Source organism: Daucus carota, chromosome 8, assembly GCF_001625215.2.
Source record: "Daucus carota subsp. sativus chromosome 8, DH1 v3.0, whole genome shotgun sequence".
Taxonomy (NCBI): Eukaryota; Viridiplantae; Streptophyta; class Magnoliopsida; order Apiales; family Apiaceae; genus Daucus; species Daucus carota.
This window is the reverse complement of record NC_030388.2, coordinates 11,306,729-11,378,817: the sequence shown is the minus strand read 5'-3', so window position 1 is coordinate 11,378,817 and position 72,089 is coordinate 11,306,729. Positions and strand designations below refer to the sequence as shown.

The 72,089-nt window shown below is 36.0% G+C and overlaps 6 protein-coding genes and 1 pseudogene across 6 annotated transcripts; 3 read left to right on the top strand and 4 right to left on the bottom strand.

The window, feature by feature from the left end:
• Positions 1-4,057: 4,057 nt before the first annotated feature.
• LOC135148468 (ABC transporter F family member 1-like) lies at positions 4,058-22,218 on the bottom strand (annotated as a pseudogene).
• Positions 22,219-22,545: 327 nt separating this feature from the next.
• On the bottom strand, positions 22,546-25,950 carry LOC135148417 (uncharacterized). The gene is made up of 5 exons (XM_064083600.1): positions 25,725-25,950; positions 25,547-25,596; positions 24,601-24,727; positions 23,420-23,524; positions 22,546-23,337 (listed from the first exon to the last, which is right to left on the bottom strand). Exons 1-5 carry the CDS (start codon positions 25,831-25,833, stop codon positions 22,712-22,714), a joined length of 1,017 nt encoding a protein of 338 aa, XP_063939670.1. The 5' UTR covers positions 25,834-25,950; the 3' UTR covers positions 22,546-22,711.
• Positions 25,951-30,757: 4,807 nt separating this feature from the next.
• LOC135148357 (ABC transporter F family member 1-like) lies at positions 30,758-35,804 on the bottom strand. Its single transcript, XM_064083218.1, has 6 exons — positions 35,586-35,804; positions 35,038-35,241; positions 33,602-33,675; positions 33,294-33,504; positions 32,967-33,201; positions 30,758-32,065 (listed from the first exon to the last, which is right to left on the bottom strand). The coding sequence occupies exons 2-6, from the start codon at positions 35,239-35,241 to the stop codon at positions 31,014-31,016; spliced, it is 1,776 nt and encodes a 591-aa protein (XP_063939288.1). The 5' UTR covers positions 35,586-35,804; the 3' UTR covers positions 30,758-31,013.
• A 246-nt stretch (positions 35,805-36,050) lies between these two features.
• Positions 36,051-39,006, top strand: LOC108198171 (uncharacterized). The gene is made up of 4 exons (XM_064083699.1): positions 36,051-36,148; positions 36,808-36,945; positions 37,054-38,663; positions 38,804-39,006. Exons 1-4 carry the CDS (start codon positions 36,051-36,053, stop codon positions 39,004-39,006), a joined length of 2,049 nt encoding a protein of 682 aa, XP_063939769.1.
• Positions 39,007-56,212: 17,206 nt separating this feature from the next.
• On the top strand, positions 56,213-62,393 carry LOC108198170 (uncharacterized). The gene is made up of 13 exons (XM_017365940.1): positions 56,213-56,252; positions 56,334-56,447; positions 56,717-56,806; positions 56,887-56,976; positions 57,077-57,166; positions 57,247-57,351; positions 57,480-57,641; positions 57,778-57,897; positions 57,981-58,958; positions 59,167-59,625; positions 59,716-59,968; positions 60,055-61,085; positions 61,888-62,393. The coding sequence occupies exons 1-13, from the start codon at positions 56,213-56,215 to the stop codon at positions 62,391-62,393; spliced, it is 4,038 nt and encodes a 1,345-aa protein (XP_017221429.1).
• Positions 62,394-62,438: 45 nt separating this feature from the next.
• LOC108198169 (uncharacterized) lies at positions 62,439-63,533 on the top strand. Its single transcript, XM_017365939.1, has one exon. It carries the CDS (start codon positions 62,439-62,441, stop codon positions 63,531-63,533), a length of 1,095 nt encoding a protein of 364 aa, XP_017221428.1.
• Positions 63,534-64,839: 1,306 nt separating this feature from the next.
• LOC135148383 (uncharacterized) lies at positions 64,840-65,826 on the bottom strand. Its single transcript, XM_064083458.1, has 2 exons — positions 65,480-65,826; positions 64,840-65,383 (listed from the first exon to the last, which is right to left on the bottom strand). Exons 1-2 carry the CDS (start codon positions 65,689-65,691, stop codon positions 65,059-65,061), a joined length of 537 nt encoding a protein of 178 aa, XP_063939528.1. The 5' UTR covers positions 65,692-65,826; the 3' UTR covers positions 64,840-65,058.
• Positions 65,827-72,089: the final 6,263 nt, after the last annotated feature.

The following is a 72,089-nucleotide window of genomic DNA, read 5'->3' as shown; positions in this document are numbered from 1 at the left end:
CCGAACTAAGTTTGGTAGCTAAAAAAAAAAAACAAATCAAACCTAACCTGAGTGAGTAAAGGAAAAAAAGTTTTAGTTGGGTGACAATTGTTCTAGAACACAATAGGTGAGTGGGCAAAAAAATCTTTTTCCATAATTAATAGAAAAATGAATTTTGTTTCATTAAACATTTAAACTTATGTATCTTTCTGGGAAATCATCAGCGGATTAAATGTATTGTCATTATTAGGTCACTACCGTTATACTGATTCCATTTTAGTCATCTGTGACACTACTTAACTGACATTCACTATTTTAAAAAAATAAGAAGAAAACCAGGTACCAGAAAATTCAAAAAAAAAAACAAAACAAAGAATGGAAAAAAATTTTAAAAAGTCAATTTTCGTAAAAAAGGAAAAAATCAATCTCATATATAGTGAAAAAAATCGGAAAATTCCAAAATTAAAAAAAAATATAAAAAATACTCTCATTTAATAGGTAAAATCACCATTGCAAATTAAATGAATGATTTTGCTACTAGAAATAAGGAAACAAATTAATATTGAAAATAAAAGGTTTAGATAATTTTTTTCCTGAAATGTTTTTTATTGGCGCACGAGAAATATGATAGTCAATCCAATCAAATTAAGATTTTAATCCGAACGTTATTTAATTTAGCCCCAAAAATCAAACAAAAAAATCAAAACAAAATACAAACTTCGAAAAAAATCTCAAAAATTCGAAAGAGGAAGAAGAAATTCAAAAAAATCGAAAAAATAGAAAACAGTCTTACTTAGGGTATACTAAATGAGAATTTTTTGGTTTTTTAAAAAGTGATTTTGTTTTTCACCTTTTTTAAGATTTTCCTGTATTGTTGTCAAAAAAAATTGTTTTTTTAAAAAGAATGTTGATTTTCGTAAGTAGGTAACGTGATGACTACAAAGGAATGAAGATATAACATAGTGCCTATAAAGAAAATATATGTAGTTTAATGGTCAAGTTTCTAAAAAGTAAATATTTTGTGCACAAAAGGTTCATTTTCCCATTATGATATTGTTTTTTCCTCATTAATATGCATTAAATTATATGTTAATGTGCAGTATTTTTAAAATGAAGTGCCATTCAATATGTTCGGTTATTTTCAAAGAAATATGTTTGAGGCTAATTTGGAAGATATTGCTGAGCTAATTTGGCTTATCCTGAATGTTTTTAAATCTTGGTGAATTTGACATGACTATTTCGGTACATTCATAGAGTATACATCGATATATTTGGACATGATTTAGATATTGGGGGTGAGGTTTAGTGTATTTAGCTATTCATAAGTTATTCCCTCGTCCGCCCCAGTGTTTATCTAGGGGACGGGGGACTCGGCCACGTAGTTTAAGCTCTCGTAAATGTAGTTGACAATTAATGTTTGAAACTTTTTTCTTCTCTGAATAAACAGTTGTGATTTTATTTATATTTATACAAAAAAGAAAAAGAAATTTAAAAATAAGTTATAAAAACTAGTTTTTATGCGCGTTTAAAATGCGTGTCCACCATGTAAAAACTGTAAGAAATGAGTGACGAGGCGAGTCAGCGAGTAAGTATATTTTTAACTGAAAAATACATTAGTATGCACAGGAGAGAATACAACATACATTACAGTGTATATTTGGATATTTGATCTTTATCGGGTTTCGGTTTGGATCGGATTTGGATTTCGGACCCGGGTTTCGTACGGACGTACCTAATATCCAAATCCAAATTCCAAACTCGTTCGGATCTAGAAAAATCCAAATTCAAATCCAAACATCTCGGGTCTTGATAAAATCTATCTTGCGGTCGAAACGGTGGGTCGGATTATCGGATCGATCATTCGGATCGGATTTTTTTGCCATCCCATTAAACTTACCAAACATGTGACTAATCAATTTAATCATATCATATAATACAATACAATGAGATTCTGTTGTTTTGTCTTACGACTATACATATGATATACAAAACACGAGGATTCTGCTGCACTAATTAAATAATTATAAAAACAAATCAAAAACAATACACACTCTAGCTCTTCGTATGTTGGAAGTCAGTGTAGATCAACATTGTAAAAAATCCTATAATAAAGATTATTCAATTTAATTCATATATTATGATTTTTGCAACAGTATAATGAATTAATTTGTATATATCATCTTTATCACACTGCTGAAATATATGAATAAGGATTAAATTGTAGTACTAAGTTTGGAATGTTAGAGATTCAACAATAGGTTAGTTTCATTAAATTAGGGACTTGTGCTATGACTGAAGACATGTATATTTATTATGTACTATTTATAAAACACATTATTGATGTTAATTTCAATATTTAAATAACTCATTTAATGCACTAGTCAATGGGTTCTACTGTGTCTAAGTTTTAAGCGGTATATGTGGAACTGACCAGATATATGTACTAAATTCAAAGAATAATTTCTTTATTCGTTTTTAAATATCTATGCAAATTTTATGTCCAACTACTATACCTTGACACACTGTTTGTACTCCCTCCGCCAACCCATTTCTTTCACTTTGTTTTTGGGGTGTCCCATCCAATTCTTTAATTTCAAAATTCAAACAAATCGTCAATGGTCCCACCAATTCTTCTCCACTTTTCTTTCTTTTCACACTACTTTTACTTCACTCTTCTTTTTATTAACAGTAATAAAAATAATGAGTCCCCACCACTTTTACCCCCATTTCTTCCTATTTCACTATTCGTATACTATTGCCTTAACCTCGTGCCCAACCCATTTGATCAAGAAATGGGTGTGGCGGACGGAGGGAGCTACCATGTTATGATGGTCATAACTATAAGACTCATAACTGATGATTTTTATTGGCGTCAAGAGGCAATTGAGTACCCTACATGGGGTTTATAATTAATGGCTGTTGTACAGGCGTGGTACTTTTATAACATATAATTTATTATCGTATTTCATAGTTATAAAGGGGGTCTTAGGCAACCCCAATGCAGCTCTCCTTATATCCCTATTTGGTCGAGGTGGACAAGATTTATGGGTTCGGATAAAAAGTCAGTCCTCCAAACGCAACTGCCCTATCTTAAACATGTTTAGGAGAGTGAAAAACTCACCCCTTATTTGAGGGAGCAAAAGAAAGGCAAAACCAAAGCCCACTTTTATGAACTTGCCACTTCATCAATATTACCTATAATATAACATCATATTTACTAAAATCAACCTTAAATATTGAATAAATACTAATTATTTAAATTAGTAGTAACATGTATAGGTAATACAATTGGAGTTGAAACACTTTTTTGCTTACTATCATTTTAGTTCCATTTTTATTATATTTTAGGTATCAATATAGGGGAATTACCCTGAAATGCTCTTACCAAAGGGAATTTTTCGGTTGGACTTTTATTTTTTTATAAAAATATATATTAATATTTGTCTTATTAGTGAATATAAGTCTAAAATATAATTCATATTGTTACATTGGAACTTAAATTTCAGGAAATATCGACAAAACTATCTTTCGTGTTAAAAGCTGATTATCTAAATTGTCTCCTGTATGATCTTGAATATCCGAAGATTAAATGATAACTTTCTTAAAGAAAAGCATTACTGTACGTCATTGATCTATCTCAGAAAACATTTTTGTTGATTCATTCCCTCTCAAACAAAAAACGGACTATGCTGCGGCTTCGATGTATAAAAACTCAAATATAAAGCCCGATCATAGGTCACATGGCATCAACACCCCCCTCAGTATATTTTCTTGGCCAAACAAAGACTACATGAAGGAGAATGCTGTGATAATATGTGAACCTAAGGCTAAAAAAAAAAAAGATTTAATAGGTATAAACAACGGAACAGCAAGAACTGTTTCTCCATTAATATATGTCTGCACAGTTTTTTGCTGTGTCTCTAGAATTTTCATATGTCGTGAGAGGAAAAAACACAATCCGTCTTACACTCCAAAACTGCATTTGGATGTTCAAACTTGTAAGCCAAAAGTAGCAATTGTTTACCTGATTGAAAAAATATATAATAGATATATATCAAGCATCATAACCCCTTCATCTTCATAGGCCAGCTTTCTTCTTCAAGTGCGCCTTAAATCCCTGATATCACCCGCCCATGGGGTCACAGTTGATTTTCACACACCCAAATTTCACGAGCCACTGTTTATGGAGCCTGAACTCATGGCTTAACAGAACCAAGCACCCTCCCACTCTTTCACAAGCCCAGCAAGCGAGTCGATAGTCTCGATATCCAAGTTTAGTTGGCATCTCAGCAGCCAACATCTGGGCTGTTCTCCATGCAACCCATGCAAAAATCACAGCACCTTGTCATCTGACAAGTTTTTTCATTGGCATCACCCTGCGTTTACCTGTTAGTCCCACCTCCCGATTGCTGACTCATTCTCTTCTCTTCTCTCATTACCTGGAAACTCTCTTATCCTAAAAACAAGAGCCGACAGATCAAGTCAAAGTTTCTGTTCTCAGTACAATGGCTGGTGATATTGTGCTATGCGCCAGTCGATTGTGTCGCGTACCCTGCCCTATTCGGAACCAAATCACCTGTCATAGCTTTAGGCGTGGTACTCTTCCCAGCACCAATTTTGGGCCCACCCAAAGCGATCCTGTGAGTCAAGGTCACACCCAAAGTCCATATGTTTCTTGTTGTAGTGAGGTAATCTGGGTTGTTTGTGTGGCCAAATGAAAACTTCAACAAAGGAAACTGGTGGCGGGTAGTTTTCCTACATCACAAATCAAACACACAGAAAACCTGATCCCTAGACCTTTGTGTGTGAGAACCCCCCTTACCATATTTTGCAAAGTTTTTCCTTGTCTGTCCTGCGAGCTAATTTGGCTTGACCCATGTCCAATTAGCAATGTTCTCATCTCATATGAGCAATCTGATCTTGCTCGCCACTTGTACTGCTTCATCTGGTCTCCATCATGATCTGAACGGGTTTTGAACAATTGGTCAAAGTTTCCAGTATACAATTTCACTGTTGTTCTGCATGTGTAGGATGATTTGTACAACACCATTCAGGAAAGCCTGGGAGTGAGAAAACAACCAAAATTCGATCAAATTTCTTGACTCTCCGCCAGCCAGACACAAGCTTCTAATTTGTATATAGATTATAGCAACTGCATCCCAAATATACATCAAATGTTGTAAAAACCTGATTTGACAACAATGGTCCAATAACTTAACATATCAATGTTCATATAAAACGTGTCAAGGTCATCTAGTAGCAACTTTCTAAAAGATAAAACAGACAGGTTGCAACATCGCCAGACAAATCTTCAACTAAAGGGATCTAATCGCACAACTTAACCATGTAAGAGTTGCGCAATAATATAACCATCAACAAACATTAGAATAGTACACAATCACCCTTGTGAGTTTACCATTCAAGAGGGAATCGGTTGTAAATATAGTAAACTAAAGAGTTTCTCAGTGGCCACTGTAATGCAGAAAAGGTCTTAAGAAAACTAGTGAACAACCGATCAGCACATTCCACTTCGCCCAAGCTTTAGTTCTAAGGCTTCTGCCAAGGTGCTTTAAGTGTTTGTGCCTTTCACTGACAAACAGATATGCTTACAGATATTTGTGTGATTCAATATCTTAACCACATATGGACAAGATAGATTTATCAATGAAAACTTAATATAATTAACAATAGGCATTACAGTAAATGCAAATATGTATCAAACCCACCAATGCCTACCAAACTTACAAAGTAGTTGCCATGTACACAACAGCAAATACAGCTAAAGAAATTCCACAAGTTATTATCACAGTGAAGATCTTGTTCTGGCAGTTTAATGGGCCACATTAGAATGGTGAGATGGTGGAGAATATCATATAGTCATGCTATTCAAGGAGTTGTGCAAGTCAAGCTGACTAAACAAAATTCTATAGTCACTCTAAGAGAGAAAGAAACAGTACAAAGCATAGAAAAGAAATCAAGCTGAAAAGCAACACGACATGAAATAGTTCAACATCAGCTCCCAAGCTGATTAGTTGGGTTCATCCAAGCAACAAAGTGTTGGGTTCATGACAGGGGCACGTGCTAAGCAATCCCATACGCCATCCAACCGGAGAAGTCCCAGGGTTTTCTTTGCTTGCATCTCTTTGGAAAACACTGACCCAAACAAAATGTCCGGCAGCAAGTTTTTCAGCAGTTGCGGCATCCATGCTCCAAGCGCTCGTTATATCGCTCAGAGCTTCTCCTCCACCATCATCCTATAGTCAGAGATGAAAACTGAAAATTCATTAACTCGTCCCTTATAAATAGGTCCCAGATGCAACACTAATATCTTATTAAAGTTACAGACCTGGGCAGCCAGGCTTCAGCTTCTTTCTCTACTTTAACTTCTATCCTCGTCACAATTTAACAGCTGAAGTGAAGACATTCAGAAGCTTCATCTACCTTGTGAGGATGACAATATCCAGTGTTTCAGGGAATGTGGAACGTCTCGACGCCCCCTAATGGATGTAAGAAGCGTTGATTTGCCACAGCCTTCAACCCGCGCAAGCAAACCGTAACGTCTAAGGAAGGGGAAAATACTTTGCACTTCAGCACAAATCTAAAATAATCAATGAACATGCAAATATACAAATATGTTTCTGATTCACAAAAATAAACCTGCCATAATTACAGTTGCCAGCTCGGAATCGAACAATAAGATCATGCCCATGAAAAGGTTAGGGACAGGACTCTGCGCAAAACAAAAGGAAGGAAGATTGACTTGTCAATACTCATTAATTTTAACATCACGCATATTATGGCAAAACAAACCCAGAGCAAAACACAAACGTAAGATAACCGCCCAAAAAACGCTGTGGCCCTTCATTTTTTGGTAAATGTAAAGAAACAAGCTGAAGTTTAAGTGAATAATTGCATTGCTGAAACCTAACAAGAAAACTTACTAATAGACATCGATTGAATATTTGCCTTCTACGGTAATTGTCTTGGTGCCCGTCTAGAACCAATGGAGCTAAACATTGAAAACCTGCAGAAACTCTAAATCCAATATCTTATATTTATATGGCATTGATAGGAGAATAAATTCCTGAGCCCGAGTAAGTAAGAAATATGTTGAAGCCTGAGCTACGAAAGTAAATGATAGATATTTGAGGCTTGCGAACACGCGCTATTGAATCAGAAAATATAAGGTGCCTTATATCCACATTGCACTTCAGAACACACACTAAGGAGGCTGTGGGTTCGAGCCCCGTCGTCCCGATTAATCCGGAACTGACGCTATTTTTTCACAGAAAGTGTTTCTCTGCTAAGGAGTTTGTGCGATTTTATAAAACTCCTGTAATAACAAATTCTAGAGGTTACAAAAACTCTCTCAGTGATTTATATTGTATCACTAAGAGCTGCTAGGGTTCTTAACAATGTACTCGATAACTCAACTCCTATAGAGTAACCCTAATCTGTGTTTATATAGACACAGTTACAAAATCAATCTCTGATTTGATATCCTATAAATCAGCTATAAATCTATCAATCAAAGATTGCTCCAGTTTTCTGTTTAGTTTCCATAGTCAGCAAATCACTCCTCAGCTTCTATCCTTCCTTGAAGTATATCGCTTCTGAGCTCTTTCCACGTGTAAACTCTGTCGAATCTTGACTATGTAAACTCTGATCAGACTTTATCAAACTCTGTCAGACTTTATCAAACTCTGTCAGACTTTACTAAACTCTGATCAGCTTCTAGCTTAAACTCTGATGATTCTGTTCTAAAACAGACTTTAAGAATATAGTAATCATCAATTATATCTAACAATCTCCCCCAACTTGTGCATAAATAAGTTATGTGCAAGTTAACAGATAATTGATGATGTCAAAACATTTAAGTCAAATGCAACAGAGTTTAACTATATAACAGAAACTTTTTAAAACTTACAGATACTTTACTCCTTAGCTGCATAGACACCATTTGCTGTCTGTAGATACCCTCTGAGGAGTTCTCTTTCAGCTTCTTCAAGCACTGTAATCATTTGTCTCTTGATCTCTCTCAGCTCTGGATCTGAAACTCCAGTTTGATAAATTGCAGCTCTGAGATCATAGATCTTGTTCTTCTTCAAGTCCCTATCCAGCCTGATATTGTAAGCTTTATCAGACTCTTCATTAAATGCAAGAGTTCTGATTCCACCTATTGTTTCAATTTTTGCTGAATTTTTCTTCATCTCCACAGCTGTCCTTTATGATTGAGGTATTTAGGAATGAAAGGTCCAGCATTCTTGTTTCCTGTAATACCCATCTTTCTTCTGATTTGATCTTTGAGCAGGTTGGAGATGTTGGCATGACTTGTCTTTATCTGAAAATATGTGTGATACATATCTCAATTTCCCAGTGTTTAGCATAGAGATCTGCTTCAAGTACTCTAAACACTGTTCCATCAGACATGAAGTAGATAAGAACATTATCTCCTCTGTCATTCTTCACCAACTGGACTGAATCTAATTTGTCCATTCTTTCTTGTAAAGCTCCAGTCTTGGGAGCACATAGAGATGAGGGGTCATCTGGTCTTGATCCTATACTCTGATCAAATTTTCATATTTGGATCCCAGCCCTCCTTTATCTCTTCCTGCTTTACGATGAAAGATTGGTTGAATTGGTCCTTTTTCAAAGCTTATCTCAGTCATTAGACTAGGCTTTGCAAATCCAGCTAATGGAGTAGTGTTGGTTTGAACACAGCTTGAGCTTTGTCAGGGGTGTGTTTGTCTTTGCATCCTTATTAACTTGAGCTATGTCAGAGGTTAATCTTTCTTTTTGAGATTCTGCAACATGAGCTTTGTCAGAGATTGCAGCTTCTGTCTTCTTTTCCTTTACAACTTGATCCTTTTAGAGGTTGTAGACTTCTTCTTATCCCAGCCTTTTTCCAGATGTTCATCTACTTTGCTTTTACCCTTGGAAGTGTATTCATCTTCAGAGTATACCTTTTTGACTGGTAAACTCTGATCAGCAACAGTAGATTCCTTAATCAATATCCCCTTTTCTTTTGGTTTGGCAGTTGACTTTGCAGGCTTTTGGATCTTTCCAGAGTTTATGGCTTCAATATGTTCCTTTTTCAGCTCAGCTTCCTCTGCAGCAATCAACTCCAAATCCAAATTAGCTTCTGGATTTTCTTGTTCAAAGATCAATCTAGCAAGCTCTTCATCAGTCATGGTTTTCTGATCCAATCACTGGTCTTTGCTTAGATCCAGATGTGAAATTATGTGTTGGAGCAGACTTTGTGCTTTGCTTAGATTGTTTCTGACTGTCAGAGTTTGAAACTCTTCCACCAGTCCCTGCTTGAAATCTCTTGTGCTTTGTGAAATCATCAGCATCATCATCATCATTTCTTCTTTCTCTTCAGAGTTTGAGTAGTAGACTTGCATTTGACTTGAGCTACTCTCTCCCCCTTTTTGACATCATCTCATCAGGAATCAGTATGGATGTGATCAGAGAAAGTGAAGATTGGATGGCTTCAAGCTGTTTGGACATCTTCTCCTGAGTTGATTCAATGATAGTCATCCTCTTGTCCAGAGATTCATGTGCAGACACCAGCTTCTGAACATTATCTCTCAGGTATTATAGTCCTTTTCTTCTCCAACTCATTTGTCTCCTTGACATTAGCCACCTCTGTTCTTAGACCATCTATTGATTTAGATGTCTGGGCATGAGCAGGATGAAATGTCTTCAGATAAAGAATTGTGCCTTTGAGGCTTGACAAAACATCAGAGTTTGAAATTTTATTCTCTGCCATAGATAGAAAATCTTCAGCCTTTGCTGGCTTCAGAGAATGTTGGTGACTCAGCCAGAGTTTATCCCATACTTCATTTGGAGGATCAACTTGAAGATCCCTGGGAAGTGGCTCAGAGTCTGTAGTCAGAGTTTGTAGCCTTGCATTATACTGGCTAGTAGACTCCCACTTTTGTTGTGTCAGAGGAACTCCATCATTTTCATCTTGTCAGTATCTGAACTGTCATCATCCTCAGTATCAGCATCAGAGTTTGCTTTGTCAGCATCAGGAACAGTATCAGCAACTTTCTCCACATTATCTTGAGCAGATTTTTCTTGAGCTTCAGACTGTGATTTGATAGCCTCTTCACCAGTCTGAGCAAGAGACTGTAGAGCATCCATAGCTACTTTGTCAGATTCATCAACTACATCAGACCTGTAGTTTTCTGGAGCTGTATCATGAACAATGGCATCCTCTGGAATTTTCATTGGAGATTGAGGAATTGGACCATGATCAGATAATGGAGTTTGAGGATTAGACATATGTGCTCCAGCTTCAGTTGTAACTGGTTCATCACACTTTATTTCTTCATCTACTTCAGAGGATGAAGTAGATGCTGTAGGAGATGTTAGAGGAACAGCTTGGATAGGAAGCACCATCAGAGCTTGAGAATGTTCAGCAACTGGAGTTGATGGTGTTTGGTCTTCCTCAACTGTGAAGTCTGTGATTTCAGTGATTGGGACTTTTGCTCTTGCAGGCTTTTGAGCCCTCCTCTTGAATCTGGCTGGCTTCTGAGGACTGGCTTGAGCAGGTACAGGCTGTTATAGGAGTAGGTTCAGAGTTTACAGCATGTGCAGGTTCAAGATCATCATAGTCATAAGCTGCAACCAGTCTTCTTCTTTCTGCTTTTGAAGAGTAGCAGCTTCAGTGTTACTGGAATATCAGAGTTTGGAGCATCAGAGTTTAAGTGAGCCTCAGAATTTACTGGCTCATCAGTGTTTGTCTGCACTTCAGAGTTTTCTTTCAGAACTTGTGTAGCAACAGAGGTTCTTGTTCTTTTGGCAGTGGAGGGGGCTGCATCAGACTTTGCAGCCCTTTTGGACTTAGATGCAGAAGTTCTGGGTTGTTTGGGGATTGTAGGAGAGACTGAAGGTTGAGGCTGTTGTGGTTGTGGTGTTGGTGTACTGGGGGCATATCCATCCTAGCTCTAACTTGAGCTGGAATTAAAAGAGGTCTTTGAATTGGATACTTCTCATCCTTGGAGATGAGGTCCTTAAACACTCTTTTATGAAGCCTGAATGGCTTGATCTCATCATCAACATCAAAATCTACCTCACCAACAGTAGCATTAAACAATAATTGACAGAATCTTGAGAAATATATGACTTTTCTATTCTCATGCATTCTTTCACCAATATTTCTAAGAACTAATCTACCAAAATCAAAATTAGTAGAGTAGATCAGAGAATACCCAATCTGCAACATGTCCATTGGAATGGCATCCCAGTTTGTAGACTTCTTTTGAAATGCCCTGGTGATGCAGTCGAAAAAGAAACTCCATTCTCTTCTGAGCCCTGGGCGCTTTAGTTGTCCCAATTTGTCAAGCGATTCACTGTAGCCCAAATCAGTCATCATTGTTCTCAGATTTGCATCCCCATTTGTGATATACGCAGTGTCGAGCTTTGGCAGATTGAAAGCAGTTCTGACTGTGGCTGGAGTAACAAAATACTCCTCCCCTTCATATGAAAACACAATCGATGGTGATCCATCTTCACCACCATTGTCATACTGACCCGTCCTCCAGAAGTTTATGATCTGGCTTCCTGAGAGTCTGGCAGGAGCTGTGAGAGCGGTAGCAATGGCACTCTGTGCCAGAAATTGCTGCATAGGATGATAATCCCTTGGAGCGTCAGCAGTGTTTAGGATAGCAGCATGGTTATTGGTGACAAATTCCACACCTGCAAAGATGAATGCTGTAGTGGCCATTAGAACAGAGTTTAAGAAAGAAGGTGTTTGAGGAAGTGTGTATGAGAAAATTTGAATATCAGAGAGAAGAGAGTAAGAGTTTGTGTGTAAAGATTAAGTGTAGAAGCGAAGAAAAGGCAATAAAATCTGATGATAAACTCTTCAGATTTTGTTTAGCTATACACGCTTGGGCTCTTTGTTCACTTGGACACCTGTCAGATTTTAACTGGTAGTTGAATGTTAGTGGGATAGAGAAAACGAGAGTGATAATCATGAGCGCAGTAAAACATGTGCAGTAATAAATGCTGATTACACGTTCTCCTATTAAAATGTTTTTCATGTAAACCCACTAACAATACATCCGTTTGAAATACTCCCTTCATATTCTCTGAATATTTTGTACTCCTGAAATGTACAAGATTTAAAAAATCAAGATTAAATCTCTCGAATTTTAAACTCTGAGATTTACATCAAAGAAAATAACTTTCTAAGTACCTCAGAATAAAGACATGATTTTTAGAAAATCCATCAGAAAATCAGAGTTTGTCACAAAATCCATAGCTCAATAATGTGCTTTTGACAGTATGTGTGTGATTTAACATATTAAATCAGAGACTAGAGAATTTCACAATTTCGTAATTATAAGGTAGACAAGAATAATTTATTTAAACTCTCAAGACATAGACAAAAGACATACTCTGATGGAGAAATATATAAAATAAACTAAACCCCTTTTTTTTTTTTTTTCAAAAGGACGCTTTTCAGTGTAAATGAATCACGACCTTTTAAGGATAATTTTGCCACAGTATTTCTCCAGTAATCAGAGATTGTGACTGGTCACCATAGATTTTAAAATCTTGGCAATTACTTAATACCAGTAAGTGTTTGGGTCTTCCCAGTCACTGTCATAGACATCTAAGATCTCAAAGGAGTACCATGCTTATTTGCAGGGGTGTATATATCATCAGAGTTTATAATCACTGTCTAATTTACTGAGAGAAAATGCAAATTAGTCAGTCTCACTTATAATTAAGATATGTGAAGTAATAGAGTCTCAATGATATCAATATGCATATAGTGTTAAGTAGTAGCACAAAATTGAGATCAAGATTAAAGAACTGAACTGAGATTCATGATTACTAATTCATATCATGCTTCATAATATCTTCACAGGTTTGTTTTCTCAGAGAAATAAAAATGAAATCATTAATCAAGATTCAGAGTTTACAAACATCAGAGAATATCGTCAGAGAATGACGATCAGAGAATATCATCAGAGTATAGCACACAGAGTATATCATCAGAGAATGTCATCAGATTTTAACAATCAGAGTATATCATGGCAAATTTGTGAGCAATACATATGGTAATTTGACAATTGTAATTTGAAAGATCTGACCAGTATGTTTACTCAGTTCCTGATATCATTCCTAGCTCATTCACCAGTCTAGTGAAGGTTGCTTCACTTAGTGGTTTGGTGAATATGTCTGCTAGCTGCTGTTCTGTGGGAACAAAGTGAAGTTCAATGGTTCCTTCCTCCACATGCTCCCTTATAAAATGATATCTTATACTGATGTGCTTTGTCAGAGAATGTTGAACTGGGTTTCCTGTCATAGCAATAGCTTTTGGTTATCACAATAAATAGGAATTTTAGAAAAGGATAACCCATAGTCCAACAGTTGATTCTTCATCCAAAGAATTTGAGCACAGCAGCTGCCTGCAGCTATATATTCTGATTCTGCTGTTGATGTTGAAATGGACTTTTGCTTCTTGCTGTACCAAGAAACAAGTCTTCCACCCAGAAATTGACAACTCCCACTTGTGCTTTTCCTGTCAATTTTGCAACCTGCAAAATCTGCATCAGAGTATCCAATTAGACTAAAATCTGATTCTCTAGGATACCATAATCCCAATGATGTGGTTCCTTGAGAGATCTGAATATCCTCTTTACTGCAATCAGATGAGGCTCTCTTGGATCTGCCTGGAATCTTGCACATAGACATGTGGCATACATGATGTCTGGTCTACTTGCAGTCAGATAAAGCAAAGATCCAATCATTCCTCTATAGTTTGTGATATCCACTGATGCACCAGTGTCTTTGTCTAGTTTGGTTGCTGTTGCCATAGGAGTAGTTGCAGCTGAACTGTCTTGCATACCAAATTTCTTCAAAAGATTTCTGGTATACTTGGCTTGATTTAAAAATCCCATCTTCAGTCTGTTTAACTTGTAAACCCAGAAAATAACTGAGTTCCCCCATCATGCTCATTTGGTACCTAGACTGCATGAGCTTGGCAAATCTTTGACAGAGTTTAGCATTAGTGGAGCCAAAAATAATGTCATCAACATAGATTTGGACTAAAAGTAGATCATTACCATGATTCAAATAAAACAGGGTTTTATCTATGGTACCTCTAGTAAATCCACTTTCAAGAAGAAATTGAGCCAGAGTTTCATACCATGCCCTTGGAGCCTGCTTTAGTCCATAAAGTGCTTTGTCCAACCTGTAGACATAGTCTGGATGTTTTGGATCCACAAATCCTGGAGGTTTTCAACATATACCTCTTCATCCAGTTTTCCATTCAGAAAAGCACTCTTGACATCCATCTGAAATACCTTGAATTTCTTGTGAGCAGCATAGGCCAGAAAGATTCTGATTGCCTCCAATCTTGCAACTGGGGCAAATGTCTCATCATAGTCAATACCTTCCTGTTGTGAGTACCCTTTTGCCACAAGCCTTGCTTTATTCCTGGTAATGACACCCTCACTGTCAGTTTTGTTTCTGAACACCCATTTTGTACCAACTATGGATCTGTCTTTAGGTCTTGGTACTAGGGTCCATACTTTGTTTCTCTCAAACTCATTTAGCTCTTCTTGCATTGCTTGTATCCAGTCAGCATCTTGAAGAGCTTCCTCCACCTTTTTAGGTTCTGTTTGTGACAGAAAGCAATGATGTAAACACTCATTTGCTGTAGCTGTCCTTGTTTGCACACCTGCTTCTGGATTGCCAATTATTAAATCAGGTGTGTGAGATTTTGTCCACTTCCTAGCATGTGGAAGTTGACTATTTTCATCATTGGATCCTCCCCCTTGATCCATGCTCTCCTGATTCTGTTGATTATTCTCTGTAGCTCCCCCTAAGTTTGTGCGATCAGAGTTTGAATCAGTGTTCTCTGATGAGTTTGAGTTAGCATTCTCTGATGAGTCTTGGGTAGAGTCTGAAACATTCTGATGCTCCCCCTCAGCAAGTGCTTCATCATCATGAACTTGTAAATTTTCATCAGAGTTTGCCTGTTTCACAGTCAGAGTTTGACTGTTCATCAGAGTTTATCGAATCAGAGAATATTTCTTCATTTTCAAATGCAGTTTTTCATGATCATCCATATCTGGTAAGCCCATGATTTTCTTGTCATCAAATGACACATGTATGGATTCCATGATCACCTTGGTTCTTAGATTGTAGACTCTGAAGGCCTTTGTTATCAGAGGATAACCCTACAAAGATGCCTTCATCAGCTTTTAAATCAAACTTGGTAAGCTGTTCTGGATGAGTCTTCAATACAAAGCATTTGCACCCAAATATATGAAAGTACTTCAGATTTGGCTTCTTTTTCTTCACCATCTCATATGGGGTCTTGCCATGCTTATTAATCAGTGTTGCATTTTGAGTGAAACAGGCTGTTTGAACAGCTTCTGCCCAGAAATAAGTAGGCAATTTAGCCTCATCAAGCATAGTTCTGGCAGCTTCTATAAGAGTCCTGTTTTTCCTTTCAACTACACACCATTTTGCTGTGGTGTACCAGGTGCAGAGAATTGTTGCACTACACCTCTTTCTTGCAGAACTCTTCCATTGTTGAATTTCTGAACTCAGTTCCATTATCACTTCTAATGATCTTTACTTTGTCTTCAGATCCGTGATCCAGTTGTTTCACATGATCCATCAGATGCAAGGCTGTTTCATCTTTAGAGTGAAGAAAATATACCCAAGTGTATCTGGTATACTCATCAACAATGACAAGAGCATATTTCTTCCTTGCAATGGATGGTACATTGACTGGTCCAAATAGATCAACATGTAGAAGATGATATGGTTTCTTTATTGAGAATTCAGTCTTACTCTTGAAGGATGTCTTTCTCTGCTTGGCCTTTTGACATGAATCACATAATCCATCAGATGTAAGTAGTGATTCAGGGAGTCCTCTCACAAGCTTTTTCTTTATAAGCTCATTTATGGAGTTGAATTCAGGTGTGAGAGCTTCTTATGCCACTTCCAACTTTCTTCTGCAGAGATTCTTGTAGATAAGCAAATTGCTTTTCCTTCAGAGTTTGTAGGCAGGTGGATTTCATAAATATTTCCATGTCTGTGAGCAATCACTGCCACCTTGCCTGTTGACTTGCTTACTATCTCACTGTGTTCTCCATAGAAATCAACATGATATCCTCTGTCACAGATTGACTGACAGAGAGTAAATTTGTGTTTTAGCCCTTGAACAAGAGCTACATTTGATTGATGACATTTCCAAGATGATGTTGCCATATCCCAGAGTCCTCCTATGTTGCCATCTCCATAAGAACACTTGGGCCAGCTTTTCCAAAACTCTGACGCAGGGCCTTTATTTCCAGTCATGTGTCCTGAACATCCACTGTCCAAGACTAGAATAGTCTTCCTGTTGCCTGCAATCACAAAGACCACTAATTGTTAGTTTTAAGGACCGGACTTGCTTGGATCCCTTGGCTTATTAAGGTTGTTAGCTTTTGCAGCGGAATTATTTTTATCAGAGTTTGAGCTAACAGACTTGCAACAGAGTTTGTACTGGAACAGATTTTGTACTTGCAGAGCTTTTATAAACTTCTTCAAAGAAGGTTTCAATTGATAATAATCATATACAAACTATGATATTCTTTGCAAGTATAAATAGAATGCCATAAACTACCACAATGAAAACATGGATCTTGTGGTTTATATCTAATACTACTTTTCTAACTCAGACTTTGTAGGTAAAGAGTTAATGTCCTTGTTCTTCCTGCAAAAATTAGCAAGATGATTAGTATTCCCACAGTTATGCATGTCTTCCTAGTGCATTTGGAATAGGCATATAGTTATTACTCTTGTCTATTCCAACCTTGCCATTTCTATTTTTTCCTAGGTTCCTTGTCTTTGCTATCAGACTTTACCTCTTTAAGCTTATGTTTAAGCTTTTCTGAGTCATCAATCCTATGTTAACCTGTTTGGGCTTATCAGATTTTAAATTGTTGTTAATCTCTGATTTGGTCTATTCTGTTTAGAATTAGAGGATTCAGCAACAAATTTAACAGGTTTAACCTTAGGTTTTTGAGTTTTAACAAATTCTGTTTTGATGACTCAGCTTCAGAGTTATCAGTGTAACCTAGTCCCTTCTTCCAGTTTCCACTACCTAAGATATCCTGAGTGGTTTTGCCTGAATTAGTCATGTCTTAATGATCTCCCTTTCCTTAGCAAGTTCTGATTGAAGAGATGCATACCTCTGTGATAATTCATCTTTGACCATGACAGCATCATCTCTTTCTTTTTGAACTTCCAACATCTGAACTAATTCTTTTTCTAGAAAATCATTCCTTTTCTTTACACTCAGAGTTTCAGATTTAATCTTTCATTTTCTAAAGTCTGATCTCTAAAGCTGATATGTAAAGTTTTAAGAAACAATCTTAACTCAGTTATATCTTCAGTATCAAAGGCAAGAGTAGAATGAGGTACCTTAGCAGGAGATTCAGAGTTGTTGTCAGTGTTTGCCATCAGAGCATAATTGACTTCTTCTTCTGAATCAGATGTATCTGTCCAGTTTCCTTTCTTGGTGATAAAGGCTTTTTCTTTTCCTTCTTGGCTTTCTTGCATTCAGATGCAAAGTGTCCCTTTTCACCACAGTTGAAACAGGTATACTTGTCAGCTTTTCCAGCTTTTCCTTCTTTGCCCTCATTCTTCTTAAAGTTCTTCTTGTCATAAACTCTGTCAGAGTTTCTGTCTTCCTTGAAAAACTTTTGCCTTTGTTGAACTTTTTGTAGGCCAACTTCTTGAAGCTTTTCACCATCAATGCTGCTAACTGCATCATCTCATCATCACTTTCTCAGAGTCTGAGGGAACATCAGAGTTTGAGTCATCAGAGTTTGATGATTCAATGTCAGACTTTGTGACATGAGCTTTTCCCTTGCTCTTAGCAGTTTCCTCTTGAACTTTCAGAGCAACAGACTTTGATTTTCCTCCATGTCGTTTGCTCCTTTGCTCCATTTCAAGTTCATGAGTCTTCAGCCTTCCATAAACATCATCAAGAGACATTTCTCCAAGATCAAGATTGTCTCTTATTGTAGTGACTTTCAAATCCCATTTTCAGGAAGAGCTAGAAGGAATTTGAGGTTTGAGTCTTCAAGATCATATTCCTTGTCCACCAGAGATAAGTCATTTAACAGTTTGACAAATCTGTCATACAGATCTGTCAGAGACTCACCAGATTTTGAGTCAAAGTGCTCATACTCCTGTGTAAGGATTGTTTTTCTGTTTTTCTTAATGGCCTGAGTTCCTTGACATCTGGTTTCCAGAGCATCCCAAATTTGTTTAGCAGTTTTGCACCCAATCACCCTATTAGACATTGCATTATCAAGGGCACTATGCAACAGATGCTTCACCTTTGCATCTTTACTGATAGATGAGATGTCCTCTGGAGTATAATCTTTCTTTTCTTTTGGAACCATCTTTTGAGGTTCATCTGCAATCCCAACAGAAAGCTTGGTAGGCATATGTGGTCCATCAAAAATCCTGTCAAGGTATTCTGGATCAACAGAGTCTAAGAATATGATCATTCTTTCTTTCCAGACTGGATATTCAGATGCCTTAAGGATTGGAACTCTAAAGGATGAAGCTTGTGATTTTTCAGACATGATTGTGTTTAAGATCTCACTGTAGTAATCTTAACAGAGCTCGCTCTGATACCACTTGTTAGGTCCTATAAACTCACTATATAATCTGATATAGTGATCACAATCTGTAACACAGTAAGACAATATAAGAGATTGAAAGTAATAAACTCTTATATTCACAAAGCTTTAATGGTTAAAAAAACTCTCTCAGTGATTTATATTGTATCACTAAGAGCTGCTAGGGTTCTTAACAATGTACTCGATAACTCAACTCCTATAGAGTAACCCTAATCTGTGTTTATATAGACACAGTTACAAAATCAATCTCTGATTTGATATCCTATAAATCAGCTAATAAATCTATCAATCAAAGATTGCTCCAGTTTTCTGTTTAGTTTCCATAGTCAGCAAATCACTCCTCAGCTTCTATCCTTCCTTGAAGTATATCCGCTTCTGAGCTCTTTCCACGTGTAAACTCTGTCGAATCTTGACTATGTAAACTCTGATCAGACTTTATCAAACTCTGTCAGACTTTATCAAACTCTGTCAGACTTTACTAAACTCTGATCAGCTTCTAGCTTAAACTCTGATGAATCCTGTTCTAAAACAGACTTTAAGAATATTAGTAATCATCAATTATATCTAACACTAAGTCTACATCTTGAGCACACATATTAAACACAATATGACTAATGTATATATAGTCATCTCAAACTAGACAAATCAGAATCTAATTCTAAAGCAGCTACACATAATCCTAATCCGATTCTAATTTCTAACTCAAATCAGAATCCAATTCCAACTGGGTCTTCTAACTTTGCGACCAGAAATATCTTTTATAATAATTATCTAAACATACAACAATTATCCTTATATATTTTGGATTACCAAAGTCCATTCTATTATTATAATTGCCTGATACCTAACAAAATATGTATAGTGTATATCGATATTTGAATATCTGATTCACGTACAAACTCATTAAATTGAAAATTTTATAAATCCAACGGAGTGAAAATAATAATCTATAATCTCGATTAATAAATAATTTATCGAGAGAATATATTTATCAAAATTTTATTTACCTCGTATTCTCATAATAATAATAATAATAATAATAATAATAATAATAATAATAATAATAATAATAATAATAATAATAAAAGGATCAATGAATCTTAATTAATAAATCCTATGATGATATAAACTAATATTTAGAATTTAATACTCTTCGATGTGTCAAGTACTTTGGTTCAATAATGAAAATTTAGTTATTCTTTTAATTTAGCACGTGTGAGCATCAACTTCATATTAACGAATCGACTATCCGATGTGAGAGGGAACAACTAACGTTTCACTTATTGATTATTGAACAGGTTCTAAGATGGGTCTGTGACTCTTGAATGTCAAAGACGTCCTTAAGATGATCTCATAGTTCATACGGGTAGAGATGATAGGGTCGGTCCATGAATTTTCCTTTCTTTTTCCGTATTTCGCTCAAAGAGTTGAAGAGGATTGTGCATTAAACTGTTCGCAAGGCTACCTCCTCTAAATTTGATGGCCCGTCTTTATCAAGTTTAGTGTGTTTCGGTCCTCCTCCCAATTACTTAGAAAAAAAATGAGTCGCTATTATTTTTATATAGCGTGTTTAGCGTTTTTGTCTTTTTATATTTTAAATGAAAATATTGGAACTTTAAAACTAGAACTACTATGTACACAAATTTTAGCACAATTTTCTATCATTTCTCAACGCGATTAACAAATTTAGATATCTTAGTGGATATTTATGAAAATCTAGTTCTGTTATTTTAAATTTATCTAAAATTTGTGATAAAATATTAAGAGTTGAGAAAATTGATAGTAATTTGAAATTTCAGCTATAGAATTACTCACTCTGATCCTTTTTATAAGTCACTTAGATTTTTTGCACACAATTCCATGTACTTTAATCACCTACCTAAATTTTTTTTTTTCTAAAAATTCCTTTTTATGAATTAAAATACGAGACGTATATTTTTATTTTAAAAAATTTGAAACTATTAATTCTAAGTGTGTGGTCAAAATACTTAGATTCATGTGCAATAAGTCAAAGTAACTTATATTTAGGAGGGGATGGAGTATATAAATAGTCTGATAACCCCCAAAAAATATTTTATTGTACAAATGTATTTTGTAAAACAAAAAACATCGTCTTTGGAATTATCGCTTCTTCCGCTGCAGCACAAACTGTTTTGGAGGGAGTGAGAAATTTAGTGTTACTTTCAATTGGTTTTTGTGTTGTCTCATAGTGTGTCCCTATCAGCTCTTCCAATACATTTGCTGCATTGGCCTTCAATAATTCTTTGGACAGTATAGGCGAAAATGGCTTGCGAAACACAGGTGACAAGTGGGCTTCATGAGTCATGACCACTCAATAAGTGCTTTTTTTTCCGGAAGATCAGCAATGTCCAAGCCTCTCCTACCTCAAGTGATGAGAAGAACACAGGGCAGGGAAGTGTGGAATGAAATGAGTTAAAGAATGAGAACAGATCCAAGTGTCTCGGGATTTTATCAACTTCAAATACCAAAACAAAAAAATCAATCATTTAAACGCTGGAACCTTTAGGATGACTTTGGTAGGCAAAAACAAAATCTTATTGAACTAAGGTCAGTATCTTCATGCATTCCTGGTTTACAATTTATGACCACAATTAATTTTTTGTTGCGGTTAAAATTACTTTGCTAAGAAGTAGATCATTTATTCTAGACTTCATAAACAAACGAAACATGATATTAATGGCATCTCAGAAAGCATGATAGCCTCTTTTATTTCATTTTCAGAAGCAGCTATGTCGCGGATAACATTCTGAAACATCTGCTGCTCTTCAATGAAGTATGCATCAAATTCCATAATTCCAGCATTGATGTTGCAAGGTCTTGCATCTGGCACAATTTAACAGGCAATATACGAAGTCCATTGATAAAGATAAGTCTCCCAGAAAGAGCGTCTTGTGAAAAATATAAGAACCATCTAGCAGTTCTCCTCTACACCTTAAGTTTTAGGAGAGTTGGCCATCCAATATGGATTTTAGAGCTCAAGTAATACACGAGTTGTCGAAAATGAACCCCTGTATCCACTCTAAAATCCCAAAAATGGGCTTTCAGGCGAGAGGATATATTATAGACAGTTAGCTGATTGTCCATCTGCTTCTGCTTCTTCTATATACAGCTTGTTATAAGTTACCAAAAAATGTAGAGGAACTGCTGGACCTACAAGCGCATTGCAATGCTGCATCTTGCGAGGCCACTTATTACTACAGTGTGTCGGGTTCTGAAAGGTAAAAGGAGGCAACTGAGGTTGGTCTGGAACATTTAAAATTCTCTGGCTCAAACAGTTGGACAGAAGGATCTTTATCGAGGATGCAAAAGCCAGAACTATGTCTTTCTTTTGTTGCCAATCAATCCATTCAGGAAGAGCATCCTTTGAGAACTCCTCTCTCAGAAGGCAACTTCCACAATAACAATCAGAAGCAGCCAATGAGAAATCAGAAGGGAGTTTCCAAGCATAAAATGACTTGCACAGTCTTGAAATTTCTGCAGATGTTCTAGTATTCTGTCCATAGTAAAAGAGACTAAACTCGCAGTTCCAATAGGATCCCATCAGAATACAGTATCCATTCTCAGAAGCCCACGTGTATGTTAGAAAATGGAAAGTTTGAGGCATATTAATAATATGTTCTCGACGTAATTTCCAGAAACTATAGTTGGAAGTTGTCCCCTGCTATGAGGACTTAAACTTTCATCTAAGACATTTTCCTAGTGTAATCCATAGATAAATTGAGATGAAATGGCTAGCTTGAAATTGGTGTGTGGAAAAGTGTGTATATAGACGATATACCTGTAATAAATTGTAACAAATAATCTCATTCTCAATATAAAAATAAACTAGATGTCGACCATTTACCTTAAAAATGAGTTAACATCTGAATTTTTCAAACAAGTTTCATTGTCACCATAGGCAGTTCAAAATTCAGCATCATCCACACGACATTTCAAAGTTCTGCTCGCATCACGCATACAGTCTAGAAACATGTATTATTCCATTCCTCACTCAGATAATTTTTTGAGTCCTACAACTAATTTATGGTACTTGCTTATTCTGCTGAAAACTCAAACAACATGCTGTGCTGGTACTTCTCGCCAGGTTTAACAACTACAGATGGAAAGTTTGGTTGATTAATAGCATTTGGAAATCCTTGAGTCTCCATACAAACGCCTGCATGTTTACCATACACCGCTCCACCTTTCCCAACAACTCCGGAAACATAATTTCCTGTGTAAAACTGCATACCTGGAGCATTGGTCCATAGGTTGAGAACCCTTGCACTTGATGGATCTTTCAACTTTGCAGCATGTTTCAAGCCCAATTTTTCATCCCCGCAATCAAGGACATAGTTGTGATCATATCCTAAGCCAGGGACTTCGCTGATAGAACTTCCAATCTTCTTCTCTGCAGAAAAGTCAAATGCAGTGCCCTTAACTGGCATAATTTCTCCAGTTGGGATTGTGTTCTGATCTACAGGGGTGATGTGCATTGCCCATATCTGAGCTGAATGATCCAGAATGTTGCCTGAGTTGTGGCCAGCCAGATTCCAGTAGGTATGCTGAGCTAGATTTATTGGAGTGGGCTTATTTTCAGGAATTGCTTCCATGTCAAGCCTCATACTAGTGCTTGCAGTTAGAGTGTACGTTGCCGTCACAGAAACATCTCCAGGATATCCTGTTTCGACATAGCAGAGTGAAGTCTGAAGTTACCTACACATAAAGAGCCAAAGACAGAGATTGAGATAAAGAAGTAGTACCTTCCTCGCCATCACGGCAATGGTATTTGAAGGTAATGGATGGATTTTCTCCCTTCTTGTAATCAACAACTTCCCAAAGCACCTTGTCAAATCCTTTAAGCCCGCCTTCAAGAGAATGCATTGCAAAATAATTAAAAAATTATCATGCAAACTATATTGACAAGCGAAACAAACTCTCTGTAGCCTTCATATGTTTCGAGGAACAAATACTATTACTAGTTTAATCAAAGGTTTGAGTGTCTGGCAACCAAACCCGTAACAAGATAACAGCAACATCCAAACCCCATAATATGGTAATACATCTTGCGTAAATATCCACAAAACTATGTACTCTAGAAAGAAGCAGCATCATGTTGATCCAGAATTTAGCTTAGCGAAGAACATAGAATGGTACACCAAACGTTCTGTAGCACATGTGGTGTAGTATTATAATATCTTTAAGGTAGATCATAGCATTTTGAGCTATTGCACTTCAAACAGATAATAGGAGAAAAGTATTTTACACACACGTGATTCAAAGCCAGGAATAAATTATAAACAGGGATATATTACAAACTACATGAATCCCATTCTACATTTGTGGCTTCTCTAATTTCCACCAAGTATACTGCGCCATCTCAGCAAACAGGAAAGAACCACATGCACTTCCTGTCCTTTTTACCGCTACCACCACACATAACAGTGTCCAATTTATAATCTGGTCAAGAAATTTCCCAAATAACATCCTATGCTTGCCTACTTTGAAAAAGCATATTCTGGGTTGCGATCACATGGTCAGCACTGTGAAAGAGTTTCCTAACAGAAAACTGTGCCACTATACTAAGGGATGAGGAATCAGACTGCAATAATTTGCAAAGTTAAATTAACCACCGGAAACGGAGGAAAATCAAATGCAACTGTTTGTTATGGCACAGAAAAGGACTTCGGAGTGGGCATAGAACTTGGGGATGAACACTGTAATAAGAAGATTTAATCCAAAAGCTCAGAGCTAAAAAAAATAATTATAAAAAAGGGACCCGTCACAGTCAAACTCGCCTTCTATGTACAATAATATATATATATTATAGTTATATTATTGTACATTAGGTTCATACACCAAAACAAATCCTGCCTAGTCACATATATTCAAACACTGATCTCTCCTATTTAGTATTGAAAACAAGATACGGAGAAAGTATTACCATGGAGACTATTCGGTCCATTGTTGATGGGGAGAGAGTAATTAACCCCATCCAGTGTAAACTTTCCCTCTTTGATCCTATTTGCAACCCGACCCACAATGCAGCCAAAATAAGGAGCAGCACCTTTCTGATCAACAATCATAAACCAAATAATCAGTTACAAAATAACCAGTAAAAACACTCATTCAATATGCCCATCCAATCGAAGTAATCAAAAATCACAAAAGAACTACTCCCTCCGTCCCAATTTATGTGAATGGGTTTGACTTTCACGGAGATTAAGAAAAAGGTAGTAAATGTAGTTGAAAAGTGGGTAAAGTGGTGGGACCCATCAATATTTAATAGTAATAGATTTGAGATAGTGGAGGAAAGTAGTGGGTGTAATAGTGTTTATTTTATAAAAAGAGAGTATAAAATATAGAGGTACTGGGTATAATAGTGAAAAGTAGTGTTCAAAATAGTAAGTATTGTAGGTTCATTCTTTTTGGGACTTCCCAAAAAGGAAATGAGGTCATATAAAATGGGACGGAGGGAGTAAACGCTAAGAGCCAACCGCTAAAATAGACATGACACGAACCTGACTATGATCATAACAACTCATTATCTAAAATCGTATCCCTCTTCATCATGTAATCATCTTGATCAAATTCCACTAAACAACTTCGAAAGGCTAGTGTGGACATGTCTAGAGCAACCCCAATCCCACTCAATTACTAGGACAAAACCCAGAAACGGAACAAACATGTATAAATCGTTTATTAAATAATTTATTCTCCTTAAATTACATAACCATCTTGATTAAATTTCAGCAGATATATTGAAAAAGACACGAATTTGACTCGTTTACAAACACGAACTCACCCGAAACCTGAAATTCCACCATAAGATCACAAAACAAACCACGTAGCAAAATCAAAAATTATCAAAAGGGTTAGCAAAAACTAACCAAATAAGGCTCCACAGAGTCAAATCCCAGAACAACATCAGCTAATTTCCCTTCAATAACATAAATTAACAACAATCATCAGCAACAAACACAAACACATAAATAAAACACAAGATCAAAAGGGTCATTGCCAAAATTTAAATATAAAATAAAAATGGCTAGAGCTTATCATGAGTACCATTCTTGTCAGGTACAAACAAAGAAGTGATAGTGCAGCCATAGTTGGAGATGCAAGCTTTCATGGTGCCATTGTTCAGCTCAAAAATCTGTGCTTTAGCTTCTGCCATTGTATGTATATGATACTATGTAAGTATATTCACCACAAAAGAAGATATAGATTGACTTGAGTTCAGAAAGTGAGGGGGTTTATGTTGTGATAGTGATGGATGACGTTGTCCTTTTATCGGATGGCTTTCGCTGTCGATCAAGAGTAATTTCAATAAATAAGGAAAAATAGATTTTTTTTTCCGCTCAACTTATTGTGTTTTTGGAACTTGTCGCCCAACTAATTTTTTTTATATTTTACTCACTAATATTAGGTTTGGATTTTTTTTTAGCCACCAACTTAGGTTCGGATTTGATTACTAACATTATAATAATTTTTGTAGCATCATTTATACATAGTGATAGAATGTAATATTTTGATGATGTGAATCTTTATATATAACAATAATAATATAAAATGACCCGATGAAAAATTAAAACCAGGATAAAACGTAATTAGAATTCTAAAAATTCAATAAATCATGAATATGAAATCAATTACTTCAAACAATTCACTCTCCCTGATATGATAAAGTGTAATTGAGTGATATGATACATCATCTTTCGCTATTAAAATTTCAATCGACTAGCTCAGTCTATCTCTCAAATTTATTTTCATAAATTTTAATAACTTTATCTTATTACAATTTTCCAGATAAATAAATAGAGAGGTTAACTTAATTTTCAATGATTGTCCTCTATAATGCATCATTTTATTATTATTACTCCCCCCGTCGCTCTCATTAGTTTACAGTTTTTTCTACGGCTTAGTACGTATTTTAAGACTCGTATAAAACATAGTTTCATAACTTATTTTTGTGATTTTTTTTTTGTGTGTAAAAATTCAAACGCTGAATTTTTATTCGGAAGAAAAAGTAAAATTATTTATGAAACTACATCTTTTAAAAGTAATAAAATGCGTGTAAAATTCTTATCACACAAGGTAAACGACATTGGAGACATAAAAAGTACTATATATAAAGACACAGACGTATCCCAAATCATCAAAATATTGCAGACTACCACTATATTTTAATAATGTTGCACGGAATTAATGCAATGCTAATAATCAAATCCGAACCTAATTAACATCAGTGACAAAAAAAAATGAACCTAACATTAGTGAGTAAAATAAAAAAAAATTATAGTTGAGTGTTTAATTTCTAAAGATGCAATAAGTTTAGTGACAAATAAAATTATCATATAATGCTAGTAATCAAATCCGAACCTAAGTTGGTAGCTAAAAAAAAAAAATCCAAACCTAACATGAGTGAGTAAAAGGAAAAAAAGTTTAGTTGGGTGACAAGTTTCTAGAAACACAATAAGTTGAGTGGCAAAAAAATCTATTTTCCCATAAATTAATAGAAAAATGAATTTTTTTATCATTAAACATTTAAACTATTTATCTTTCTTGGAAATCATCACTGAATTAAATGTATTTTCATTATAGTCACTAACGTTATATCTTCATTCCATTTTAGTCATTCTGTTAACTACTTAACTGACAATTCAATTTTTAAAAAAAATAAGAAAAAATCCAGAAAATTCAAAAAAAACAAAACAAAAATTGGAAAAAATCTTTAAAAAGTCAATTTTTCTTAAAAAAGGAAAAAAATCTCATATATAGTGAAAAAAATCGGAAAATTCAAAAATTATAAAAAAAATATAAAAAAATAATCTCATTTATAGTGTAAAATCACCACTTCAAATTATGAATAGATTTTTGTACTATAAATAAGAAAACAAATATAAATAATTGAAAATAAAAGGGTTTAGATAATTTTTTTTGAAATTTTTTATTGGCGAGACTGAGAAATATGATATGTAAATCCAATCAAAATTTAAGATTTTAATCCGAACTGTTATTTTAAAATTTAGCCCCAAAAATCAAAAAAAAAATCAAAAAAAATACAAAATTCGAAAAAAAATCTAAAAATTTCGAAAGAAAATTCAAAAAATCCGAAAAAATTAGAAAAAGTTCTTAGTATTGTATACTATAAATGAGATTTTTTGGTTTTTTTAAAAAAGTGATTTTTTTTCACCTTTTTAAGATTTTTCCTGATTTTTGTCAAAAAAAATTGTTTTTTTAAAAAGAATTTGAATTTTCCGTTAAGTAGTTAACGTGATGACTAAAATGGAATGAAGATATAACATTAGTGCCTATAAAGAAAATATATTTAGTTTAATGGCAAGTTTCTAAAAAGGTAAATATTTTAGTGACAAAAAGTTCATTTTCCCATTATGATATTGTTTTCATATATTAAATATGCATAAATTATATGTTAATGTGCAGTATTTTTAAAAATGAAGGCATTCAATATGTCGGTTATTTTCAAGAAATATGTTGAGCTAATGTGGAATGATATGCTAGGCTAATTTGGCATTATCATGATGTTTTTAAATCTTGGTGCTAATTTGACATGACTATTTCGGTTACTATTTCATAGGAGTAATACATCGATCTAATTTTGACATGATTAGATATATGGGGTGAGGTTAGTGTACTTTATCTATTCATAAGTTACTCCCTCCGTCCCCCTCATTTGTTTATATAGGGGACGGGGACTCGGCACGTATTTTAATGCTCTCGTAAAATGTAGTTTGACAAATTATTTTGAACTTTTTTTTCTTCTGAATAAACATTTGATGTTTATATATTTATACAAAAAAGAAAAAATTTAAAAATAAGTTATAAAACTATGTTTTATATGCGCGTTAAAATGCGTGTCCATCAATGTAAAAAACTGTAAAGAAATGATAGTGACGGAGGGAGTAGTATATTTTAAACTGAAAAAAGTACATTAGTATGCACAGGAGAGACATACATACATACATACATATGTATTTGGATATTTGGATCTTTTATCGGGTTTCGGGTTTGGATCGGATTTGGATTTCGGACCGGGTTTCGATACGGAATACCTAATATCCAAATCCAAATCCAAACTCGTTCGGGTCTAAAAATCCAAATTCAAATCCAAAATATCGGGTTCGATAAAATCTTTTCGGGTCGAAACGGTCGGATATCCATTCGGATCGGATTTTTTTGCCATCCATAAACTTACAACATGTGATCTCAATCAATTTTAATAATATAATATTACAATACATGAGATTCTGTTGTTCTACGACTATACATATGATATTACAAAACACGGGATTCTGCTGCACTACATATAAATAATAATAAAAAAAATCAAAACATACACACTCTAGCTCTTCGTATGTTGGAAGTATATGTAGATAACATTGTAATAAAATCAATATAAATATATTCAATTTATTCATATATTATGATTTTGCAACAGTATAATGAATTAATTTGTATATATCATTTTATCACACTGCTGAAATATATGAATTAAGGATTAAATTGTAGTACTAATTTTATTGTTAGAATGATCAAATATGGTTAGTTTCATTAAATTAGGAATGTGCATTGACTGAAGACATGTATATTTATATATGTACTATTTTAAAACACATTTATATGTTTAATTTCAAATATTTAAATTACCTTCATTTAATGACTATTAATATGGTTCTAATGTTCTAAGTTTAAGCGGTTATATGTGGAACTGACCTAGATATATGTACTAAATTCAAGAATAATCTTTATTAGTTTAAATATCATATGCAAATTTTATGTCAAATAATATTACTTGCGACCACTGTTTGGTACTCCCTCCGTCCCACCCATTTCTTTACACTTTCTTTTTTGGGGTGTCCCATCCAATTCTTTACATTTCAAAACTTACCAAAAATAGTCAATGGGTCCCACCACTTCTCCACTTTTCTTTCCTTTTCACACTACTTTTACTTCACTATCTTCTTTTTATACATTAAAAATCAATGAGTCCCACCACTTTACCCACTTTTCTTCCTATTTTCCACTATTTTATACATATTCCTTAACCTCCGTGCCCAACCCATTTGATAAGAAATGGGTGGGACGGAGGGAGTACCATTTATGATGGTCATAACTATAAGACTCATAACTGATGATTTTATTGGGCGTCTAAGAGGCAATTAGTACCATACATGGGTGTTATAATTAATGGCTGTTGTACCATGCTTGATGGTACTTATTTATAAATATAATTTATTATTATTTATGTTTAAAATAGGTGTCTTAGAGCAACCCCAATGCAAGCTCTCCTTACTCATATTTGGTCTAGGTGGACAAGATTTAGGGGTTAGGATCAAAAGTCAGTCCTCCAACGCAACTCCCTATCCCTTAAAATTTTTAGGAGAGTGAAAACTCATCCCCTTATTTGAGGGAGCAAAAAGCCAACCCCTATAATGCCACATCATCAATATTACCTATAATATAACATATATTTACTACAATTCAACCTTAAATATTGAATAAATACTAATTTTTAAATTATAGGTAACATGTATAGGTAATACCATTGGAGTAAAACAACTTTTTTGCTTACCTATATTTTAGGTATCCATTATTTTATTATATTTTAGGTATCCAATATAGGGATTACCCTTGAAGATGCTCTTACCAAAGGAATTTCTTCGGTTGGACTTTATTTTTTTATAAAAAATATATATTATATTATTGTCTTATTAGTGAATATAATGTCTACAATATATATATTCATAATTTGTGACATATTGGAACTTATATTTCAAGAAATATCGAAAACTAGTCTTTCTTGTTAAAAGCTTATTATCTAAATTTCTCCTGTAATCTTGAATATCCGAAGATTAAATGATAAACTTTCTTAAAGAAAAGCATTACTTCAATTGATTCATCAGAACATTTTGTTGAGATTCATTCCCTCTCAAAAAAAATAACGACTATGACTGCTTCGAGTGTATAACTCAAATATAAATGACCAGATACATAGGTTTCACATTGGCATCACACCCCCCTCAAGTATATTTCTTGGCCCAAACCAAAGACTACATGCAAGAATGCTGCTGATAATATGTGAACTAAGCTAAAAAAATATTAATCAGGTAAATAAACAACGGAACAGCACGACTGTTTCTCCATAATATATTGTCTTGAACAGTTTTTTGCTGTTCCTAGAATTTCATCATTGTCGTGAGAGAAAAAACACAATCCGTATTAACTCCAAAACTGCATTTTGATGGTTGCAACTTGTAAGCCAAAGTAGCATTGTTACCTTGATGAAAAAATATATAATTATATATATATCAAGCATCATTAACCCCTTCAATCTTATAGGCCAGCTTTCTTCTTCAAGTGCGCCTTAAATCCCATGATATCACCCGCCCATGGGGTCACAGCTTGATCTTCACACACCCAAATTTCACGAGCCACCTGGTTTATGAGCCTGAAATCATGGCTAACAAGAACCAAGCCACCGTCCCACTCGTTCAAAGCCTCAGCAAGCGAGTCTATAGTCTCGATATCCAAATGATTAGTTGGCTCATCCAGCAGCAACATCTGGGGCTGTCTCCATGCCAACCATGCAAAAATCACACGACTCTTTTGTCCATCTGACAAGTTTTTCATTGGCATCACCTGAGCTTTACCTGTTAGTCCAAACCTCCCGATTGCTGACCTCATCTTCTCTTCCTCATTACCTGGGAACTCTCTTATCATAAAAACAAGAGCCGACAGCTCCAAGTCAAGTTTCTCAGTCAAGTGCTGGTGATATTGTGCTATGCGCAAGTGATTGTGTCGACGTACCATGCCCTCATTCGGAACCAAATCACCTGTCATCAGCTTTAGGAGTGTACTCTTCCCAGCACCATTGGGCCCAACCAAAGCTATCCTTGAGTCAAGGTCCACCCCAAAGTCAATGTTCTTGTAGATGAGGTTATCTGGGGTGTAGCCAAATGAAACTTCAACAAACTGTAAAACTGGTGGCGGGAGTTTTCCTACATCAACAAATCTAAACACCAGAACCTGATCCCTAGACACTTTTTGTGTGAGCCCACCACGTTCCATCTTTGCCAAAGTTTTCTCCTTGCTCTGTGCCTGGCGAGCTAATTTGGCTGACCCATGTCCAAATCTAGCAATATACTCCTTCATATTAGCAATCTGATCTTGCTCCCACTTGTACTGCTTCATCTGGTTCTCCTCATGATCTGAACGGGTTTGAACATATTGGTCAAAGTTTCCAGTATACATTTTCAACTGTTTGTTCTGCATGTGTATGATGTTTGTACAGACACCATTCAGGAAGTCCTGGGAGTGAGAAACCACAACCAAAATTCGATCAAATTTCTTGAGCATCTCCTCCAGCCAGACACAAGCTTCTAAATCTGTATATAGATTATAGCAACTCATCAGAATAGTACATCAAATGTTGTAAAAAAATTGATTTGAACAATGGTCCAAGAACTATAACAGATGCAACTGTTGATATAAAACAGGGTCAAGGGCTCATATTAGCAACATTTCTAAAAGATAAAAAGACAGGTTCGCACTCGCCAGAAAATCTTCAACTAAAGGGATCTGAATGCACAACTTAAACCATGTAATAGATTGAGCAATAATATACCAATCTAAAACAAACATTAAATAAGTACACACATCACCCTTGGTGAGTTACCATTCAAGAGGAATCGGTAATATATTAAACTAAAGAGTTTCTCAGTGGCAACATGTACTGCGAGGAAAAGGTCTTAAGAAAACTAGTGAACAAACCGGATCCAGCACATCCACTTCGCCCAAAGCTTTTAGTTTCTAAGGCTTCTAGACAAGGTGCTTTAAGTGTTTGTGCCTTTCACATGACAAACAGTATGCTTACAGATATTTTGTGATTCAATATCTTACCCATTCATATTGACAAGATATTTACTCAATGTAACTTAAATATATTACATATAGGCATTACAGTAATGCAAATATGTATCAAACCCCACCAATGCCTACCAACTTACAAAGTAGTTGCCATGTACACAACAGCAAATACAGCTAAAGAATTCCACAAGTTATTATCACAGATTGAAGATCTTGTTTATGGGAAGTTTAATGGGCCACATTAGAATGTGAGATGGTGAGAATATCATATATGTCATGTAATTTCAAGGAGTTGTGCAAGTAGCTGTAACTAAACTAAAATTCTATAGTCAATCTAAGAGAGAAAGAAAAGTACAAGCAATAGAAAAAGAATCAAGCTGAAAAGCAACTACGACTGAACTAGTTTCAAAATCAGCTCACCAAGATGATTAGTGGGTTCATCAAGCAACAAAAGAGTTGGGTTCATGAACAGGGCACGTGCTAAAGCAATCCTCATACGCCATCCACCGGAGAAGTCCCGGGTTTTCTTTGCTTGCATCTCTTTGGTAAAACCAAGACCAAACAAAATTTCAGCAGCACGTTTTTCAGCAGTTGCGGCATCCATTGCATCCAAGCGCTCGTATATGCGCTCAAGAGCTTCTCCTCCACCATCATCCTATATTCAGAGATGAAAACTGAAAATTATTAACTCGTCCCTTATAAAAATGTCCCAGATGCCAACACTAATATTCTTATTAAAGTACAGACCTGGGCAGCCAGGGCTTCAGCTTCTTTCTCTAATTTTAACTTCTCCTCGTCACAATTTAACACAGCCTGAAGTGAAGACATATCAGAAGCTTCAATCTCCCTTGTGAGATGAAATATATCCATGTGTTCAGGAATTGGAAGTTCTCGACGCCCTATGGATGTAAGAAGAGTTGATTTGCCACAGCCATTCAACCCGAGCAAACCGTAACGTCTAATGAAGGGGAAAATAATTTGCACTTCAGCACAAATCTAAATAATCAAATGAACATGCAAATATAAAATAATGTTCTGATTCACAAAAAATAAACCTGCCATAATTAAGTTCCAGCTCGGAATCAACAATAAGATCATGCCCATGAAAGGTTAGGGACAGGGACTCTATCTGCAAAAAAAGGAAGGAAGATTGACTTGTCAATACTCATTAATTTAACATCAGCATATCTATGGCAAACAAAAACACAGAGCAAAACAACAATAAAGATAACCGCCAAACTGCTGTGGCCTTCATTTTTGTAATGATATAAGAACAAGGCTAAGTTTAATTGAATATATTCACTTGCTAGAACCTAAAAGAAACTTATAATAGAGCATCGTATATGAATATATTTGCCTTCTCAGGTACTTGTCTTGGTGCCCGTCTAGAAACAATGAGCTAACATTGAAACCTGAGAAACTCTAAATCCAAATTATCTTATATTTTATTGGCATCTGAAGATAATAAATCTCCTGGATGCCAGTAAGTAAGAAATATGTTGAAGCCTGAAGCTAAGAGTAATTAATTAGATATTGACTGGGCGACACTCCTATTGATAGAAAATATAAGGTGCTTATATCCACCATTGCAACTTCAGAAAACACACATAAGGAGGCTGTGGGTTCGAGCCCCGTCAGTCCCGATTTAATCCTGGAACTGACGCATATTTTTTTCACATAAAGTGTTCTCTGCTTAAGGAGTTGTGCGATTTTATAAAATCCTTTAATAAACAAATTCTAGCAATCACCAAAGCAGCACTAAAATGACATAACAAGATGCACTACTCAACCAACCATTTAACCAGTACATTACCAACTATCAAGAATTTAGCAAAATTATAGGATCATATTCCAGCGTGACCCAACTATAAATCACGAACTATTACATATCAATGCAGACGTTAAATCCTCAGTTTGTAGGCTAGATAAATTTGACAATAAACAGCTGCAAATGTAGTATCTCAAACAAAGAAAATCAATTAAAAGGGATTATTCCCTCCTTCAACTTGGCCAATAATCATATGTTCTAAAACTTCACTTCCCTCCCCGCATACATGAAACTCTAATAAAGGATACGCAGCGTCCAAATATGAGGGGATAATTACAAGATACTTACACTCCGCATCCCCCCACCCCCCCACCCCACCACCCAACTATATTTCATTCTAAAAGTCATTAAGATCTCAAGATTTTTCCAGCCTAAGAGTTTCTTGGAAAAATGTCATAAACAACAATCAAATATTTATAAATCTTCAGAAAAACAAATTCTAGCAATTACCAAAGAAACATTATGCTGACACAACAAGATTGACTATTCAACAAACCAGTACATTAGAAACTGTTATTCAGTATAGTTTAACACAAATACAGGGTAATCTTTCACTACAAACCAAAAATACCATTCTAATACACAAATCACCTATTACAACAACATATTGGCCTAATTTAGCTTGTACTAAACCAAACAACGAAACGGATTGAAAATACTCACACGAATATCTCGAGACAACGGATGTGAACAAAGCACACCAGTACAAGTCCGGTCCGAAATCTGAAGAGCATCCATTCCATTGCTCAGATTATCCGTACTACTACTGCTGGCAATCTTAGTTGCAGCAGCCGCTTTTCCACCCCTTTTTGCAGCTGCAGCTGCCTTTTTCTGAGCTACCTTCTTCTTACTCGCATCAGACACCATCTAATGCAACAACACAAAAGAAAACAAACTTCAGATACACAATTTTACAGCTGGAAACAAATTTGTTTAGCTTTAACAGGTACTTGGTATTAATTTATCAATTACTTATCGAAATCACACATTTGAGCTACATAAATCACTAAATCACCATTCTCACTGTTCTTATTCTCAAATATCTCATCAAATAAAATCTCAAAATAAATCCAAGAAAATCCCAAGAAACAATAAATCACTGGCCTCAACTACACAAATCAATATTTCTTATAAGTAAAATCAAGAACCTTACACTTAAGCATCTATCAACATGATAAAACAAACATGAACATCAACAAAAGAGAGCTTACATTGAGAAAGAGGAAGAGTAGATCTGGGGGCTTAGTGTGTGAAGTGTGTGTGTTTTTTGCCTCGAAGCCGGATGAAAACGGCTTGAGGTTGAAAAGGGTTGATGCGGAGGAGGATACGATGTACTTATACTTGGGTTTTCAAAGGGTGGGACCCACTTACAGTGGCTTACGTGGGAACATATGATACGTTGGTATATTCTAGTTTGTGTTTGGAAGGGCGAGTTGAGTTGGTGCCTGCTAACTAGTTAGGTCAAGCCGTCTACTAAGACTTCACTCGCTTTCTTTAGTCTTTACTTTGACTCCCATAGTCTAATTTAACATTTTCTTTTTCTTTTGCTAAATAACATTTTCTTTTTTATTCTAATCAAAGAAAAGTATATTGTTAACGGGAGAAACTAGTTAACACAGACGTGGGTATCTGAGTGATTGTAGGAAGGAACTACGAAGAATACGGGATGAGAAGTGATGGATGATTTAGCTGATCTTGTGTTTGATCCTCCTAAAAAAGAGATAAAATGTTCTCATGCGATTCTTAGCAAGAATCAGGTTATGAGACACAAGAGGCATACATACCCTATTTATAGGGGTTCAAACTACCACGTAGTTCTTTCGGGTCAAACTTTTTAGCATGGACTAAGTGTCAATCCGGTCAGTGGCGGAGGCACACTAAGGCCAGGGTAGGTCCAGGCCCTCCTTGGAATTGGGCCAAAAAATTTTAATTTTTTGTTTTTGATTTTGCTAGGCTAGCCCAATCCGCATTAGTCCTGAAACCTCAGGCCCACAAATCAAATAACAAAACCACGCGACAAGCAAGCCGCAAGCGAGAGCAGTAGCAAATTAAATGAAAACATTAGGAAAGAAAACAATACCTAATTTGTGATTTGTGAAGACAGAGTGAGTGACGAGTACAAACTAAAAAGCACCGGAGCATTCAAATTTTTAGGTTCATTCTTGATTCTTCCAATTCCGGAAGTTCATTCTAATTTTTAGGTAATTTCAGATTAGTATTTTTTTGTGTATTTGTAATAAGATTTTAGAAAATTAATTATTTTTGATTTATAATGCTGTGATTTGTGAATTGTGATGTTTAATTAGGAAGTTATTTACTTTTAATTCATAATAACAAATAATAATCAGTTGGTTAATTGGGTGTTTATTAATCTATTTGTGACAGCTATGAAGAGATATTATCAGTCCATGTTGCAAAATGAAATTCCTTCAGTTCAATCCGAAAATGTGAGTCCCTTCATAATCGCCAACAAAATCGTGAGGAATCGAATGTGGATGAGTTTTCGATTGATCCCGCAAAGAGAAAAAGTATTTATGACTTCCATGTTAATGACAGAGAGAAGGTCAGAAGGTTTTATTTGCAGAAGGGACCTTGCCAACCGAATATAATATTTCCTTGGAGATTGTTTGGGACTAAAAAGTGAAGATTGGTTTTAAATTGGTACAAAGAACATCCTAGTTGGCTAGAGTACAGTGTTTCCGAGGATTCAGTTTATTGTCTATGCTGTTATCATTTCAAACCCGAGCGTGGAGGCCAGAGTGGTGGTGATGTGTTTGTCACTCAAGGGTTTACTAATTGGAAGGAGGCGTTGAAAAAATTCAGTGAACATGTTGGAGAGGATCCAAATAGTATTCACAAAAAGTGTGTTAAAGCTTGGCAAGATCTGATGAATCAAAATCAACATATAGAACTTGCACTATCAAATCAGAGTACTCAATGTCAACTTGATTATCGCACTCGTTTGGTTGCAACAATTGACGTTGTTCGGTTGTGTTTGAGTCAAACATTGGCATTTCGGGGACATGATGAGTCTGAGGAGTCTAACAAGAAGGGTAATTTTCTCACATTTTTACAATTCCTTGCTGATCATAATGAAGAAATCAAAAGGGTTGTTTTAGATAAAGCTCCTGATAATAACAAGCTAACTTCTCCTGATATTCAGAAGGATGTGGTAAATGCAATGGTTGTTGAGACTACCAAGATTATTCTTAGTGAACTTGGAGATGACTTATTTTCTATTCTAGTGGATGAATCACGTGATATTTCTGTTAAGGAACAAATGGTTATTCTCTTGCGTTATGTTAATAAGAATGGATGCATAGTGGAAAGTTTTCTTGGAGTTGTCCATGTTGGTGATACTACTTCTTTGTCTCTTAAATTTGGTGTTGAGGAGCTGCTGCAGAAGCATCAACTGAGGGTAGCAAGGATACGTGGACAAGGATACGATGGAGCTAGTGATATGCAAGGAAAGTTTAATGGTTTGAAGAGATTGATTTTGAAAGACAATCCTTGTGCATTTTTTGTGCATTGCTTTGCTCACCAGTTACAGCTAGCACTTGTTGGTAAAGTGAGAAAACATCGGAAGATATCAATATTTTTTACACAACTTAATACCATTACAAGTGTTGTTGCCGGATCATGTAAACGCCAAGACTTGCTTCGTGATAAACAAACTACTGAAGTGATTGAAGGTATTTGTACTGGTCAGATTTCCACTGGAAAGGGACTGAATCAAGAATCAACTTTAAAGCATGCTGGGGATACACGATGGGGTTCGTATTATACTACATTATTGAGCTTGATCAGATTATTCAATCCAGCTATAAGTGTATTGGAGCATATTGTTGAGCACACAGATGATCATGATCTTCGAGGTAACGCTGAACTAATGTTGTCAACCATGAATAAATTTGACTTCATTTTTCTCTTGCATCTTATGAAAAATATAATGGGAATTAGTGATGGATTGTCACGTGTTTTACAAAAAAAGGATCAAGACATTGTTAATGCGATGAATCTTGTTAATGTCACAAAAAACATGTTAAGATCTATGAGAATAGATGGATGGGAATTTTTTTTACAAGAGGTTACTTCATTTTGTGAGAGTCATAATGTTGTTGTTGTTGATATGAGCTCAAGTTTTGTTGATCCTAGACGAGTTTTACGCAAGTCCGAGGTGTTAACAAATCTACACCACTACCGCAATGACATGTTCATAAATATTTTGGAAAGACAAGTTCAAGAGTTAAATGACCGGTTTGATGAAATTGGTACTGAATTACTTTTCGGTATGTCATGTCTTGATCCTCAAAACTCATTTCTGCATTTAACAAGGAGAGATTGGTAAATTTTGCAAAATTGTATCCGTTTGAATTCTCACCGGTTCATATTATGGAACTTGAATGGGCACTTCCTACCTACTTTCAAGATGTCACACATGATGAAAGATTTGTGGATCTTGATGAAATTGCGGAACTTGGTAGAAAAATGGTTGAGACAAGAAAACATTTGATTCATCCTTTGGTTTATTTACTTATCAAATTGGCTATGCTTTTACCTGTCGCAACAGCTGGAGTGGAAACTGGAAAGAGCATTTTCTGCTATGAATATTATCAAGACTCGGCTTCGTAATAGGATTGGGGATGAATGGTTAAATGATCTCTTGGTAGCATATATTGAGCGAGACATTTTCTTAAGCGTAAAGACTGAAGAGGTACTTCAAAGATTCTAGAATATGAAATCTCGCAGGGGAGCACTTTAAACAGGTCATTGTAATGAATTATGTTGTTTATGACTCTTTTTTTTTTTTGCACTTTTCTACTTGTAGTTAGGAAAAAAAATTAGTTTATTTTGGCCCTCCCTGATTTTTATTCCTGGCTCCGCCACTGAATCCGGTCCATCAGGGCCCAGATCTGTAAGACCTTGAGGGCCGCCGTCAGAAGAGGCTCGTACTCGCATGGCCTAGGCCCATATGGCAAGAGGCTGTCATGGAGCGGGTCGGAATGTAGATAATGATCCAATAAGCGGAGGTAAAGACCTTGCAATCCATACTCGTGGGCCCAACCAGGTCCAGGCACAAGCCTTCATGTCTTCATCATCCTCATATGGGGCGAGGGAGCCCGTACATACTCTATGGGGCGAGGGAGCCCATTCATTATCTTATGGGGTGATGTAACCCGAAGTAGAGGGTGTAGCCCTGATAATGAGAGCCCAAAGGACTTGGTAGAATAAAGCATGTGACCTCTCCAGTGAGGCAAACTTATAGTTCAAAAAATGAGGTCTTGAGGCCTAGATGGAGAGTGAGCCACAGGATGAGGACCCCTCAGGCTTATAGTCTTCATCCATGATGACCCCCGAGAATAATGAGGCCATGAGGTAGTGAGGCCCTAGGCTCACTGTTCTATCTTCACGATGACCCCTAGGAATGATGACCCCTATCGAGTCCCCCTTAAGTCTTCATAAATTTTCTAACCAGTGGGAGCTCACCAATGAGGCGACCTAATGGAACGATGATCCCAAGGGACTCAATTCTGAACAACTACCGAGCCCAATATTCTTGGCCCAATCCTCCTCCCCAAATCGGTGAGAGATGACCTTCATAAATAGAGGTGGACAAGCCCACCTTCGTGATCCATATCTGATTATAGCCCTGCCGAGAGCCATGCTCATTTTTGGACATAACATATGTCAAACCAATTTTACATATCGTAAACAAGATTACACGTATCATAAGAAAAAAATTCTTCTGAAATTTTAGATAATAACACCTTTATTTCGAAAATATTAAAGCATTTATCAGAATTAAAAACTGGCATAACGCAACAACATTAGTCATTCTCCAAATTTTTATCCATCCTCTACCATGCCGATCACTTTCTTCCGAATAATCTCACAGAAACGACAACAAACCAACTAAGAATTTTAATTAAGACAGAATAATCAATAAAATATTTATACGACTTATGAATAAAAGAAATTAGAAAAATCTAATCAAATTAAAATTTGCCAATATGTTAAATATATATAGGGTCATGTTCCACATAGAACATTAGCCACACAACCCTTATAACCATAGTTTATTTCTGGTATTATTTAAGGTTCCGCAGCAGAACTGCACATGAAAAAAATATCTTATTTATGTATTATATTTTGAAATTATTTTTGAACACACACAACGATAAAAAAAACATGTATTTAGATTTAAATTCTTAAAATCTATGTAAATAGGATTCTGCCGCAAAACCTTAGTGATGTTATGATTCTATTTTAATCATTAGTTCTTTTAAGCGTGAACCACATGTAATATAATGTTCTTACATCAGATTTGGTGATGGGTTCTTTACTAAATCTCTTTAATTGTTGTTTTCACTTGTGTTTGAATGCTTCTTGGTTATTAATTCCTAAACAATTTTTATTAGTCATGTTGTATGTTAGGTCCAGATATGATTGTAGAAGGGGGGGGTTGAATACAATCAGTACCAAATCGTCGCGGAAGTGAATCTGATTGAATATGATTTGTTAATCAGATTATAATTAATTAATATAACAATGTTTGAAGTCGTTATATAATTAATATGGTTCAGTTTTAATGTCCACTAAAGTTCGTAGAATAAATTCGACAGGGTATATTCTAGATTTAGTGATTAAAACAACCGGGTTATCAAAGCACAGAAAACTGTGGATATAACGAACAAGCAAGTTACTAACAACTTGAAAGCTTTACAAATGCTTTGAATACAAAGTGAATGAACACTTTCAAATGAAGAAACCAAGCCATATTTATAGGCAAGGCTTTGTACATGCAAGACAATCACTAGACAAGACAATTACAAGCTAGCAAAGACAATTACAAGAAGGGTAAGACAATCTAGGCTTGGGCAAGACAATAAGGGGCAAGGGAAGACAATCTCAGATTGTCTACCAAGCTTCAACCAAGTCAGTAAGACAATCAAAAGGGAAGGGAAGACAATTCCTTTGTCAGAAAGACAAACACTACAAACGGCAAGACAATGGAGGATTGTCTTGCACACCTTAAGCATTCGGCAAGACAAGACAAACAGATTGTCTTGCTGGAAGTGTGTCTCTCGGCAAGACAAGACAAACAGATTGTCTTGCAGACTTACACATGCCTTCGGCAAGACAATCTTCAAGGATTGTCTTGCACACCATTGAAATGAATCGGCAAGACAATTAGAGATTGTCTTGCTGATTCAATCAAGGCTAATGCAGACAATGAAGAATTGTCTTGGAAGCATGATGAATCCACTCGGCAAGACAATCCAGAATTGTCTTGCTGAGGTGATTTTTGTGATTAAATAAAGAAATAAAATGGTATATTAAAATAGAAAATTATTCACTTAATTAATTTAATCATATAAATTCATAAATTAAATTAATTCGAGAGTGAATTAATTTAATAAATAAATTACATAATTAATATAATTATTTGAGAAGTGAAATAATAGTCTATTAAAATATTTAATCACACAATCTTCAGTAGAACAACTTCCGGTCTTCTTTAAACTTGAATAATTTCTTCTTGATTTGTCGAACGAGCGAACTACCACTTCTGCTTGACTTCAAATATTTAATTTGGATAACTGATACATAGATGTACTGTCTGGTTCATCTGTATCTAGTTAAATCAAATATTCTTCGTCAAATAAACAATAAGAACTTGGTTAGTTCGTCGAGTCTTCGTCTTGTACGTACATCTTCATTAAATGGAATCTTCTGATGAAATAAAGTATAGAAACTTTATGTCTTCTGAATTCCTGGACGTGCCACAAAAGATTATTTGTGCACTGAGGCTTGAACATATTAATGAACTTCTTTCAGTGGCGTGCAGCAGCATCCTGGAACTTATCTGACATATGATTTCCATAAATCATTTGACGTTCTTCGTACTGATTCCGATGACTTGCTATTTACTGAGCTTTCTTATCTGAGTTGAGTTGTACCTCTTTAAATACAAATAGGCTGAACATATGCCTTTCAATCTCCCCCTATTTGTTTGTTAACATAACATGCAAATTTCCTAGAGGATAACTCAACTAACAGATAAGACAAAGATTTAAACAATAGAATGTAAATAGCAAAAGTTTATGGCTTGCATTAAACATTAAACCATGATCACAAATAGATTACAAAAGGATGTTCCTTGAACATATCTAACAAATATCCTAATCAATCTATTCACTCAGAATGAGTGACTTCTCCTTCTTCAGCATCAGAATAGTGAATAATTGGAGTAGAAGGCTCATTCTGAGTAGGCTCTTCAGCTGCAGTGGATTCTCCACGCTTCTTTCTTTCACGAGCCAGAGCTAGCTGGTGAAGAACTTCCAGATCCACAGGGTCTTCACGGAAGTCAGATGGCTGAGATTTTGTTACACCCTTCATCCTCCGAAAGTATTGAGAAATGTTTCTTCGAGTGCAGTAGGATGAGATTACATCATCAGCATCAGACTTGGCTTTAGATGCGAAGCCCTTGGTCCTTAGTAAGGTGGATGCTAGAGCCAGACGTTTGGCAGGGTACTTTGGCAAAGCCTCTTCATTTAAATAGACAGTGCAGAGGATTTCCAAGTGAACAAACTTGACACAGTAAGGGTTCTTAACAACCTGAGGACTGTTGAAAACAGCACAATCCAACAGTTTGTCACGAAGAAGTTCATTCAAGTTTGAGCAACGCTTGACTTTGTTGCGAAGTACCCAGAGCTCAGATACGGAGAATGATTTGAGAAATTCGACAGATAGTCTGAATGAACCATTTCTCCGTGTGTAGACAATCAGCTCCCATTCTTCTAGCAGTCCCCTAACAGCAGTAGTTACATATTCCAGTTCTAAGGCAAAGGCATGCATAAACACATCCTCATCAGGGTTCACCTCTCGAAGGTCATATATCAGAGATAAGAACTTCTTATCATCGAAAGTTTCCCTTTGAGGTCCATTGAATATTCTCCTAGCAATGTCCCAGCCTTTTCCTTCTTTTCTTTTAATTTCAAGATTCTTCTGCTTGATCGCAGCATCATAGATTTTTTGCTTTTCAATCTTGATTTGTTCCTCTGTGATCAACTTGTCTTCCAGAAGTTTCTGATAATCACGAAGCTTACGCTTCCTGGCTTCATTTTCTGCTTTGAACTTCCTGACATTCTCCTCGTGTTCAGGATCAACAGGTTCTTCCTGAAACAAATAGCTTTCATCAAATTTACCTTCTTCTTCAGCCTGACGATAGGTAGCATCGAATACGTCATCATCATCCATGTCTTTGGGATAATCATCATAATTGTCAGTGTTGAAGACATTTTCAGATTGATGTAGTGGTTCTTTGCCTTTAGACCTTTTATAGCTTTTATCAGCTTCAGAAGTTTCTTTGCCACTTGCTCTTTCTCCACCCTTATCACTCCTGTCAGCATCATCCTTATTACTCCTATCACCAGCATTGCTGTGATCATCTTTGTCCTTATCTTCCTTATCCTTCTCCCCCTTAGTTGAGGGATCCTCTGGAGTGGACTGAGCTGTTGACGGATTAAGCTTTAAGTGATGAATAACTTGAGCCAGAGTTTGCTCCAAGTTTCCAAGCTTTGTCAGACAGAGCTCCTGAGATTGATCAAACTTGTCCATCCTAGAATGAATACCCTTGACATGAGCATCTAATTCCTGTTTGAGAGAAGAATATGAAGGATCAACAACTTTTTCCTGTAGAGTCACCAACTCTTCACTTCTGAATCTGGCATTCTCAGCATTCAACCTTGAAATCTCAGCTTTCATAGCAGCCAATTGTTCCTGTAACAGATCAGTGTTGGTGTGTGCACTCACCTCACGAACACTCAAAGATTTATCACTATCCTCTCGTGCATGTGTTTCGCTCGGTGTTTGCCTGATTTCACTCGTGTTTGTCACACCGTCACCAGTACCTGTATAGACAACCATAGTACCATAAGATGGAACTGTAGGTTGTGAAGGAACAAATTGTCCTTCAGATGCCTGTGAAGGCGGATGTACTTGCAGGTTGCCAAGTATAGCCTGATCCAAAAAGAAAGATTGATCAGAAAGTTTTTCATATGACATTTTTTGAATATCTGTGCTCTCTCTAAGTGAAGAATCAAAAGACAAAGGTTCAACTAGCGTGAGTGCTAGTTGCGTGCTTGACTCTTTACAGGATACCGCGGTCGGACGGCCAATTTCAATAAATGCATTCTGTGGAGAGAATGAATCTAGAGACTGTATATTTACCATGTCAGTGTCCAAATCCTTTTGGGAGGAAATGGATGCGGCTGCAGTTGTCTCCGGTTCTGCCACCCTTTGCTTCTTATGAGACAGAGCTGCGGGTTCTCTCAGAATTGCACTACCACTCCGTTTCCGGGCTACCTTTCGAACAACTGGTGTTTGAGTAGTGTCGGTTGATGTGTTTGACGAAGAATCAGTTGTTGAAACGAAAACGTCAGCTTGGTTATGAACCTGGGTGTTGACAGGTTCAATGCTGGGAGTCTGGAAATCAAATCCAATATCACAATCAAAATCTGCAATATCAATATTAAAGGTATCAGTGAGATTAGAAAGTACCTGAGCTACCTGTAAATCTGTCCTGAAGTCCTGTAGCTCTGGATTGATAGCAGAATCAGCAGGCAGAGGCTGAGAGGTGGATTGTGGTGGAGGAATGGTATGTGGATGTGTAGGTGAAGGTATTGGTTCAGATTGAGAGGGAAGAATGGAGGCTTGTTGGTCTGGGAAGAAGTTGTATTGTGGAGGAGATTGGTGTTGAGAATTGTATGATGATTGGTGAGGTGATTGTTGTGGAGAATTATAAGGAGGGTTGTAGGGAGAGTAATGTGAGGATTGGCTGGATGATTGATAATCTTGTAGAAGTTGAAGTGGTTGGAAGTTGTGAGGAGGAGATTGTTCCTGAGGTTGGTTATCTTGAAGTTCAGGTTGATCCGGTTGATATTGTTGTTGTTGTAGTGGCTGAGGAACTTGGACAGGTTGAAGGGGAACATTAAACTGTTCCAACATGTAAGGAGTCACAACAAGAGGCACATTCTCATGCTTCTTTTGATTAGCAAGTCTTGATTGAATCTTGGTGCAAGTTCTTAGAATGGGCACCACTGCAGAATCAACGTACATTGCTCTATCAGCATCATTCATCTTGTCACTTAAGAATAGCATTAAGAACCTTGGAAAGTGACACTCCACTTTGTCATTTTCATGAATGGATCTCTGAGAGACAGAACCCATTTTTCTGATAATCTCCTTTAGTAATATCTTCCCGAAGTTAATTCGACGATTGTAAGCCACGGAGAATCCAAAGATTTGTAGCATGGAAGATATATTGTGAAAATTCTGCCTCGTAGTTGGAGCAAATACCTTTGCCAAAGTATCGAAGAAGACATCCCATTCAGCCTTCAATTTGCTTTTAGACATTCTAGGGAGAAAAATCTGTCCCTGGTAGTGGATGTCTTGGAAGAATTGAGTTAACTCAGCACTGGTTGGTTCCACTTGAAAGTTATTCCTTGGAAACCCTAGAATTCTGTTCACATCATCAACAGTTATAACAATCCTTCGTCTATTTGGTAGATCACCAATCAACTTATAATTCTCGAGAGTTGTAGAGTTGACGGCATTAGAGTAGAAGTCGAAGAGTGGTTGCACTTGAATAGGAACATCAGCGGTTAGTGCAGTACTGACAAGACTTTGTTGAGTCAGAAAGCGAATCCATTTCTTGAAACGATCAGAACAATCCTCGTAGTTTAGGTTAGCACAATAATTGGTCTCAGCAATCTCAAATTCTCCGGCCATTTTTAGTAATTAAAAATTGAATTAAGCGAGAAATTTTCAAATAAAAGATTAATTTTCAATTATCTCGCAAAGTTCAATTAATAATTAAACTTGATTAATTAATTATTAATTCGAAATATTAGAATAATCTCGAATTAAAAGTTAATTAATTAAAATGGAGCTTAGTCAAATAATCCAACTCAGCCAAACACTCCCTTAAGTTCAAACACCACAAACTCACAAAATCAGCCAAACAGTCCCTAATTGAGAAAATCCCCAAATTAACCAAGAACCCTAACTCCAAATCCTTTCAAATCAGTTCGAAGGTCACACGAATAACACAGATTAATCGAACTCTAGTCAATCCACAGTACAAACTCAGTCGAAGAGCTTTAAAAATCGACTAAACTTCGGCGAAAATCTGACTAAAATCCGGCAGAGTTTCGTTTAAACAAGGACGAAATCGAGTAACCAGCAAGCGTGAAAGCTTGTAAAAACCAAACCCAGCAAGTTTTTGATGATAAAACTTGAAAAACAATGAACGGAAATCGTGTATAGGAGAGGGCAGATGGAGAAGATGAAGTAGGATCAGCAAGACAATCGAATTGTCTTGCACGATTGTCTTGTAGATATATATATACACGTACGCAGTAAGACAACGGGAGAGTAGTCTCGATAAGACAATTCAAAATTGTCTTGCCGAGACCAAGTATAACAGACAAAAGGCTGTGTCAGTAAGACAATCTGATTGTCTTACTGATACGACAACTGACTTAAGACAGACTCGGTAAGACAATGGGATTGTCTTGCCGAGTTGTTTGAAAATCGGTGAAAAACCGGTTCAGCAAGACAATCTAATTGTCTTGCCGAGCCTAATTGTAGACAAAACCATTGTCTTGCCGAAAATCAAATAAAAATAATAGGATTTTTGATTATATTAAAAGATAAAACATTTTGCAATTAAACTAAAAAAACTATAATAAAAACAATAGTATATAATACACGAATATTTTGTAAATTTCAACTTTAGTTAAATATAACTATTTACGACTTTAACTTTAATTCAATAAAATGAATTAACTTAAAATCAAATATTTATACTTAATTAATTTTGAAAAATACAAAATAATTACAAATAATTATCTAAATGCCTAGAGAATATTACAGGGGAGTGTATGAGCATTTAGAAAATCATTTACTAATTTACAGGCATGCATAATTAATTAGAATAATATCAGATAATATACAGAAAATCATATAAAATCTAATAAAATAGATATAATTATACAGAAAATTCACAAAAATATACAAAAACATATAATGCATATGAAAAATATATACAAGAGAACTATGTCATATTTAACATCCCTAACTCACAAACCAGCTTAGAGAAAGTGGATTCATCCAGTGGTTTCGTGAAGATGTCAGCAATTTGCTCAGTCGTGGGTACAAAATGTAACACCACTGTACCATTTATGACATGTTCTCGAATGAAATGATACCTGATATCAATGTGCTTGGTTCTTGAATGTTGAACCGGATTGTTGGAAATGGCTATGGCACTTGTATTATCACAAAATATAGGAATTTTGTTTACTACAACACCATAATCATTCAGTTGGTTCTTGATCCACAAGATCTGAGCACAGCAGCTACCAGCAGCTATATACTCAGCTTCAGCAGTAGAGGTAGACACAGAGTGCTGCTTCTTGCTATACCAGGAAACCAACCGACGTCCTAGAAATTGACAGCTTCCAGACGTACTCTTCCTATCAATCCTGCATCCTGCATAATCAGAATCTGTATAGCCGGTTAAGTCAAAACCAGTATTCTTAGGGTACCAAATACCTAAACCAGGTGTACCCTTAAGATATCTAAAGATTCTTTTGACGGCTATAAGATGTGATTCTTTAGGATCAGCTTGGAACCTAGCACACAAACATGTTGCAAACATGATATCTGGTCTACTTGCAGTAAGATAAAGTAGAGAGCCAATCATACCACGATAGCTTGTGATATCAACTTTCTTACCAGATTTATCCTGGTCAAGCTTTGTGGCAGTGGCCATGGGTGTCTTTGCCGGTGAAGAGTCTTCTAGATTGAACTTCCGAAGAAGATCTCTGACATACTTGGATTGGCAAATGAATATTCCATCTTCCTTTTGGCTTACTTGAAGACCAAGAAAGTAGGACAGCTCACCCATCATACTCATCTCATAGTTACTCTGCATCAACTTAGCAAATCTCTTGCACAAGTTATCGTTAGTAGAACCAAATATAATATCATCAACATATATTTGTACAAATATCATATCTTTATCATGCAATTTGTAAAAGAGAGTTTTGTCTATGACACCTCTAGTAAAGTTGTTTTCTATTAAAAACTCAGAGAGAGTGTCATACCATGTCCTTGGTGACTGCTTGAGTCCATAGACAGCTTTGAATAGGAAGTATACAAAATCAGCAAACTCTGGATTTTCAAAGCCAGGGGGCTGTTCCAGATATACTTCTTCTTCTAGCTTTCCATTCAGAAATGCACTTTTCACATCCATTTGATATACCTTGAAGTTGGAGTGTGCAGCAAATGCAAGAAATATTCTGATGGCTTCAAGACGAGCAACTGGAGCATAGGTTTCATCGTAATCAATTCCTTCTTCCTGAGAATAACCTTTTGCAACCAGTCTGGCTTTGTTTCTTACAACAATGCCATCACCATCTAACTTGTTACGGAAGACCCATCTAGCTCCAATGGTAGATTTTCCTTTTGGTCTTGGAACCAGGGCCCAGACTTCTTGTCTCTCAAATTGATTGAGTTCTTCTTGCATGGCAAGAACCCAATCAGGATCAGCAAGTGCTTCTTCTATTTTCTTTGGTTCTAGTTGAGATAGAAACCCAGAGAATAGACATTCATTTGTCGTAGCACTTCTAGTCCTTACACCAACATCAGGATCACCAATAATCAAATCAAAGGGATGATCTCTGCTCCAAATCCTTTCCCTTGGAAGTTGTGTCCTTGATGATTCAGCAGTATTATCATTAAGCTGAAATGTGTGACTAGTTGATCCATCAGCTCCCCCTGAGTTGTTGCCAGGTTGACTTGATGATCCACCACTGGCATCAGTGGAATCTCCAGCATTATTGCTATTTCCTCCACCATTGCCTGGATCATCATCATTGTTGTCATCTCCTGTTGCAACCTCAGGTGGAACATCATCATCTGAATCAGAATCTGGATAGTTGTCAAACTTCAGAGATTCAGATGAATCAGCAGATTGTATACTTGGAAGTTTAGTGTCATCAAATGTAACATTGACACTAACTTTCACTGACAGAGTATCAATTATAAAAACTCTATAAGCATTATTTGTATAACCAACAAAAATTGCTTCAGAAGCCTTTGGTTCAAACTTGTTCAAGTTCTCTTCACCATCCTTGAGAACAAAACACTTGGCTCCAAAGACATGAAGATGTTTAACATATGGTTTCTTGTCTTTATACAAATGAAATGGAGTTTTCATATGATCCTTGTTGATCAAAGTCCTATTCTGGGTATAACAAGCAGTGGCCACAGCTTCAGCCCAAAAGTACAGTGGAAGCTTTGATTCAGCAATCATAGTCCTTGCAGCTTCAATCAGTGTACGATTCTTTCTTTCGACGACTCCATTCTGCTGAGGAGTCCTTGGTGCTGAATACTGCCTTCTAATTCCCTTTTTAGAGTAAAAGTTGATTAGAGTTTGATTCTTAAACTCAGTTCCATTGTCTGATCTTACAGCTTTTACAGGAACACCTTTTTCCAACTCAACCAACTTGATATGATCAATTACTGTCAGGGGAGTTTCATCCTTGGAAGAGAGGAAGTAAACCCAAGTAAATTTCGAGAAGTCATCCACAATGACTAAGGCATATCTTCCTCCATCAATAGATGCAACATTCACGGGGCCAAACAAATCCATATGCAACAAATGAAGTGGATCTGTAATGGTATTGATGGTTTTGCCTTTGTGAGATGCTCTCTTCGCTTTTCCTTTCTGACAAGCTTCACAAAGATCATCAGTTGAGAATTCCAGGGAAGGCAACCCTCTCACTAGATCTCTCTTGACTAGAGAGTTCATGGTTTTGAAGTTGAGGTGTGAGAGCTTCTTATGCCATAACCAACTATCTTCAGCAGACGCTTTGGCGTAGAAACAGTGAACTTCGTTTCCTGGTCCTGAAGACAAATCAGCTACGAATATATTGCCTTTCCTTATGCCACATAGTGAAGGACGCTTATCCTTGATATGTTTGATGATACATATCTCCTTTTCAAAATGAACATAATAACCTTTGTCACAGAATTGACTGACACTCAGGAGATTATGTCGAAGTCCTTCAACTATTGCAATATCTTCTATGATGATCCTCCCAATTTTGTACTTGCCATATCCCACAGTACGACCTTTGCTATTATCAGCAAAACTGACTGTAGGGCCAGCTCCTTCTCTTATGTCCTCCAGCAGGGATTTGTTGCCAGTCATGTGCATTGACGCTCCACTGTCAAGCACCCAGGTAACACGAACAACTCCACTGGCACCCTGCAAAAGACAACTTGATTAGACAGTCTTTGGGACCCACACTTGATTGGGTCCGGCAGTCTTAAAGAACTGATTTCTATCAGGTAATACAACAGAGCCTCTTGGACTGATACTTGGTTCAGATTTGACTGAACTTACTTCCTTAACAACAGCCTTATAAACCTTGGTTTTAGGCTTTGGAACATAAGTCTCCTTTCTCTTGTGAGAAGGACTAGCAGTCTTTGATCTAGCATGCTTGTTGTTTGTGTGTTGTCTAGGTGATGTGTTTTCATTTTTAGCATGCAAATTTTTAAAATAAGCAGACATCAAATTGAAAGCACAAGTCATACAATTATCAACACTACAAGATTTATGACATGCATCAAAAGCAGGAGCAACAGAAGTATCAGTCACAGTAGTAGGAACATCAATAGATTCTACTCTAACCTTATTATCAGATTTAAAGTTCTCAGTAGAATGACATCTATTGTTCTTGTTCTTACTATTAACAAAATTATTGGGCTTGTTGAATTTAGTTCTCTCAGAGTTGACACCTAAACCAGCTTTAGGCAACCTAACATTGCCTTTCACTTTAATTGGTTTCAGGTTTGTCAGAATCTCATCTCTCATCTCATTACTCTCTTTCATTTTAAGGTCTTCCTGTTTTAGTTCATATCTAATGACAACAGGAGTCTCTAAAAGAGGTTCAGCTTCTGAGGTTTTAAACAAAGGTTTAAGGGAATCTTTCAAAACAAAAGGAATCCCTCTCTCTTCAGCACTCTTCTTAAAAGGAGTAATGTTACTAGCCTTACCTACAGATTTGTTATAGTCAAAGCCTATTCCAACAGTTCTCTTGATCTCTTGTTTATCATTGAGTTCTTTGACTATCAAGGAGGCATCCTTAAAGGCTTTACATTTCACTTTCTCTTCGTCTAGCTGAAGTCTTAAAGCAATCTCACCTTTCTCTAGAACTTTGACTTTAGCACATTGTAATCCTAAGTCCATAGTCAATTGTTCTATTTTAGGTTTTAATACTTTCATCTCATTCATTTTATAAGCATGAATTTCTAAGACTAAAGTATCAATTTTAAGATTAGCAGCTTTCATCCTTTTAATAGCATCATCTCTTTCAAGTCCTAATTGCATAAACAGTTTAGGGCATGTAGGATCTACCTGAAAGCTTCCAGCAGGAGGAGGTGAAGATGATCCAGTAGTAGCCATGAAAGCAACATTCCCTAGCTGCTCCTCTTCATCACTATCTGTATCATCCCAGCTTTTGCCTTCTGCCAGATAAGACTTGCTTTTGAAACCTTGACTTCCAGAAGTACCATGATGCTTTCTAACCAGTGCATCATACTTCTGCTTCAGCTCATCATACGAATCTTTTCTTTTTCCTTGAACCTTGGGCTGTTTGCATTCAGTTGCAAAGTGTCCAGGTTCACCACAATTGAAGCATTTGAACTTGCTTCTGTCCACCATCCCAGTTTTATATCCTCCTTTACTTGTAGAAGATGAATAGCCTCCCTTCTGAAACTTACTAACAGTAGGTTTGTATTTATAGGAAGGGTTCTTCCGGAATCTCATGTTTCCAAACTTCTTGGCAAACAGTGATAGAGATTGATCTTCTAACTGTTCCAGCTCTTCCATTGTATAGAACTCTTCATCACCACTGGTAGAAGCAGTCTGACCCATCTCAGGTACAACAAATTCCTGAGTAGTCTCAGAAGGAACAACAACATCCTTCTTCTTTTCTTCCAGTACAGGTGACTCAACAACTAGAGCTCTCGAATGGTTCTGTGTTTTACCCCAGCCATATCTCTGTTTACTCTGAACTTGCTCCAGTTCATAAGTTTTCAAAACTCCGTAGAGTCTTTCCAGAGAAATCTCATTCAGGTCTCTGCTTTCCCTGATGGCAGTGATTCTGTGTTCCAGATGTTCAGGAAGGGTTAAGAGAAACTTCATGTTGACCTCTTTCTTGTCGTAGAATTTCCCATTCAGATTTAAATTATTTATCAAATTATTAAGTCTGATAAATACTTCTGAAATCCCTTCACCGGGATGAGAACCAAACTGTTCATACTGGGCCATCAGTATCTCTTTCTTGTTTTCCCTAACTTCCTCTGAGCCTTCATTGATAATCTCTAATGTATCCCAGATTTGCTTGGCGTTCGTACAATTTACAACAGCATTGTACATTACTGGGTTTAGAGATTCAACCAAGATTAGTTGAAGAGCATCATCTAAGTTCATCTGATCACTCTCTTCGTCTGTGTACTCAGAAAGTTCTTTCGGAATGACCTGATGAGGTATCAACACACCATCCTCTTCGTGTGCTAATATGACCTTCATCGGAGTAGTAACACCTTTGTCTAAAATCCCGATGTATTTTCTGTTCGCAGTTCGGAGGAATAAGAACATATGCCTTTTCCATAGGCCAAAGTGTTCCTGGCTGAACGGTGGGATTTTAATGCTACTGATCTTTTGCGTACTCATTTTTTAGGAATTTAAAGTGAATAGTGTTTGGAGAGATTTAGATTTTTGAAAGAAAAATATTTTTAATCAAAATTAATTTTTGGAATAAAATTAATTCGAATAAAAAATATTTGGACGTTACAGAGTGTGTATAGGATCTGATACGGAAAAATGGTATCAACCTCGCTCTGATACCAATTGTTAGGTCCAGATATGATTGTAGAAGGGGGGGGTTGAATACAATCAGTACCAAATCGTCGCGGAAGTGAATCTGATTGAATATGATTTGTTAATCAGATTATAATTAATTAATATAACAATGTTTGAAGTCGTTATATAATTAATATGGTTCAGTTTTAATGTCCACTAAAGTTCGTAGAATAAATTCGACAGGGTATATTCTAGATTTAGTGATTAAAACAACCGGGTTATCAAAGCACAGAAAACTGTGGATATAACGAACAAGCAAGTTACTAACAACTTGAAAGCTTTACAAATGCTTTGAATACAAAGTGAATGAACACTTTCAAATGAAGAAACCAAGCCATATTTATAGGCAAGGCTTTGTACATGCAAGACAATCACTAGACAAGACAATTACAAGCTAGCAAAGACAATTACAAGAAGGGTAAGACAATCTAGGCTTGGGCAAGACAATAAGGGGCAAGGGAAGACAATCTCAGATTGTCTACCAAGCTTCAACCAAGTCAGTAAGACAATCAAAAGGGAAGGGAAGACAATTCCTTTGTCAGAAAGACAAACACTACAAACGGCAAGACAATGGAGGATTGTCTTGCACACCTTAAGCATTCGGCAAGACAAGACAAACAGATTGTCTTGCTGGAAGTGTGTCTCTCGGCAAGACAAGACAAACAGATTGTCTTGCAGACTTACACATGCCTTCGGCAAGACAATCTTCAAGGATTGTCTTGCACACCATTGAAATGAATCGGCAAGACAATTAGAGATTGTCTTGCTGATTCAATCAAGGCTAATGCAGACAATGAAGAATTGTCTTGGAAGCATGATGAATCCACTCGGCAAGACAATCCAGAATTGTCTTGCTGAGGTGATTTTTGTGATTAAATAAAGAAATAAAATGGTATATTAAAATAGAAAATTATTCACTTAATTAATTTAATCATATAAATTCATAAATTAAATTAATTCGAGAGTGAATTAATTTAATAAATAAATTACATAATTAATATAATTATTTGAGAAGTGAAATAATAGTCTATTAAAATATTTAATCACACAATCTTCAGTAGAACAACTTCCGGTCTTCTTTAAACTTGAATAATTTCTTCTTGATTTGTCGAACGAGCGAACTACCACTTCTGCTTGACTTCAAATATTTAATTTGGATAACTGATACATAGATGTACTGTCTGGTTCATCTGTATCTAGTTAAATCAAATATTCTTCGTCAAATAAACAATAAGAACTTGGTTAGTTCGTCGAGTCTTCGTCTTGTACGTACATCTTCATTAAATGGAATCTTCTGATGAAATAAAGTATAGAAACTTTATGTCTTCTGAATTCCTGGACGTGCCACAAAAGATTATTTGTGCACTGAGGCTTGAACATATTAATGAACTTCTTTCAGTGGCGTGCAGCAGCATCCTGGAACTTATCTGACATATGATTTCCATAAATCATTTGACGTTCTTCGTACTGATTCCGATGACTTGCTATTTACTGAGCTTTCTTATCTGAGTTGAGTTGTACCTCTTTAAATACAAATAGGCTGAACATATGCCTTTCATTGTAGATATATTTGTAGACCTTACGTTAAGCCCAAGAGCTATTCACCAAAAAAACCCGATCAACTTTTCAATTTTTTTCCAAAAAATTTTTAAACTTTTTTTTTTCACTAACAACTCCAATAAATTTTACTAAATTTATGAAAAAATTTAATCAGAGTTACTTATCGCTGACATATATGAACTAATCATGATTAACATATCTTTTGTGGCAACATGATTAAAATTAATCAAAAAACTAAAAAAATTTATTATTGTGAAGATTTAACTACAAGATCTAAAATAAATATAAATTATGATTTTGATACAAACTTTCGTGTCCGTGAATCTTAACAAGTAATCATGATGATTAAAAGACAACACATCTTCACTTATTTTCATATTATTTTTTAAATCAAAATTATAAAATATCATACTATAATATCATAATCCGCCAATTATTCTTAAGTAGAATATATATACATATTACTCTTAAGTAGAATATATATACATATGACTCGTAGATGTTAGACACTTATATAGAATAATTAATATAAATTAAGTTTAAATAAATTATAAAACGGTCAAAATAATATATTCTTTGGTACAAACGATGAAAACGCTTAGATCTTCCTTGTAGCGTGGGTTTATGAAATTATAATATTATAAAATATTAAAGAAAAAATTATATTTATTAATGAATAAACAATATGTGGCACACATGTGTACAAAGAAATGCAAATAAGGGAAAGATACTTAACAAGTCAGATTGATAAATTTAACCATGGTTTATTTTATATATTTTTATATAATTTAATAAAGTTTATTGGGGTTGTTAGTGAAAATAAAAGTTCAAAGGTTTTTTGGTAAAAAAATGACAAGTTCATTGGGTTTTTTGGTTAATAGCTCTAAGCTCAAAAAAAAATATAATGATAGATAGAAACATGATCATAATTATTTAAAAATAAGTCTTTTATGAAACTATCCCCTCGAAATAATATAAACGTATCCATATAATCTTAATACATACTAGTGAAGGCCCCTAAAATACTCTTGAAAATACCCATATGTTTGCCTGACCCGTCCAACCTCTTGCCCGTTTACCCAGTAACCCACTGCAGTTTGTTAATTTTGTCAACTTTGGATCGTGCATTCAAAACTCAAAATTCTGTTTCCTAAACTTACGCCTTACAATTCAAATTTTGAATCAAAGAGTGTGTCCAGACATGGATTGGTGATAATAATGGATACATTCGGAAACAGAGGAACTGCTTAACCAGACATCTTCTTTTTAAAAGCCATGGAAAATGACGGCAATGAACCACAGTCGCCGGGTTTAGGTATACGCTGAATGTATAATACATAGTCTTCATTAAGTCCATAAATCATACGCTGTTAATATTGTTCATTACTAATCACAGGAAGAAAGAGACGTGGTCGTCTCACAGCTCTCGATGAGTTCTTGCTTAACAGGGTTTCAAAAATGCAACAGAGGGGCAAACATGAAACACTTGGCAGCCACACTGCCTGGGATGGTATGCTTTATTTTGCGTCTTGACAATGATGTACGTCATGCTCACCCAGTGTATGATTAAATGATTCTGTATTAGATTCTCTATCAAACACGAGGACTGCGCTAGGCACCATTGACACTAACAGGTCATTGAACGAAAGCAACGAATCTAGCAGTACAAACACAACTCCCCGTCTGGACGTCACAAAAAATCGTAATCCCTCATCTAACTATCACTGGATTAAATGTCTCTTTCATGCTAACTAACACCAGGCATTTTATGTTTTGAAGCTTCATTTCTTACATCTGAATCATTTACTAAAGCCTTACATAGAGACAAAGAGAATGTACAAATTCCAGATACTCATCGAGGCAATCCAGGTTTGTCTATGTTCGTGGTAATGTATTGTAAAAATTCTTATAGGCGGTCTATTTAACAATGTGATTCTTTTGACAAACAGAACCAGCTCGCAAATACAGAGGACCAAGCATTCAAACAATTCTTGATGGCAAGAGTAAAGGGAGTCCTAGCACTGCATCCACAGCAAGTGGTAATGCCTCATTCTCCTGACTAACAGGCAGTGATATTTTAATCATGACACCAACCATTGTAAGTTGAGTGTTTTGATACTTGAGTGTGTTGATGTGCAGGCTCTAAGAAGCGTGGTCGCGGTCCGGGCGTCAACAAAATGTTCATGGATATGCATAAAGAAAACGATTCTGTGAAAGAAATTCCACAGGGTATTATTGAATTGCTAACATGTGTTTATAAAAGAGCGTCTTCGTATACACCTAAATCAATTCATGCTCCTAATTGCCAGGTACTAAACGTAGAGGTAGGGGACTTGGGGCCAAGACATTCGCAAAGCAGAGGCTAGCAGCAGAGACTCAGTTTACACAAAACCAGGGAAGTTTGAAGACTCTAGGTAAAATTTTCTTTCAACGTTCAATCAAAGCCGTAATAAGTAATGTACTATTGTTGTTATCTGAGTGACTGCATTTTCACACCATTCAACGCATACCTGGCTATTCACTGTATTTTGTATATCTTCAGGATTGGGGACTCCAAGCAGCACAATCACCTTCCAATGTACTACAGGTTGTGGTAAACCACCATGCTCGCATCAGTACACCTCGGACACAACTAATGACAGTGTCGGATGTGCACGGTCAAATGCTATTTCTTCTGTCATCCTGGAAAAGCTGACTAGCGACGGTATGATGAAGTACACTTAGCCATGTATATACTTAATTCCTGACACACCTTATCTGATCATAACATCATTCAATCTTCATTAGTATTCTCATGTATAGCACGGACGTTAGTAACTCCTGTGGGTTTTCTTTATCAGAATGTCAAAGGCACTTCCGACCAAGTCCTGGGGCATCTACATCTAGAGTTAAAAATCTCTTCAATGAATTTGAAGATGCATTTGACCCATCTGATTTCGGAGAGGACATATTTATGGATGGTAATGTTTCCTGACAATAGTATGCCATGTTCATGCACTTATTTGTAAGATTAAGCCAACTCTTAATGTGTTTCGATATACAGGTGACGACATTATTGAAAATATTACAGATTTATGGAAAGGTTATTACAGTATCGGACCTCCTCATGCCAAATGCAATTACTGTGGTGCTGTAATGTGGGAACAGGAGCGCAACAACAAGTCACACCGTAATGCTCCTCTGATTTTCTCACTATGCTGTAAAAGTGGTCAAGTTGTACTACCTCGGGAGCAACAGCCACCAGAACCTCTAGCATCCCTGCTCAATGGTGGTCCTAAATCTTCTCATTTTCGACAAAACATAAGGGTATATAATTGCATGTTCGCAATGTGTTCCAGTGGTGGCAAAATAGATCATAAGATAAACAGGGGTGGTGCCCCCTTTTGCTTCAAAATAAGGGGCCAAAACATGCATTTTATTATTGGCAGTCTTTTACCAGAAAAGGGTGTGAAACCGAAATTCTGTCAACTTTATATATATGATACTGAGAATGAGCAGAGTAACCGGATTGGAGCTGTTGGTTCAAATCCGGATGAGGTTGATCTTGAAATTGTGGAAGGTCTTACCAGAATGCTTGATGAGAATAACAAATTGGTTCGATATTTCCGATCTTCTCGCGAAGAAGCAAAGAAAAGCCAACAGGAGGAGTTCAAGCTAATTCTTATATCATCACAGGCGGAGAATGGTCGTCCAAATATCATTGGTCCGTCGAATGAAATTGCAGGTCTTATCGTTAATGCGAGTGCTAACACAGCTGGCTGTAGAGACATAGTCTGCCAAACAAGACAAGGTTATCTAAAGAGAGTGTTCGAGACAGATGCATTTTTTATGCAATTGCTGGTTCCATTATTGTTTCCACGAGGGGAGGATGGATACCATACTGAAATACCTTTGACAAATCTCAAGAGGAGAAATGTACAGTTTAATGACGATCATGATCATGAAGGCGAGAGAAAAATCAGAGAACATGTTTCTATGAAAGAATACTATTCATCTAAACTGATGATACGACTAAATGAAGGTAATTCCCAATTTTTTTGTACCTTGCTAAATCAATCAGCAGTATACTAGAACATTATACACATCATGTTATTTGGATTTTACTAATCTGCATTAATATTGAAAAACTTCATATATTCATCAATGTCATTTAAAGCCGAATATTTTAGATATGTTTGAGTCATATCTCAAAAGCCAGCTATAAATACTTGAATTTCTTTGTTTTTCAGGATTAACACCACACCTCGGTGGTAGGTTATGGCAGCAATATGTTGTGGACGCTTTTACAGCAATGGAACAGTATCGATTGGATTGGATTTCTCGAAACCAGACAACAATACGGTCTGATCTTTATACATCCGTCCGCGATGCAGTCCGTAGGGGAGATAACGATCCAGCACATGTTGGTAAATGCGTAATACTTCCTGCTTCATTCACTGGATCAAAGCGTTACATGTCTCAATATTTCAAAGATTCCCTTGCTCTGTGTCGTAGTATTGGCCATCCTTCTTTGTTCTTAACAATGACAACCAATACAAAATGGCCTGAGATACAAGATATGATGAAACATTTGCCCGGTGTTAGTGTTGCTGATGCTCCAGATGTTGTTGCCCGTGTATTTAAATTGAAGCTTGACCAGTTAATGGGCCTCATTAAGAAGAAGCATTTTTTTGGACGCTGTATTGGTTGTAAGTGAACACACATTTTATATTGTTCTGCACATGTACACATTCTGCTACGCTGTACTAACACTTTTCACCTTTGTTCTTATTTGACAGTGATGCATGTTATTGAATTTCAAAAGCGTGGTTTGCCTCACGCTCATATGTTAGTGTGGCTTGATGACAAAGATAAACCAAAGACGGCGGAGCAAATTGATAAGTTGGTGAGTGCAGAGATTCCAGATGAAAATGAGGATAGTATTGGATACCATGCCGTGAAGAATTACATGATTCATGGTCCATGCGGTAAAGATACATCTTATTCTGCCTGCATGGTTAATGGTAGATGTGGACGTCATTTTCCCAAAAGGTATATGATCTCCATCCTCTATAAGTGTATTTTATCCGTCATAAGTATAGTTTTTGTTTAGTATAGTTGTCTCATTAAAATCTCAGGTATAATGGAGTTACATGTTTTGATGAAAGCGGATTTCCTATCTATCGACGTCGGAATACTGGGCGAACTGTGCGCAGAAAGGGTGTGATTCTTGACAATAAGTTTGTTGTTCCATATAACAGAGAGTTATTGCTGCGCTTCCAATGTCATATAAATCTGGAGATATGCAATAACTCCCGCTCTTTGAAGTACTTATTTAAGTACTGTCTGAAGGGACATGACACTGCCACAATGCTCCTTAAGCGGAAAAACGATAACACAGCAACTACTGAATTACAGACATCCAATGTTAAAGTGGTCGACGAAGTCAAGCATTATCTCGACGGACGGTATGTCTGCGCATCTGAAGCTGCTTGGAGAATTTTTGGATTTGATATTCACTCTCGATGGCCATCGGTTGATCGCCTGCCAATACATCTCCCAGAAAGCAAATATGTGAGTTTCAAAACGGGAGAGTCATTGCAGAATGTTTGTCAGCGTGCAGATTCTAAGAGAAGCAAACTTGAAGCTTGGTTGATTGCAAACAGAACCCTCCCAGAGGCCAAAAACTATACTTATGCAGAATTCCCTTCCTTTTTCACATGGTTGCCAAAGGAGTGCAAATGGAAGGCCAGGCAGAGAGGTGATGTTGTTGGGAGGCTGTCCGAGGTTCATCCAACTGCCGGTGATTTACTGTACCTTAGAATGTTGCTGATGCGGAAAAAGGGCTGCACAAAGTTTGAGGATATTCGGACGGTTGACGGAGTGTTGTACAACACATTTAAAGATGCCTGTGGTGCAATGGGATTACTGCAGAACGACAAGCAATGGCATGATGCACTTAAAGAGAATGCACACTCATCTTTCCCTCACCAAATCAGGGAGATGTTTGTGAATATTTTGTCATACAGTTCCGTAGCTGATCCACTACTACTGTGGCAAAGTCACTGGAAATGTATGTCCAAGGACATAATCAGCAAGCGCAGAAATCATACAGGAAATCCGGATTTGGAGCTGACGGATGAAGACATCCAGAGTTTTGCACTGGCAGGTTTGTGATAATTCACTTTTTTTCCTGCACACTGTATTTATAAATTAATGCACATACATACCTACTGAACACTGTGATATTATTAGAACTTATGAATCAAATTGCTCACTGGTATAAAATATGTGGATGGTCTACGAATAGAGTAATGTGTATACACGAAACAGTCTATTAGATCAGTGTAAGATGAATTCCTTTTTATACTAAATAGATTTTCTCTTTTTATGACGTGATCTACTGAATAATTATCATCTGCAAATTCTTCCGACTGGTGTATAATGGACTTAGAGTGTTCTTTTTTTATCTTTTTAATGTTTATCTTTTTTATTGACCATTGGAATTCAATTCTCATCCTTTACCTGATTCATCCTAGAACCTTTGGTATTTGTTATGTTACTTAAGTATGGAGATATGGTCGCACTGTACTGTTTGGTCATTGTTTATATACTGGTATAACTAATCAATGCATCTGCCTTCTACACATAAACACAGACTCATGCGTAAATTAAACAGCAGGTATATGCAGATGAACAGTCCATGTTTTTGTTCGAATCAGCAGCATAAGAAAAAACTCATTTTGTTTCACTAAACCGAGATCACCAGTCAGGGATCATCAGGCCAGATCTTTATCCTCACCCAATGACAGAGAGGCCATAAGTTTACTGTATTAACAGGCCATGGATTAGAAATTTGTGCTACATCCTATCTTGATTTCAACCTATTTTATCTCAATCTATTTCATAGGAGTTAATTTTTGGCACTTTCATTATTCCTGAAATTCTAATACTTTCTGTATGTTGTCCAGATATTGAAAAACTACTTAACGACATTGGCAAGAGTTTAAAGGACTGTCCTGATTTACCATTTCCAGGCTCTATCTACATGTCATCTGATCTCAACCGACTGATTGTCGAGGAAACATCTTATAATATCAATGAAATGAAAGAAAAGCACGACAATAACTATCGGAAATTAAACGCGGAACAACAGGAGGTGTACAAGGCAGTAATAAATTCAGTTGAAGACAAGAAGGGTGGTCTGTTCTTTGTTCATGGCAGTGGAGGATGTGGTAAAACATTCCTATGGCAAACTATAATTTCATTTGTTCGGTCAAAACGGAAAATTGTTCTCCCAGTTGCATCATCAGGTATAGCTGCGACGCTGCTACCAGGGGGGAGGACGGCACACTCTCGCTTCCACATACCTCTTAAGCTTGACCAATATTCGTCTGCTGGTATTAAACATGGTACTGATATTGCGGAATTACTTCAAGCCACCGATTTGATTATCTGGGATGAAGCTCCAATGTAACACCGCTATGCCTTTGAGTGTGTTGACCGTAGTTTGTGAGATATCATGGCTGCTGTTGATGCTGAGAGAGCCAGCAAACCTTTTGGAGGCATAGCCGTTGTCTTTGGCTGTGATTTCCGACAGATATTACCTGTTATTCCCAAAGCTGGACGTCCGGAGATTGTAGGAGCTGCTCTTAATAATTCACCACTATGGGAACACTGCCAGGTATTTCTCCTATGGCGTAACATGCGTCTTCAGACTGGCAACAGCGATGAGCAGAATAAAGAAATAAGTGAGTTCAGTGATTGGCAACTTAGAGTTGGTGATGGTAATGTCACTCCAATTAGCAAAAAAGAGCACATTTCAGAGGTATTGTTCAAGTTACCTGGACAACATGTTCTTCACTCGGAGGAAACACCAATACAAGATTTGATTGATGTGGTTTATCCAGACTTTGACAAAAATATCGGTTCTCCTAAATATTTTAGCTCCCGCGCCATCCTAACCCCGACAAATGCTGTGGTCGATGACATAAACTATGCCATTCTTGATAAGTTACCTGGACAGACTCACACATTCTATAGTCAAGATTCTTTAGAAGACCAAGGCGTTGACGACAATGATTTTGACGAATCATTCCCCATTGAATATCTTAACTCCTTGAATATGCCATGCATTCCTAAACACGAACTAAAGATCAAGATTGGAACGCCTGTTATGCTGATGAGGAATCTAAATCAAATCAACGGCCTATGCAATGGAACTCGGATGATGGTTACTGGCTGCAAGAAGAACAGCATTGAATGTCAAATAATGTGCGGTTCAAATATTGGATCCAAACACCTAATACCCAGGATAGAGATGATACCAACGGAGACACCGTGGCCTTTTGATTTCAAGAGAACTCGGTTTCCTCTGCAGATTTGTTTTGCTATGACAATAAACAAGAGCCAGGGTCAATCACTTGATACCGTGGGTATTTTTCTTCCTAGACCTGTTTTTTGTCACGGTCAGTTATATGTTGCTATATCGCGGGTTACTTCTGCAGCAGGTCTTCATATATTAGTCATTGGTGAAGATGGCAAATCATCTGACACTACCTCAAATGTAGTTTTTCAGGAAGTATTCTATAACATACCATCTGTCGTTCGATGTTAGCAACACTCACCTATGTGTTTCTCTCACATATACATGACAGTCTTTGTCTCATTCCTTTTTCAATTTGCTGTCACTCTGGAAAGACTTTAGGAAGTACATTCAAGTTTTTGCCTTAAACAATGCATGCTAATATATGTCCTCTAGACACATCAATTTTCCCTACTGCAGTAATTTTTATTCTTATACATTTTTCCAGTGTTTAACAGATACTAACCCGTTAGAAGCAGTATAGACATCATTTTGCAGTGATTTAGTTTGCAATGGTTGCTTAAATTTTTTGTATAAATGTTTCAAAGACAATATAAGTGTCCATTATAAAATCCAATTAAAATTAAAGTAGTAATACATTATTCTTCCTTCGTGATATGGATTTAACAGTACAAAAATATATAAAAGGCAAAGTAGAATTTATTACATAAGAAATAAATGACACTTTCTCATGGTGCATAAGGGTATTTTTTAAAATATTTTTATTTCATTTAAAAAAAAATTAAATTCTAGCTGCATAGATTTTACAGTTTAGTTTGCTCTATGTGACATTGAATTATATTCCATGTGACTGTTACAACTATTTTCATATACCTTAGAAGTACCAGCGGACTTTGGAAATGTATTTTAAGTATTCAGTTTCATAAAAGATAATAACAGTTCGTATTATAATAGATTTTAACAGCGTTTTAAAAAGGACCGGCAATATTTACATATCGTGTATAAATTTTACAAAGACAATACATTTGTTCTCTATTAAAACCAATTAAAATTGACAGGTTAATACATTATTCTTCCTTCGTAATATGGAATTAACATTACAAAAATATATAATAGGAGAAGTATAATTTCATCCATACGAAATAAATGACAGTTTGTACTGGTGCATAAGGGTAATTTTTAAAATATTTTTATTCCATTTAATAAAAAAATAAATTGTAGCTGCATAGATTTTACACTTTATTTTGCTCTGCATGACATATAATTATTTTCCAGGTGACTGTTAGAAATACATTCATATACCTTAGAAGTACAAACATATTTCGGAGAGGTATTTTAATTAGTCAAAATCATAAAAGATAAGAACTTATCATTTTATAATAAAATTTTTTTTGCATTTTTAAATAACCAGCAATAGTAACATTTTTTTTTATAGATTTTATAATTACAATATATTTGTACTGTATAACATGATAAGACATGGTAATGATTTCTTAACAGAAATATCTCCGATTTTCGGTCAAATTTAATGTTTTTTATGGTATTGCAACAAATTCTATAGGCATGACAAAATTACATTGACCCCAGGCTCATAAATTAATTATATTCCTTTAGAACCAACACCGCAAATTGTACACAGATCAAATTGTCGCATTTGCAGGCTAAGATTAGAAACATCATAACAACTTCACAAAAGTGATATGCATCATACATAGTTGCTCATATGTAAACTAAGTCTATGAACATGACAAAAGTTCAAATCAATACACCTCCACTAATAAACTCAATATTAAGTAGAGGTGGAGCAGAGTAGTTTCTAATCCGACTTAATAGCACCATGAACACAGCTATTGAATTTTGTCAACCTGGCAGCAAGCTGTGTCCTAACTGTCGAAATTGCTCTCGCCCTCTCACCGAAAACTTTCATATTCTCAATCCATATTGCATTGTAACTTGCGAACAACCAGGCCATCTCCTTTTGCTCTTGTTCCATTAAAACTGCATGATCCTTTAGTGAATAACTTGCATCCGACGAGAAGCGGTTGAAGCTAGCAGCATAAGCCGTGGGAAGGATAACGTTTTCTCCACTCGCCTCTCCATCTACTTCCTTCGGCTTTCCGTCGAACATTGCAATCAACTCTCTGTCCCATACACAGTTACAAAAGCACAAGATATCATAACAATACAATCTTCATCAGAAGAAATATAAAGATGGAATGTGTACAATAAACACTCACCCGTTCTTTTCCTCCAAAAACATCAAACGAGTGAGGAAATCTGCCTGACGATCAGACATACTCTTGCACATCATGAAGAAATCTTCATTTGAGCTTCGAAGATCATTTTGCAGTCTGCGTGAATCATTGGTTAGATTAGTTAACTCCACCGACAAATCGTTCTTCATCACTTCATAGTTTCTTCGCCTAAGTGAACTCCTTGCATTCTCCATTCTCAAAAGCTAAAACGTTTTCTATGAATGCTGAAACGTGTGTGTTTTGATTAATTGGCGTTTTGTGTTTTAGTAATGTGTTTGTATAGATATAGGGGCTTGGATTACGTAAAGTCACAGCAATTGATCTATCTGTATCCCATTTAAAAGTAATAATGAACATTTGCCTTGCTTTTTTCCTATAGTATGTAATCATTTGATTATACCCATTTTTAGGCTCAATAAGTTGAAACAGGGAGTACATAGGAAACGTGCACACAAATAGTCATGGATCATTATCTTAATGACACAGCAAAATCATAGTTGCATTATTCGGAAATTGGACCTAATTTGTTCAGCTACCCTTTCCGACATTAATCTAAAATTGTGAACGAATCTAAAGGATTAGTCGGATTGAATATCCGATTTTTCTAAGTTTTAAAATTTTGTTTGGTATTTTTTTATTATTTTTATCATAGGAATTTACTAACTATTTAAATACTTTATGAGCCTCATTCATAAACTATATGAATATTCGTATTTAAAGCAATATAGTATTTTTTTTAATAACCTATCATACATTTGTCGAATAGGCTATCTATGGAAGGAATAATCGAATATCAAAAATCGGTTCTCTGGCCAATCTTGCTAGGTGTTAATCGGGGATTAATCGGGTAATTTGGGTATTTTAAGCACAATGATAAAAATATACATTAGCGACTAACCTTAATTGAAAAAACGTCAGCGACTAACCTACAATTGAAAATTTTAAGTGATATCCCAAATCAAATAATATCTAAGCTTTGCAAATTTTTTGATATGCCTTATAGTGTCTATACATTATAGACGTTGTCATGATTGGTACAAAACAATCTTTGAGACATTATGTTTAATATCTTGATTGATAGAATGAGATATGTAAACACATGATACATTCTTCTACAGGTTTAAATTCATTTATATTTATAAAGTCATTTTTGTTTAATCTAATGCTAGCATATGTAACGACGAAATTTAAGTCTCATAATAATACTGTTTTTGTAATTTAATCATAAAGTATTAAGGATAGTATCCAAAAAACGTGAGTACTTTGATAAATTTGTATTTAACTGGCATTTCAGTCCCAAGAAATAAAATATAATAGTATTCCGGTATTGAAGAAAGAATTATTCGTTAGCGATACTCCACACGTTTTAAATTAGAATAAGTAGTGGTGAAATGTATTGATCTAGAAAATTATTTTTCTCATAAAAAGGTAACTCCAAAGTCAACAGAAGATCGTTTTATAGTTTTTGGTTCAGTAATTCTTTTGATATATATAGAATTACACCTTTTTATTCAAGTTTCCTATAATCTTCAAAAATTCCCTGGATTCTACTATCCATACTTATTAGAAACAGCAAGTACAACAACTGTTATGGGATTAATTTTAAAATTAGCACGATTACAGTCTGATTATGCTAATCAATGTTATTAATATAAGGTAATTAGCACAAAATATTAGAATATATATATTAAACAGTGGGAAATCCCTGATATGATGTCCTTGCCTTTATCTCTTCCAAGATACAAGCGTACGTGTTGCTGCAATATGTGCCGTGATCAGTATTGGTAACTGCCAACTATATCCATGAAGGCACACCCATCGCTCCGTTTTTTGTGGCCTCATCAGCTACGACATTCTTTTTCCCTCCTATATAAACCGCGTAAAGGACATCCACATACCACACAACACATCTCTATCTACCATTTCCAATCATAATTAAATAGTCAGTGTTTCTTCATAGCAGGTCAGAATGCAAGGAATGTTGTTCGATCACATTCAAAACCTTGACAAGTCAAGAAGCAACTGGTGGATCAAAGCAAGGCTTACCCATTTCTGGACCACATTTTCGCCTGAAACTTCAAGTATCAAAGGATACAATTTGATTCTGCTTGACGATGATGTGAGAATTTTTTATTTTTTTGTCATTGTTTGTGATATAAGCATTCTATTTGTTTGAGCATTGATAGATATGATTGTTTGTGTCCAGAATTCTCATGTCCATGCCTATGTTTACCCCGACAACTGGAGAGCCATTGATAAGGAGGTTGTTGAAGGAAAAGTTTATGTAATTGAAAACTTCCAGGTTCGAGAAACAATTGGGAAGCTGAAGCCTGTTTCAACAAGGTTATGCATCCGACTACTGAGTAGCACCTACATTGAGCCTGTGGAAGATGATGCTATGATCCCAAGGCATAAATTTGAATTTATGGATATGGGAGACTTGCTTGAGGAATGTAATCGCTTGACGGAAAATCAAAATCCTGAATTTGCCTATGGTATGTTTTATTACTACACATTACATCTCCAATTTTAATGCAATATTTAATTGAAATCTCTATCTTCTTTAACAGATGTCATTGGTGTCGTTGAAGACTTCAAGAAGGTTAAGCGAGTTCAGACTAAATACGGAGAGAGAGACCAAGCTCGCTTCATATTAACAGATGGCAGGCATGTTAATCATTTTGGACCTATTTTACATAATGCATCATTACATGTTTATATTTGTTCAGCAAGTTTACAGCACTCTGTATACAGCCTCAGTGTTCATTCAACAATTTAACATGTTAAAAACTTATTTTTCCAGTCTGAAATTCAAGGTCACTATATGGGGTGATCTTGCTAGCGGTGTTAGTGAGAGTTTCAAAGCTGATTTAGAGAAACCTGTCATTGGCATCCTCACAAGTGCAAAACTGTCAACATTCAGGGGTATGTTTTCAGTAGTAAATATATTGCTGCTGGTCCAGAGAGATTACAAAGCGTGAGTTTTTTGTAAAACCTTTTCTATTGAATCTATTAGATGAGCATCAGATCAGAGCTTTGCCATCCACAAAGATTTATTTTAACCTTGCCATTGATTCGGTCGCTGAATTCCGTGAAAGGTTATAAATTTTGCACTCACGTTTTTTCGCTTTTTGATTCATAATCATTAGTACCATGCTTCCTACTTAGTTTGTTGTTGTATAGGGATAATAATCTAACCAGCACCTAATTTATTTTTTTAAGGATGATAGAGGAGGGCTACAAGCCTATGGATGATTCCAGCGAAGGCGCTTCTGAGCCTCCTGTTACTGCTGTTATTGAGAAGACGTTCTTTAGAGACCTTATTGAGAACTCAGTCACTTATCGTGCAAAGGTTAGTTTGCTAGAACTACACCCAAAGATCAGTCTTATACATGCTATAATATTCAATTATATATTTGTAACATATCAGACCAGGTATGCGTATATTGTAATAGTTTTACCTTATGTCATCTTCTCAGAGAACTGTGATGGTGAAGTTTATGATCACCAAGGTTGAGGATGAGGAGAATTGGTGGTTTAATAGTTGTGATTCATGCCAGTCTGAAGTCGAGAAAATTGACAAAAAATTTAAGTGCCCAGAATGTAAACGAAGTTTCGGTTATTCTGAAAAGAGGTGTGTGGAGTACTCTTATTTATTTGTTGTTTCAGGGTTGGTAAATGACACGATTTTGCATTGAATGTTAAGGTTTCGAATCGTTGTGTTGGCTGATGATTCCTCATTGGTTACCAATGTCATTCTTCTGGACCGATTTGTGAAGCGCGTAGCTGGTACCACTGTGGCTAATATACTGAATGAGATTAAAAAGGTAGGCAGTCTGTGTAAGTTGTCATTGTCTCTGTTAATGTAATTTTTAATTTTTAATTTACCTTTTGCCTCACTGAAATGCTATTGCAGGATAGCTCTGTCACTGTTTTAGCCAAGCTATTCGAAACAATTGTTGGGAAGGAGGTCACCGTTCTCATAAAGTTAACAGATGCTAATGTTGATGGAGATAGCAATCTCTATAACGTTGTTGACCTATGTGGTTCTGCTTTGTCTGAGGTTACTATTGTCGAAGCATCACCATCCAACACTGCTCCTTCTTTCACAATGGATGGGGTATGTGTATTTACAGTCTGATCACGTTGATAGTTTTTCCAGATGCACTGTAATATTCACACAAATATTCAAAAATTAGTTACACCTTTCATCATTTAGTACAAACTTCGCACTTAACAGGTAGTTGCTGGAATAGAGCTTTTTCAGACCCCGGGATCATCTGAGTCAGTCACAAAGAAGATAAAAATGGTAATTTTCTAACTGCAGTTGGAATTGTATTTACCAAAAGGAGCCAATTTTCTGACTGACGTCTATATATATATGCAGGAGGATACTCCAGTTTGATGTTCAAGAGTGCTGTTGCTATCCATCAAAGGACTGCTGCCAGTTTCATCATTTTGCATTTCAGCAATGTTTTTCTTGATTTTCTAGCATTGGTCTTTCAATTTGCGTGTGTTTGCAATCTTTCCCTTATTCAGAAGTTTCATTCCTAGGACATGTTATGTTTGGCAGTATGCAGTTGTTTGATGAGGTTTTCTTAGTTTAATGAATATTAAGTGTGTTATTTTCCTTCGCAAGTGAGTATCTTTTATTTGAGTTCATGGTATTACCAACATTGGAGTGGATTCTGATTAACATCATTCAATTTTGGTTTTTTTTCTAAACAAAGGTTATATCTAATTTAACATACGGACACACAAATTCCATATATCTAATCCATGGGATAATCCACTCAATATATATAAACTAAGCTTTTGTATCGTTAAAAGATATGCTTGCTGTATAGAGATAAAGTTTTCAAATGATGATAATTAGTAATTGTTTAACAAGTCGTTGTTTAAACGCTAGACCTGGTAACAGCTAACATTACAAAAGGATTTCCGAAAAAGTTTAATTCATATTTCGCAATAAAAAATTGCAATCTTTGTTAAGATTCAGTGCTTCATCCATGCTACAAGAGATATGTCCAAGTACTGCAACAGAACTCAATGATCATATGTTTTAAACCAACAAAATTGTTTCAAACTGATACAAGACATTTATAATTTATAAAATGTCCAACAATTTAATTACAATCTGTTTAGATCTTCCTTATGTAATGATTATGATAAACAGAGAAATGATCAGTTCCAAATACGGTTTATTTTGTGGAGTTGTTATCAGACCAGAGTTTAGGAAATTTCCATGTATGATAACAGTTTTTTTGCTGGAGTTGTTATCTGACCAGAGTCTAGGAAATTCTGGATTTTATTTTGTATGTTAATGTGGTAGAATGAGATTGACTCATATATACAAACAATACCAATCCTCAGCACGATTTACTGAGATGCCAGTATAATGAGATATCTCCCATATCCCTTAAACTGGGGACTTATCGCATTATGCCTTACAGTCCTCATTATATATACAGATAACCTATGTGCACATAATCTGTCATACGAATCATTAGCAGCGATAGACCTCCCTTCATACTAATCTGTAATCAATTTTTTTGTCAGATGCCTTATGCTTTTCAGGATTTAGTGTTCCACTGCTGATTGTTATATTCATAGTTGTTTACTGACTCTCTCATTATTCTGTAATACATATATCTGTATTCACATATTAACAGGATTAAACATACTCATATGCAGGATCATGTTTACTAGGCTACGTTCTCTTCAACTGTCCAGCTCTGATTGGAAGATTAAGATACGCGTGACTAGAACTTGGGATTCTTTTGACGATAACCATGACTTCATTGGAATGAACATGATCCTTATTGATGTGGAGGTTATAAATACAAACCCAGGTGTTTTGTGTATTCTAAGCTATAAATATAGTTAACAAATTTTAAATTTTTCTTTTCCGGCTGCACAGGAAGTCCACATTCATGCTTTTGTCATTCCACAAGCATGTACCAATCTCAATTCGTCCATATTCGAAGGCAATATGTATGTGATTGAAAATTTTGTTACAAGAAGAGCAATTGGTGACCTTCGTCCAGTTACAACAGACATATGCATTATTTTAAATGAGAATTCTATTGTTACTCTCGTTACATTTGAGCTTGGAAGAATGCCTAGGCATAAATTTGAAATCACGGACTTGGTGGATGTTTACTCTTTTGCAAGGAACCTAGCACCTAACCATCTACCTGTATATGCAATAGGTCCATTGCCATTGCTTTGGTTCTCAGTTACTTTTTAAATATTCGTTTAAAAAGTGAGGTATAACACATAATTTTTCTGTAGATGTGGTTGGCATTATTCTCGATTTTGGCACTATGGAAGTTGATGCATCAGGAGGTGGAACAAGAAACTATGTTCGTTTTAATCTTTATGATGGCAGGTAATACTATCTGTCTCCACAACAACGTCTTCATAATTCCAGAATCCGTGCTTCTGTAGTAATTAAGTTCCCGCATCTGATATCATGACCACATATCTCAGGAACATGGTAAGAGTGATGTTTTGGGACGATAAAATTGAGTTGCTTCAGCCTTTATTTGATCGTGATTTCCAAATTGACCCTATTGTCATCTTATCTTCC

Coding starts and splice junctions, on each gene's coding strand:
- LOC135148417 (XM_064083600.1), bottom strand. CDS start 25,833: ATGGCAGAAGCTAAAGCACAGATTTTTGAGCTGAACAATGGCACCATG. Junction 24,728..25,546: donor ACTCTGTGGAGCCTTATTTG/GTTAGTTTTTGC, acceptor ATTGTTGATCAG/AAAGGTGCTGCTCCTTATTT. Junction 23,338..23,419: donor TTGCCGTGATGGCGAGGAAG/GTACTACTTCTT, acceptor ATGTCGAAACAG/GATATCCTGGAGATGTTTCT.
- LOC135148357 (XM_064083218.1), bottom strand. CDS start 35,241: ATGGTGTCTGATGCGAGTAAGAAGAAGGTAGCTCAGAAAAAGGCAGCT. Junction 33,676..35,037: donor CGTTGTCTCGAGATATTCGT/GTGAGTATTTTC, acceptor CTTTTTTTGCAG/ATAGAGTCCCTGTCCCTAAC. Junction 33,202..33,293: donor CTGAAGCCCTGGCTGCCCAG/GTCTGTACTTTA, acceptor CTCTGAATATAG/GATGATGGTGGAGGAGAAGC.
- LOC108198171 (XM_064083699.1), top strand. CDS start 36,051: ATGGATGATTTAGCTGATCTTGTGTTTGATCCTCCTAAAAAAGAGATA. Junction 36,149..36,807: donor CAGGTTATGAGACACAAGAG/GCATACATACCC, acceptor AAATTCCTTCAG/TTCAATCCGAAAATGTGAGT. Junction 38,664..38,803: donor TGGTACTGAATTACTTTTCG/GTATGTCATGTC, acceptor CCTACTTTCAAG/ATGTCACACATGATGAAAGA.
- LOC108198170 (XM_017365940.1), top strand. CDS start 56,213: ATGGAAAATGACGGCAATGAACCACAGTCGCCGGGTTTAG. Junction 57,898..57,980: donor AGAGGACATATTTATGGATG/GTAATGTTTCCT, acceptor TTCGATATACAG/GTGACGACATTATTGAAAAT. Junction 59,626..59,715: donor TTTTGGACGCTGTATTGGTT/GTAAGTGAACAC, acceptor CTTATTTGACAG/TGATGCATGTTATTGAATTT.
- LOC108198169 (XM_017365939.1), top strand. CDS start 62,439: ATGGCTGCTGTTGATGCTGAGAGAGCCAGCAAACCTTTTGGAGGCATA.
- LOC135148383 (XM_064083458.1), bottom strand. CDS start 65,691: ATGGAGAATGCAAGGAGTTCACTTAGGCGAAGAAACTATGAAGTGATG. Junction 65,384..65,479: donor TTTTTGGAGGAAAAGAACGG/GTGAGTGTTTAT, acceptor TGTATGGGACAG/AGAGTTGATTGCAATGTTCG.